The sequence below is a fragment of the Gossypium hirsutum genome, chromosome A13, assembly GCF_007990345.1.
Source record: "Gossypium hirsutum isolate 1008001.06 chromosome A13, Gossypium_hirsutum_v2.1, whole genome shotgun sequence".
NCBI classification, from domain to species: Eukaryota; Viridiplantae; Streptophyta; class Magnoliopsida; order Malvales; family Malvaceae; genus Gossypium; species Gossypium hirsutum.
In genome coordinates this window covers 103,682,777-103,754,865 of record NC_053436.1, presented here as the reverse complement: position 1 = coordinate 103,754,865, position 72,089 = coordinate 103,682,777, and the positions used below count along the sequence as shown (strand labels likewise).

At 33.5% G+C, this 72,089-nt stretch overlaps 3 protein-coding genes, 2 long non-coding RNA genes and 2 other non-coding genes across 8 annotated transcripts in view; 3 read left to right on the top strand and 4 right to left on the bottom strand.

The window, feature by feature from the left end:
* Positions 1-30,729: 30,729 nt before the first annotated feature.
* LOC107894784 (protein LEAD-SENSITIVE 1) lies at positions 30,730-32,426 on the top strand. Its single transcript, XM_016820002.2, has 2 exons — positions 30,730-30,894; positions 31,681-32,426. The coding sequence occupies exons 1-2, from the start codon at positions 30,819-30,821 to the stop codon at positions 32,172-32,174; spliced, it is 570 nt and encodes a 189-aa protein (XP_016675491.1). The 5' UTR covers positions 30,730-30,818; the 3' UTR covers positions 32,175-32,426.
* Positions 30,976-31,080, bottom strand: LOC121213040 (U6 spliceosomal RNA). The gene has a single exon (XR_005908409.1). It is a non-coding gene; the product is annotated as a U6 spliceosomal RNA (small nuclear RNA).
* Positions 32,427-36,738: 4,312 nt separating the features above from the next.
* LOC107893208 (protein LEAD-SENSITIVE 1) lies at positions 36,739-38,731 on the top strand. 2 transcript variants are annotated; one of them, XM_041085530.1, is made up of 3 exons: positions 36,757-36,883; positions 37,545-37,620; positions 37,998-38,731. In XM_041085530.1, the coding sequence occupies exons 1-3, from the start codon at positions 36,881-36,883 to the stop codon at positions 38,492-38,494; spliced, it is 576 nt and encodes a 191-aa protein (XP_040941464.1). In that variant the 5' UTR covers positions 36,757-36,880; the 3' UTR covers positions 38,495-38,731. The 2 variants fall into 2 exon arrangements, with proteins under 2 accessions (XP_016673628.1, XP_040941464.1); XM_016818139.2 differs by lacking the exon at positions 37,545-37,620 and having other exon boundaries at positions 36,739-36,883.
* On the bottom strand, positions 36,947-37,050 carry LOC121213018 (U6 spliceosomal RNA). Its single transcript, XR_005908387.1, has one exon. It is a non-coding gene; the product is annotated as a U6 spliceosomal RNA (small nuclear RNA).
* A 23,897-nt stretch (positions 38,732-62,628) lies between the features above and the next one.
* On the top strand, positions 62,629-63,482 carry LOC107894783 (uncharacterized). Its single transcript, XR_001683257.2, has 2 exons — positions 62,629-62,835; positions 63,200-63,482. It is a non-coding gene; the product is annotated as an uncharacterized lncRNA (long non-coding RNA).
* Positions 63,483-65,994: 2,512 nt separating this feature from the next.
* Positions 65,995-66,928, bottom strand: LOC107893207 (uncharacterized). Its single transcript, XM_016818138.2, has 2 exons — positions 66,586-66,928; positions 65,995-66,315 (listed from the first exon to the last, which is right to left on the bottom strand). The coding sequence occupies exons 1-2, from the start codon at positions 66,707-66,709 to the stop codon at positions 66,131-66,133; spliced, it is 309 nt and encodes a 102-aa protein (XP_016673627.1). The 5' UTR covers positions 66,710-66,928; the 3' UTR covers positions 65,995-66,130.
* A 4,694-nt stretch (positions 66,929-71,622) lies between these two features.
* The window catches only part of LOC107893206 (uncharacterized), a 1,247-nt gene continuing 780 nt past the window's right edge, over positions 71,623-72,089 (bottom strand). The window contains exon 2 of the long non-coding RNA XR_001682758.2: positions 71,623-71,902. This is a non-coding gene — a long non-coding RNA (uncharacterized lncRNA). The remainder of the gene's footprint in view (positions 71,903-72,089) is intronic.

Genomic DNA, 72,089 nt, shown 5'->3' with positions numbered 1-72,089 from the left:
ACAACCGAATATCCTTTTTAAAATTAAAACACACGAGTTTTGAAAATCAAAAGACCAACTTATTCTCAAGGGTTTAAAATGTTGTGTCCTAACGTACTGGATGTGGCATTTTATTACTTCGGGACAAGAAGGTCTTCAGAATCCATTTCGATTGACTCAAGCAAATTCTTCGTATAGATCAACAAAAAAAGGATCATATTCTAAATTCTTTTCGAGTTTTTAAATTTCGACATTAAGACATTAATTGATCAATTAGATACCAATTTTGGGTGTTATGAGGGTGCTAATCCTTCCTCGTACGTAACTGACTCCCGAAACCTGTTTTCTCAAATTTCGTAGACCAAAATCGTTGTTTTAGTAAATAAAATGTTTTATTAAAATGACTAAATTTCTAGGTGATCCGATCACACCTAAACAAAAAGGATTGGTGGGGACTCCTAATTTTCGTTTTCTTTTCAAAACTAAAGTTGATCCCCATTTTTTCAAAAAATGGTTTCAACAGCCACACGACCATAACCTCTCACATGGCCTAGCCACATGACCGTGTACCCCCTCCGCACGGTCTAGGGCTTCCCACATGGTCTGATCACACAACCGTGTGTCCCTTGTAACTCAGAATCTATAGTTTTGACCCAAAATTTTATGTTTTGGATAGATTATTCCCTGAATAGGTTCTGAACCGCTTTTAGTAATTTAAAATATGCAATTAGGTCTTTGATGATAAAAAAAATATGTTAGAATTCAGGATTAATCGACTTATTGTAGTATTTATTTATATTTATGAATAATTTTATGAATTATGAATAGTATATGTTACTACTATATCTATACTTGCGATTGTATGAAATGACATGCCTATGATACTGAAAATAGAATACATGAAAAATTATGACTATACCACTAATTTGCCTTGTGTTAGTACATTAAATACTATCATATTTTGTCTGAATTCAATATGTCATAATGCATTGCATAGGTTGTGACCATATGTACAGAGGAAAAACAAGCAGTCTAACTGCAAGAAAAATGGTGATGCAAAGTGACAACCATGCGATAATTCTTACTTGCAAACTGTTGTGTACCCATAGCCAAAGGCCGACTCCAATGGCGGGTTTATGCTATAAAATCTACAGCCAAAAATTAGGTTTCATCTACAGGACTTTTGCTGTGAACCTATAACCAAAGGTTGATTCCAACCGCAGGGACTTGTTGTGTGTCTATAGCCTAATGGTAATTATTATCTACGAACCAGTAGTGGTTTGTTCGTATCCAGATGTGTAGCGGTGGAGTAGGATTTATTCTGTTTAAATCTGAAGCTGTATTACATCATTTAAATCATGTGCATACAAATATGGAAAATTATGTTATGATACATATATGTGTGAATATGATTACTGTGGCAAATTTGAGAATTTTGGTTAACCCCGAAAACTGTTATTGTGAGTTCTGCCATATTAATGATGGTTGCACTTGAAAATTTTGATAATATGAACTGAATTACTAAATACAATTATTTTATGCAGTGTTAATTAATTTGTCTTAATAACTATCACATTGGTTTTATTGTAATTGGACTCACACTTAGTGTCAAAGCTCACCCCCTTAAATTTTCGTCCTTACAGATAATCCACCAGGTTAGCATGCGGGCACGACATCTGAAGGGTCTTGACACTGTCTATTTTATTTCCAATTTATTAAAGCTTAATCTTTTAATTTAATTTATTTTATTATTTAAAGATTGTAATATTTTATTTCAAACTGTGGCATGGGATTTAGGACTTAGGTTTGTTTTTATTCTGCATGACATTTTATTTGAATTCTTAAGATACTATGCTTTGATTATTAATTAGCATCCATGGACCCCAATTTTATTAAATGCGTAAATAAATGTCATCTTTTCCACTACGAGATGATAATTAAAATATTAAAGAGTAATAAAACGAATTTTAAACTAATTAAATAGATGTTTTAAAATAATTATTTTCTTATTGATTTTCGTCTATAACGTATCAAAAACTCTGATTACCCTTCTAGGTCATCTCATTCTCCCGAATTCGGGTCAACATTTAGGCCAAGTTGGGAAGGTTACAAATCCCCCCACAAAAATTCATATTAGTTTGTTCTAATTTGATTGACCATCAAATGAGTTGATGAGTTTCGAGTATTTGTTCTAATTCATGAATTGATTTTGCAATAAATTTGGTTACTTTCGGTGGGTTCGTTTCACAAAAAATGATATACGAAAAATATATATATTATATTTCTTTTACGAAAAATAATTCAACCAATAGAAAATGAGGTCAATAGAAAATAAACCATTTTTTTTTAAAAATGACTTGCTTTTTTTTTTGAAGCATAAGTTCGGAAACAGACTGTTTAATGAATAGTTTTATTTTTATATAAAAATTAACTTGAATTAAGTATAATATTATTATATTAATAATAATTTTTTAAAAATATAAAATATTAATAAATAATATTAAACATACATATTTAATTATTTATATTTAATAATACAATAAAAATAATACATATTATTATTTTAATAAATTATTTAATATTAAAATTTTATTTTAAAATAAATTTAAAATAATAATATTATTCATATAATATTAGAAAATATTTATATTAATGATTTAATAATAAATATGTATTACAATTATAAATATATTAATAATAAATATTTTATAGTGTAAAATATGAATATTTTAATTATATAAATATGGGTATTTGTATAAATTATGTTTAGTTTCATTTATTCCTTCCAACTCTAATTGTCCATATCCACTCTTATACTTGTAATATATGTAATTTTCATTAAGTTTTAATTAAATATGATTTATTATTAAGTTTATATAAGTGTTATAACCTTATTATAAAATAAATTTTGATTGTAAAAAAAATGCTACTACAATATTTTGTAACAAATATATTTATGTTGTATTTGTTTCATTAATAACAATTTTTAAAAAATGATTTTAAGAAAACTTGTCAAACAACGGAAAAAATATTTTACTTAGAATCATTCAAACACCAAAAAATATTAATTAATTTTTTAGAAATAATTTTTACTTTTCAGGGAAATATAGGCAACATTAGTCGTTGACATGGTAATGGAAAGATCCAAGGCTATTTACAAACTTTTTTGTTTTACAACATTAGGGCCATTGTTTGGAATATTCTTGGTTGTAGTTGAGGTTGGTTGGAGGGAAAAAAATTCAATAGTTTTTGAGTTGAGTTCTCATTTGAAAATCTGATTTTGGAAGGTAGGAAAAAGAATCAATTTTTACAACTACTGATACTAATGCACTTGTTTTAGAAAATTAACTAGGAATTAATCAAAGTTAATATAGTAGATGAGTTTTTCCTTTAATAAAAATTGTTAGACTTAATTCAAAAAGTTAGCACTTTGGACTTAATTAAAACTTGTATAAATTTAGTTTAAGAAGGTAATCCCCACATATAACTTAATTAAAAAAAATTAGCTTTACTTTGGTAAAGATTTATATATATATATATATTTAATTACAGAATTAAAATCTATTTATTAAATAATAATCCATAGATATGTCAGTAATTCACATTAAAGTTTTTTCAGACTTGCACCAATTCAAATGCAACATATAGCAATCTTTATCTTCATAGTTGAGATTTATTTGAATTTTAAAATTTAAATTTTATGATTTACTTTTACCTGATAATGACAGTATAAATAAAAGGATCTTGCTTTCTTTCATATATATATATATATATATTCCTCATTTGGTTTTAATAGTTCCATTGCTCAATGGCTAGTCCTAATTAATGATATTGAGGCTTGAGAAGTGATTTTAGCATATAAAATTTGAAAATTTTAGGCACCTTTCTATAGACTATGTGATTCCACATTCCTATCATTTTCCCAACAATAATGGGAGACCAAAGTCTATAAACTTTTTCTCCACTTCATATTTTTATTTAAACTTCACCAAAGTTAAAATTAAAAAATATCTTTTTAGTAAATTTAAACACTCCCGCTTAAATTCTATAAACAAAAAAATAAATTTAAGGCTAAACCTAAACATAAATACTTTGTGAGCAATATCTCCACTAATAAGAGAGATATATGCCCTTAATAATATTGTATCTAAAATTATCAAATTTAAAACATCTAAAAAAAAAACTTTTATGTGAAGAAAGTGAAAGTGAGGTTCATGCAGATTTTGTAGGAACCAATTTTTAAAAAAAAATAATGTATGGACCAAATTGGAACAAAAATATAGGGTTTATATATGATATGGAATCTACTTATTTGTTGGTTTGATGTGATAAGGATCTAATTGTAGCCAAACCATTGTTTTAATACTTATGAAAGGGAAAGACTAATTAATGAAGTTGAGTTTACAATAAGGTGGGTTCCAATTTTAAGCGAGCTACCCTCTGCCTGCCCCTCCCTTCCTTCTGGTCAAATACGAACTATCTATTTATTCTTAGTAAAAAAAAAAAAAAAGAAGATATTGGTAGACTAAATGATTTAGTTACTTTTGGACCAAATAGTGTATAGTATCGTTGAGTAATGTTTAATGGGAAAGATGTATTGTCGTTTCAAGGATAACGATTTAATTAATTAAGAGATATAAACTTATCAATCAAAATCAAATAGATGACATGAAGCTATTATTAAAGTTTAATAAATTGACCTCTCATAGGATCATACGTAATTGCTTAGCTAATTTTGATTTGATGAAATAGAAGGGACAACAATTGCAGTTGGGTAGGAAGTTTTTGCCCAAGCATTTGAGAGATATATCCAAACAAAGGCTCATAAGGTACGTAGTACAATGTTCTATCCATTTCACCAAATTATATACATTTTTTTTCTAAATTTGAAGGATTATTTAAAAGGTTTTAAAAATAAATGTATGTTCGGAGTTAAAAAATATATTTAATTTTTTCTCCCATTGAATTTTAACTTGATTGGTATCGATATTGTTGCTAGTACAGGAGGACATGAATACGAGTACACTGAAGTGTATTATCCTCCTATTTAAAGGTTGTGGAGGGGCTGTAGGTAATTATAGACATTATTTAAAAAAAGAGCAAATATAATCAAAATCTATATTGAGATTGTTATATATATATTAATATGTCAATGCAATATTATAAATGTTGTTAGCAAATGAATTTAATTTGACTAGAAGTAAATCAATTAGGAATTTAATTTAAAATGATTTAAATTTATTTTATTTAGGGTAAATAATCTTAAAAAGTAAATTTAATCAACTAAAAATTTTAAATTATTTTTTAAAATCAAAAGTAAACCCAATAAAATAAATTGAATCTTCTTAAAGAATGCATAATAATTTTTCTATGGAATATTTAAAAAAAAATTATGATATATGGAAATAAAATTAAAATGTCAAAATAAATAAATTTAAAAATTTAATAAATACAGTGTTTTTATAACATAATTTATTTTGTCTATTTTTATAATCTGAGTTTTGATGAACAAATATTTATTATATTTTTATGCTTTTTTTTTCACTCACATTTGCATTGTTGTTAAGTGATTTTTAGTTAATTTTGAGTTATTGGTAGTTGTAAAATGAGATTTAGATTATTTTTTATTGCTTTTTATTCAATTTTTAATAATTAAATAATTTTAATGTCTTTTTGTAGTAATTAGATCGAGTCCGAAAAAGAATAACTGGATTTGGAAGAAATAGAGCAAGAAAAGAATGGAAAAACGAAGAAACATGAATCTATCTTCCAAGGTTGCTGCGTGGATCTAGAATATCGCGATCTTGGACCAAAAATTTATACTTGAATTTATTTTGTTTTTAAATGGGCTTTTAAATATTTTCCAAACTAAATCGAGATCTTGTCTTAGAAAAGCTTTGGTAAATAGTAGAAACATGGAGGCTTCAAGAGATTTCTCTTAACACTTTCAATTCGATTTTCTTAGTTTTAGTTTTGTAGTCATTTTCTACATTCAACTCTCAGTTCTCTTGTGAATTGCAATAATTCTTTTGGAGATGATATGTTTTACTTTTATATCTTTTGTTGTTTGTCCTTTTACAAAGAGTTTAATCATTTATGTATTTGAGAGATTCATAAATTAGTGGCGTAATAATCAAAATAGGATTCAAATTGGATTTAGGAATAAAATTGCAATTTAATATTTTGGTCTATATATATATATATGTGTGTTAATTCTTGGTGATAGCATGATTAATTGAAATTCTAAAAGGAAAGTAAGTTGAGAAAGCTGCCTACTCTACTATAGTGATAAGTTAGAAATTACCCAAGATCAGTTTCGAGTAAAACGGCCAACTGAGGACCCTGTTGCACTTGGTATTAGGTTGGTATAACTATCAACTTAGTTAGAGGCGTTGTGAAAAGGTGTGGCTTGTGCTTTTAACACTTGGCTTAAATTTGGAGGCTCATCTAGGTTATGAGACTTAGATTTGGTTGAATCTAAAATAGGTTTTTAATTATCATTAATTGAAGAAAATCTTTAACTACAATAATGAATTGTACATGTTATTATTATATTGAGTGTTGCATTTTCACACTTCTTAACATTATTGATTTTTACTTTATTTATTTTGTTCTATCATTTATATTAGTAGCTTAGTAAATTAGCAAGTTAAGTAATTTGATTGATGTTATTTGTAACATTTTCTTGTGGGTTCAATCATTGGAATGCATTATAATAAATTTATTTCATTATAATTATTACTTGATAACGATATCCTGTACTTACAATTATCGAGGGAATAATTAACATTATTTTAAAACTAATTAAATATTTATTTTTGAACTAAATTTTTATACACTCTTTCCACCAATCAAGTTTCAAAGTCTAAATTCTTTTTCTTATAATGCATCATATTTTTTCTTGTTAAAACATTCTTATTAACTTGGATGGATTAAAATGTAATATATGTTACAACTAAGAATGCAAAACATACATCCATTTCAGCAAAAATATATAGAAAAAGGACACAAATAACGCTATTTAAAAATTAAAAATTTCTAATTTACTTTTATTAAGAGGTTAAATTGAATAAATGTATAAATCACATAAACAATATTGATACATTGAAAAAATAAGGTGAACATTTGTTTGAAATTTTAACTATGTTTCATTAATATCATATCTTGATCTTAAATTTTAAAATTGTTATATTCTTTCTATAATTTTTTTTATAATATTATTGATTTGCTAAAATAATTTTTAAACTTTAAAAGAGTTTAATTGATTTTTTTTTTAAAAATTGTTACTAATTTTAAAATTTTCTAATTTACTTTCAATAAATGAGTAGGGGTCAAATTGAATAAATGTGTAAAGGTTGATGGCTAAATTTGTTATTATACCTTACATTAAATACCAAAATTTAACGGATGAGCTGTTTTTGCTCACTCATCTAATGTACAAGGGCTAATTTGTCAATTTTCACATATAAAATAAGAATAATTACATGTTATTATTTGTTATCCTAAAAAACTTAGCTCAAATTAAAAGTGATATAATTTGATTAAGGTTTTTAATTACTTAATAAAATATAGGCCCAATATATGTAAATACTTTAGTAATTAATTTTTAATTAATGATGATTTGATTAGATTTTTAAAGTTAAAGGTAAAAGTTATATATTAATGTTATGGTTCTAAAATTACACATATGGCATCCCATATTCAGCAAAAAGAACTCCACCTTCTGTAAGATATTTGTGTGATAATTTGAAAAATCAAAATTACAATAAATTTAAATATACTTTTGCATCTAAATTTTATTTTTTATGATTTGACATAATTAATTCTGATTTATCAAGTTTTATATCAAAATTTGAGGGTTGTATATAATATTTATAATTGCAAGAAGCAATAGTAAATTTTAGTTGTAACTTTTTTACCTGTAACTTAGAAAAAACAATGTTATGATTGTACATATAATCATAGCCGACAACATATTTCGTGAACAATGGGACAAAAAAAGAAGAAGAAGCAAAACTCCCAAATTTACTCCTACAACAACAGCTTAATCTTGGAGCAGAAGCACACTCATGGAAAATTTTTCTTTTAGCTTCGTAGCCAAGTATTTAATTCTTTATGCTTATTAAATTAAATATTTAATTATTTCAAATAAACAGAAATTTAATTTTATTATTTTCTATTAAATCCCATTTTGAGATTTAAGGCCGAAAATTTTATCCAAAATCACAATGATCAGAAGGTAATTAAAGTTAGGTATACAAAAGTAAAGATCATAAATTATGATATAAGTGGTTTTGAAATGAGATGGGTAAGGTTTCAAATCATCGTGGAGATTAATGAACAATAAAATCATAAATATTGGGCATTAATCATTGCAAAGGTTGGAACAATTTAGTTGAGGAGTCAAGGTCCTTAATTAATATTAAATGACACGTTTGTTTCAACAGAAAATATTTACAGTTCTGAATCACCCAGTTTGTTGATTGATTTTCATTAAAGTTAACTAAAATACACTTTCAGTTGAACAACTTCGTCATACAACTAACAAAATTTAAATGCTAAACCTATTCATGGATGGAATTTAAGTGGAATTAATCAAGGGATTTTGTGATTCCAAATAAGATGGAATTCTAGGAATTCTATCATTTTTTTTTGTTATATGATAATAAAACATTGTCAACATCCTGTTCTAATTTTCAGAAATATCCAATAAATCTTTGGATTTAGGTAAACAATCTACTAACATTTTTATTGTCAAAAAATATTATAGTTTTATATCTAAGCTTATCATGTTATTTTAGTTAATGAATTTAACAACTATAGTTTGAGTTAAGATTGAAATTTCTAAATTCAAAAGTATACGAATTAAAAATGATCAAATTGGAGAATATGAGTCAAACAACAATAGAATTTGACTAAACAGATTTAATTGATATTATTTGGGTGAAGATTAAAATTTTAAAATCTTTAAAAAAAATAAAATTAAATAATTTGAAAAATATATAAACTAAATCTACAACCCAAAAAGAAAAATAAGAAGAAAAAGAATTATTGTCCCCATTTAATGTTTCCCTAGATAGTTTTGCATGGTAGATAATAGAAAAGAAATAGAGAAATGAGAAGATAGGGATGGTAGTCCCAATTACATTGAAATGGGATTTCATGCTACCAAACTCTAGATTATATTCTTCAGCAATGTCAATTTCAAAATCCCCGACAAAATTTCCATACTCTTAACTTGTAATCTTTTGTGGGGAAACAATAATCCAATTGTAGCGACATAAAAATTTTACTCTCGGTTGGTCGCTAATTGTGGCTATTTATTAAACATTTGAAAACCAACTTTCGATTTTATTAACAAAGGGAGCCGCTACCGATCCTTTTTATAGGTGTGATCGGACACCTAATAAATTTATTTTTAAAACAAAAAGAAGGCCAAGTTTAGGTCTACGTGACAGTCCAGAGAAAAATTAGGGTTCGGGAGTCAGTTACGCGCGAGGAAGGTATTAGCACCCTCGCGACGCCCAAAATTGGTATCTTATAAACAAGTGTTGTCTTAATTTTCGAAATTGCAAGTCCAAAGTAACATTGAATCGTGATCCGATCAAAACACGAGAAATTTCAAGTTTCGTTTTCTTTTGAGAAGGATATACCGTTTTAACACGAGTCGATTGATATTCACCCAACATAGCGATGAAATCGATGACATAGTGTTTAAATCGGTACGTTCCTTGCTTATTGAAATAAATAAAAACACGAATAAATATTTTAAAATAATGAACAACGGGGTAATATATAAAAATGGGCGGGAAACGAAAGATAATAGTTGGAAATACATCAAGGCACATAATACATACAACAATAATATTAAAAACAATGACAATGCACGCGATATTAAATGTAACAATAGTATGAAATACGAGAACACAATGAGAACACGATGAATATACATATAAAGATAATTAAGAGTATATATGTAAAATATATATATGTATATATAAATAGTAATAGTGTTAGAAATATACTATATATAGTGTTTGAAGTATATACATAAGATAGTAAAAAAGGTATATGTAACTTGTATTATTAAAATATGTACATAGGGTAATATATACAAAAATTTAACTAATAATATTGAAAAGACATGTTCATAATATATATAAAACATATATATAATATAATATTAAAACATTTTACATAATATATACACATATAATTACAATGTTAAAAAACATATTAATATTATTAATAATACTAATATTACATAAAGATATACTTATATATATATTAAAGATATGTGCATAAATGATATAATACATGAATAATACGATATTTAATATATATGTAATATGTATAATAAAAATAATAATATACATAATATATAAAATATATACGTATATAACAAAACATATACTACGGTTAATGATTATAATAGTAATGGTATTAAAATACAAAAAAGAACAATGTAACATAATAAAAATACTATATATATAAATCTATGTATTTAAATAGAAATATACACTATTATAATAATAATAATAAATATAATAACAATATTGAAACACAAAAACAAATACAATAAAGATATTGAAGTAAAGTAATAAAAATAAGCCTATATGTAAATATATATATATACATAAAACATATATAAACATTGGTAATAATAATAATAATAATGTTGAAATATAAAGGCAAGTATAGCATTAAAAATATTAAAATAGAATAAATAAAAAACTTAATACAAACACATATATATACGCATATAACAAAAGTACATAATAATAATAATAATAATAATAATAATATCAATAATATGAAAATAACAAGGATATTTAAATAAAAAAATGAAAATAAACGAAAACAGGACTAAAATTAAACTAAAAACAAAGTTGTAGGGCAGATTTGAAAAGAAAATAAGGAGGAGAGGACCAGATTGCAATATGCGCGCAACATGGGAGGACCGAAAACAGAAATATCCCCAATCATTAAAACGCAGCGCTTGGTACGGGGCTAAATTGAAAACCTCAGAGAATTAGGTGCCCAAATTGCAAAATCATAGGAACTTAATTGCGAATCCTCAGAAAAGCGGAAGGGCCAAATGCGCAAATTTCCCTTCCGCTAAAAAACACGCGGATCCTGACCTGGAGCGGGTCTGGTAGACCCGACCCGGAGTGAAACGGTGCCATTTTATTCAAAAAGGAAGGGGGCCAAAACGCACCGTTTTGGCCCCTATATAAGACAAAATTTTTTTAAAAAAAAGGAAGAGAGGGGGAGAGGAGAGGAAAATCCGGCCCTGGGGACGGTCACCTGGCCCTCACCGGCCGCCGTCTATCGCCGGCGCCGGCCACCGCTCAAAAGGTAATTTTTTTTGTTTTTTTTTCTAGTTTTTTAAAAAAATATATATATTTTATGATTGTATTAACAGAAAAAATAAAGAAATATATGTATATATATGCGAAAATCGGAAAAAAAGAAGAAAAATAAAAAAGTAACCTTTTTTCCGTTTGCTTTTGTTTTCCTCCGAATACTCACTATTGCTTCTGTATTTTTAGATTGTTTAAGTCTCAATCTATGCTGCTTGTGAATATTGATGGTCACTGTTTTTTTATTTTTGATTGCCGAAAATAAGAAAAGAAAAAGGGAACCCTTTTACATTTGATTTCATGGCTCTTATAGCCTTACAATTTTATTTTCTATTACTTTCTGTCCTTTCTCCTTACTGTGTGCAGGGATGGTGGCCGACATGGTGGCATAGAGGGCTAGGGCGCCAGGGTATGGTGCTGCAGAGGCGTGCGTGGCAGAGTATGGGGCTAGGGTTTCTTATTTTTATTTTTTTTGTTTTTTTTATGTTGGGTTGCTTTAGTTTAATCGGGTATTGGGCTGGTGATATTTGGGTTTGACGGGCTTTGGATATTTGGATTTTAGTGTAAATGGGTCATGTTGGGTTTGTGGGTTTAGGGATTGCGCTATAAATGAGTAGTTAGGTTTAATTGTAATGTATTTGGGCCTGAGTAGTTTATAAAAGGCCCAAAATTGGCCTATAACAGCTGCCCCTCTTTGCTCATTGTCGTATAACGGGAATAGAGCAAAGACATAATGAAAGGTCAATTTTTGCCCCGTCTTGTCGAGTCTTGACTTCATTAGTGCTCTTCTTGTTCAGGTAGTCTCTTTCCAGTCCAACGTATTGTAGCTTTGGTTCAATTCATTGCATCTTTCGATATGACTTGTAGTTTCAATCTGCTCGCATCTTCAGGGGTATGAGGTTCCTAGCTTCAATCTGTTTCACTGTAACTTTAGAAAGATGAGATCTACAGCTTCATTTTGTTCTTCTATCGCTTTTAGTGCGATAAGGGTTGGATCTTCTGCAACTTTAGAAAGGAAAGATTTGGTATCTTCGATCAGCCTCGCTGCAACTTCAGGGAGACAACATCTGCTACTTCAACCTGTTCTACTGCAACTTCAGGGAAGCTAAATCTGGTGTCTTCCATTAGCTCTAATCTTTATTCTTTACTTGACATGTGATCTCGAGCTCAACTCATTTCTCGCAATATGAATTGACTCTTTAAAAACTAAACATAAAAAATAGAAATTGAAAATAGCTCAGCACGTGAGCAAAGGCTCAACTCAATTCTCGCAATATGAGTTGATTTTTGAAAACAGAATTTGCAAAACAGATTTTGAAAATACCTCGGCATGTGACCCGAGGCTCAACTCACCTCTCGTAATATGAGTTGATTTTTGAAAAGCATAAATTGAAAAACATTAATTGAGAATAACTCAGCGTGCCCCGAGGCTCAACTCACCTCTCGCAATATGAGTTGATTTTTGAAAAACATAAATTGAAAAACGGAAATCGAAAATACCTCAGCGTGTCCTAAGGCTCAACTCACCTCTTGCAATATGAGTTGATTTTTTTGAAAAGAAAAAATCAGAAAGCAGAAATTGAAAATACCTCAGCGTGCCCTGAGGCTCAACTCACCTCTCGCAATTATGAGTTGATTTTTGAAAAACATAAATTGAAAAACAGAAATAAAAAATACCTCAGCTTGTCCTGAGGCTCAACTCACCTCTCGCAATATGAGTTGATTTTTTTGAAAAGCAGAAATCAGAAAGCAGAAATTAAAAATACCTCAGCGTGCCCTGAGGCTCAACTCACCTCTCGCAATTATGAGTTGATTTTTGAAAAACATAAATTGAAAAACGGAAATCAAAAATACCTCAGCGTGTCAGTCAAGGCTCAACTCACCTCTCGCAATATGAGCTAATTTTTTTGAACCGTAGAAATTAAAGAACAGAAATGGAAAATACCTCAGCGTATGACCCGAGGCTCAACTCACCTCTCGTAATATGAGTTGATTTTTGAAAAGCGTAAATTGAAAAAACATCAATTGAAAATACCTCAGCGTGTCCTGAGGCTCAACTCATCTCTCGCAATATGAGTTGATTTTTTTTTTGAAGGACAGAAATTGAAAATACCTCAGCGTGTCCTGAGGCTCAACTCACCTCTCGCAATATGAGTTGATTTTTTTGACAAACAATAATCGAAAATACCTTAGCGTGCCCCGAGGTTCAACTCACCTCCCGCAATATGAGTTGATTTTTTTTTACAAACAATAATTGAAAATACCTCAGCATGCCCCGAGGCTCAACTCACCTCCCGCAATATGAGTTGATTTTTGACAAACAGTAATTGAAAGTAGAATTTGAAAATACCTCGGCGTGCCCCGAGGCTTAACTCACCTCTCGCAATTATGAGTTGATTTTTTGAAAACAAAAATGAAACATCCACATACCAAAAGATGTCATCTGGTGGAGCTCAGGTGTCTTTTCCTTGATTCAGTATAACTATCATTGCATCCTCTTGCTCCGCTGGAGTACCTGTATATGTCATTCATGATGTTATCATGATATGCACATGTTTGTCTTAAATGTCTTTATGCCTATATGATTATGCTATGAGCTTTAGGCATGTTTGTCATATATCCCTTTTTTGTCACGATTTTTGATGATCCACGTTCATTGCTTCGACTCTTGACTTTCTCTTCAGTACCCGTACCCGTCCTCAAGCTTCACGAATAATCTGTGTTTCTCAGATATCACTCTTTTGCCCCTGGTTGAACTTTGTCCTTACTTTGAGACTCTTGTATTTATCGAGTTCTTATCCAGGTAATGTTTAACATCTCTTTTATTTAGAGTATGTCGTTTCACTATTTATCATGTAAATGAACCATATAATGAGATGCATGGAAACAGTCAGGTAGGGACAAAATGATACCTCACATTTATTCATTTCAAATGTAGCAAACAAAGAAAGTTAACAAATGATAGTAAAAAAAGTGTCGTAAAGAGAAAGGATTGCGTTCAACAAATACAAGTGCTCTAGATATTCAACACATGAACTTTTCCACGTTTCTTATCACAAATCTTTTCGAGCATGGCTTCTTGTGTAGAAGACTTCGAGCTACTGAAAAATGCTTCAAATGTTGTAGTCTCGCTATTTGACCCACCGTTCAAAACACCTTATTTTTTAAGCCCGGGTTTGCTTCATTAGAATGCCCTTTCGGGTTTTCATCCTAATCTTTTGTGTTTAATCAAGTCGCCCTTTTCAAGTTTTCACCTTGATCACCCTTTTTTTTTAAAATGCCCTTTTCGGGTTTTCATCTTGGTTTCCTTTTTCAAGCATAATATTTCTTTACAATATCTGAGTTTACTGGATTCGATAACTCATTCCCATCCATCTCGGTGAGAATCAAAGCTCCGCCCGAGAATGCCTTATTTACGACGTATGGACCTTTCCAGTTTGGCGCCCATTTTCCTCGGAAGTCTTTTTGTATTGGGAGAATCTTTCTCAGCACGAGTTCTCCTTCGTGGAATTCTCTTGGCCGTACTTTCTTATCATGAGCCGCGATCATTCTCTTCTGGTACATCTGTCCATGACAAATTGCCTTTAGACGTTTTTCTTCGATGAGGTTTAACTGGTTATATCGAGCTCGAACCCATTCTGCTTCCTCTAATTTCGACTCCATTAAGACTCGTAGAGAGGGGATCTCAACTTCGATAGGTAGCACAGCCTCCATTCCATAGACCAGAGAGAAATGAGTTGCCCCCGTAGATGTCCGTACAGATGTGCGATATGCATACAAAGCAAATGGTAGCTTCTCGTGCCAGTCTTTATATGTCTCGGTCATTTTCCCAATAATCTTCTTAATATTCTTATTGGCCATTTCAACAGCTCCGTTCATCTTTGGGCGATAGGGCGAGGAGTTATGATGCTTTATTTGGAATTGCTCATACACTTCTTTCATCATCTTGTTGTTCAAATTCAAGGCGTTATCTGAAATAATTCTTTCAGGCAAGCCATATCGACAAATGATTTCCTTTTTCAAAAACCTACAAACCGCAGTCTTCGTCACATTGGCAAACGATGCGGCTTCTATCCATTTTGTGAAGTAATCAATAACTACAAAAATGAATCAGTGTCCATTAGAAGCTTTTGGGGAAATTGGCCCTATAACATCCATGCCCCACATAGAAAAAGGCCACGGAGAAGTCATGACGTGAAGGGGCAAAGGGGCTACATGAATTTTATCACCACAAATTTGACATTTGTGGCATTTTCGTGCGAAATTAATGCAGTTGCTTTCTATCGTCAGCCAGTAATATCCGAGTCTCATAATCTTCCTGGCCATAGTGAAACCATTGGCATGTGTCTCGCAAATTCCCTCATGGATATCTTTAAGTATTTTCCTGGCTTCAACAGCATCTACGCATCTCAAGAGCACCTGGTCTTTTTCTCTTTTGTACAGGATGTCCCCATCAAGAACAAATCCCGCTGCCATTCTTCTGATTGTTCTTTTGTCGTTCTCGTTTGCTTGTTCGGGATACTTTTGATTCTTAATATATTCTAAGACATCATGGAACCATGGTTGTCCATCTGGCTCTTTTTCAATGCTGAAACAATGTGCAGGAACTTCATATATGCTCATTTGAAGAGGCATTATTTCTGTTTCTCTGTTTGCTTTGAACATTGAAGCCAAAGTGGCTAGGGCATCAGCCAATTGGTTTTCTTCTCGTGGGAGGTAATTAAAGGTTATTTCTTTGAATTCTTTAATCAACTCTGTCACTAGATCGTTGTATTTAACCAGTTTCGAGTCTCTCACTTCTCAATCTCCACGGCTTTGGTAAATCACCAAGGCTGAGTCTTCGTATACCTCTAAAGTTTTGACGTTTCGTTCAATAGCTGCACGAAGTCCCATGATACATGCCTCATATTCCGCTATGTTATTAGTACAGAAGAAGTTCAACCTGCAGTGAGTGGGTAATGGTTCCCTTCTGACGATACTAAGACTGCTCCAACCCCATGCCCCAATGCGTTCGATGTACCATCAAAGCTCATCTTCCATGACTTCTCTTTTGGTGGCTCGTATTCTTTTTCTGTAATGCACATCAATTCTTCATCTGGGAAATCAAATCTCAATGGCTCGTAATCCTTCATTGTTCGAGTTGCTAAGAAGTTAGCTATTGCACTTCCTTTTATCGACTTTTGGTTCACATAGACGATGTCATACTCTGACAGTAAAATCTGCCATTGTGCCATTCTTTCTGAGAGTGCAGGTGATTCCATCATGTACTTTATTGGGTCTAGCTTTGAAATTAACCATGTTGTATGATACAACATATATTGCCTAAGTCTCCAAGCTACCCAAACCAGAGCGCAATAATATTTTTCAATAGACAAATACTTTACCTCTTATTCAGTGAACTTTTCGCTGAAGTAGTAGATCGCCTTTTCTTTCTTTCCTGACTCGCATGCTGCCCCAGTACGCAACCCATTGAATTTTCGAACACTGTCAGATACAAAATTAATGGTCTTCCCGGAGTTAGCGGTACTAGCACTGGAGGACTAGACAAATATTATTTTATCTTATCAAAGGCCACCTGGCATTCTTCATTCCATTCTCCCGGGTTATGTTTTCGAAGAAGCCGAAAGATTGGGTCGCATTGGTTGGTAAGTTGAGCGATGAATCGGGCGATGTAGTTTAACCTCCCTAAAAATCCTCTGACTTCCTTTTGCATGCGCGAAGGTGGTAACTCTTGAATAGCTTTTATTTTATCTGGATCAACCTTGATACCTCTTTCACTGACAATGAAGCCCAGCAATTTTTCTGAGGTAGCCCCAAACGTACATTTGGCCGGATTGAGCTTTAGCTGGAACTTTCTCAGTCTGTCGAACAATTTCTTCAGGTTCACTACATGCTCTTCTTCCCCTCGGGATTTAGCAATCATATCGTCGACGTAGACCTCTATTTCTTTATTTATCATGTCATGGAATAACGTCACCATAGCCCTCTGATATGTTGCCCCAGCATTCTTTAACCCAAATGGCATCACTTTGTAGCAGAATGTTCCCCACATTGTTACGAAGGTAGTTTTCTCCATATCCTTTGGGGCCATCTTGATCTGATTATACCCCGAGAATCCATCCATGAAAGAAAACAATGAATGTTCTGCTGTGTTATCCACCAACGCATCAATGTGTGGTAAGGGAAAATTATCTTTAGGACTTGCTCGATTCAGGTCACGATAATCCATGCACATTTGTACTTTTTCGTCTTTCTTTGGTACCGGGACTATGTTAGCCACCCATTCTGGATATTTGGAGGCTTGTAGGAAACCAGCATCAAATTGCTTCTTAACTTCCTCTTTTATCTTCAACAACATCTCAGGCCTCATCCGTCTTAACTTTTGTTGAATGGGCTTGCATTCTGGCTTTAATGGGAGCTTATGGACCGCTACATCTTCATCCAATCCTGGCATGTCTTGATATGACCATGCGAATACATCTTTGTACTCGCGGAGCAAAGCAATCAAATTATGCCTAGTGCCCCTTGAAATAGAAGTCTCAATCTTCACTTCTTGCGTCCTTTCTTCAGTTCCCAGATTTATTGTTTCAACAGATTCTTGATGAGGTAAAATTTGTTTATCCTCTTGTTTCACTATTCTTAGCAAGTCAGGAGACGAGACATAGTCTTTAGCATTTTTTTCGGCTTCGAATTCTCTTAAACAAACAACCTTCTCAAAATCGATTTCAGGACTCGTAACGGGTTTGTTCATACTGTTGACATCTGAGCACCTGAAAGTTGAATGAAAAAGGAAATTATAGAGGGGTATCCAAGTATTGGAACCAACAAACGAAATGTTATGGCATGGCATGAAGCAAATGTAAGGATTGGCTATGAAATGAGAAAATGATTATGAAATTAGTGATACTGTGAAAGATTATGACAAAATACATCTTCATTGATATTCATTTGAATGATAAAGAGTGAACGCAGGCTCTTACAAAAGAATTCTATTATATCTAAGGACATAACAGAATGTTAACGTTTGAGCATTACTCTGAAGACTTATAAACTACAAGAAGATCCTCGGCAGTCTAATTGTTCAACCTGAAACCCAGGGGACAAGGACGTATCCTTGAAACGTTTTTACTTGCGTTAGCTCCTTTGTCAATGACGTTTATACTGATATTCTGAAAACCCTTTTCGATCATTAACATTGTGCCTTGTGCATTATCCCGCATCGGGTATATCATTCCCGCAGACATAAATGTTTTTGACAAAAGAGGGAATTCCATAGGCTCCCATTCTGATTCTCGGCTTAAGGTTCTCGCGATCCTTCTTTCCTGATCTTTCTTCCACTGCCTTCTTCTTTGACGCGTGTCTGGCTGGAAACCTAAACCGTATCGGGCCTTGTGGTGTACTGGCCTTAGAGCCCTAACTATTCCTTACAGATATCTCCCTAAACCTCTTTTCGCTCGAGCTCCCCTTCCTATAGTCAACTTGATACCCATCCTGGTATTTCTCGACAGTTTTGGCTAGGGAATTTTGTTACCCTCAGCGATGAATGTGGCACTGAAAAATTCAATAGATCGAAAGGAACATTCTACTGCGTCTTTGCTTACTTCAAGGTATGACGCATCAGCAAAGATAGATGCGACAATGTCTTCTTCTCCCTCGATAGTGACCAAACAACCATCCATGATAAATTTCACCTTTTGATGGAGGGATGATGGGACTGCTCCGGCAGAATGGATCCAAGGTCTTCCCAAGAGACAATTGTATGATGGTGTAATGTCCATGACTTGAAACTCAACATCATATATGTAGGGACCCACTTCTAGAGGGATCTCGATTTTTCCTATAACTTCTCGTCTTGTTCCATTGAATGCCCTTACTGTAGAATGGTAGGGCCTTAGATAGGACAAATCCATCGGAATCCTGGAAAGTGTGGCCAAAGGCATGACATTGAGTGCCGATCCATTGTCGATGAGCACGTTCGGTATTATATAGCCCTTACAACGAGTTGTGATATACAATGCTTTCACTGAGCCTCTACCATTGGTCGGTATTTCATCATCACTAAAAGAAATAAAATTATCCGCATTCAAGTTGTTCATCCATCTATCCAGTTTTTCAACGGATACATTGTTTGCCACATAAGCTTGATTTAACACTTCAGCAGAGCGTTCCGGTGTGGTTCTGAATTCAACAGCAGAGATAATACCGAGATTCGCGCTGGCTGCTTACTCAATTATTCTACCACGTTGTACTCACTGTGCTTGATAAATTTTAAGAATTCCTGTGCTTCCTCCTCGTCCATAGGCTTTTTAGCTTCTTGTTCAGGCACAATTTCATACTCATCTTCGGTCACGTGCATCGGTGCTTTTCCTTTCTGTTTTAAGTCACTGTTCTTCTTCACCTCCTTTAAATAACATCTTCCACTACGAGTGAAATGACCTACTTCCCTGATGCTTCCAGTCATGGCTTCGGGTTTTTCATCTTCAGGTGTGGCGATATTAACGTCATATTTCCATGGTACTATTTTATTGTCCTTGTAAGGGAAAGGAGACAGTACTTCAATTATCATTTTTTATTTCACCGGTTCCTTCCTTGCATCGTAATAAATTACGAATGGTCGATCGGCGCTATACGGAAAACCTGACGATTAATTGTCAGAGGCACATACTTCTCTCTCATTGGCCTCTTATTCATTAATGATCTCAATCTCCTTATTATCTATCCGGTCTTGCAGTAACCTTTTAAATTCCTCACATGATTGAATGTCGTGCCCTACAATTCCATGAAAATCACAAAAAACCTGACATTCTTTTCTGAGATTATCGTCGGGGCGACAGAGTAATCCATTCTTAACCAGTGCTTCCCAGATTTTCTGCAGAGGCGTCCTTATTTCTGAAACACATCTTCTGACTTGCTATTCATCTTCTTTCCTCACTGTGCTCACATTCCCTTTAGTATGGTTAGGGAACGGGTTTCCAGTTGTATTACTGGCACTATCGAATCGTAGGATACCCGCATTAATTAGTCCTTGAACTCTCCTCTTAAAGGCTAGGCAATTTTCCGTAGAATGTCCCTGGTTTCCCGCATGGTATGCATAACTAGCATTTGGGTAGTACCATTTCGGGTATGGGGGCCTCAAGGGTGCCATATAATGCGGGGATATCAATTGCTTCTCCAAAAGTTTTGGGTATAGTTCCCCATATGGCACAGGAATAGGGGTAAATTATGGTCTCTCAGAATTAGGTTTTGCTAGCCTTTGCTCGTTTTTGGGTTGACCTTGGGCGGGTATTGTATTTTGTGGGAATGTGGCAGTTGGTCTCGGGTTACTTGTGGTGTAAACAGGGTAAGAAGAGTAAGGAGGCGGTGTTTGGTAGTAAGGGGTTTGAGGAGGATAATAGAAATTTGAAGGTGTATAATTTCGAGGTCGGGGTTGGTTTGGATACGGATTAGGGGTATAACGGCTTCCCATTCCCACCATGTGGGCTTATAGTTCTTTCTTCTTCATGGGCGCTACCCTTCTTGAACTTTCTTGACCTTCCATTCTACCGCTCTTGACGGCGTTCTTTATAAGCTCACCGGATATTACAATATCCGCGAAGTCCTTCGTGGTGCTTCCCATTAGTTTGTCATAAAACGACGTCTTTAAGGTGTTGATAAAAAGGACGGTTATCTCCGTTTTCGTTAGTGGGGGTTTCACTTGGGCTGAAACGTCTCTCCATCTCTGTGCATACTGTCTAAAAGATTCTGGCGGCTTTTTCTCAGTCATTTGTAAAGTCATCCGATCAGGCACCATATCTGATACATGCTTGTACTGCTCACAGAATGCCGATGCCAAGTCTTTCCAAGATCGAATCGTTTCCTTACTGAGCTGGTTGTACCACCAAAGAGCCGATCCTACTAGACTATCTTGAAAACAATGTACAAGTAGCTTATCTTTGTTCACGTAACCGGTCATTTTTCGGCAAAACATGACAAGATGTACTTTTGGACATCTTGTCCCATCGTACTTTTCGAAATCAAGCACCTTGAACTTTGGAGGTAGGATTAGGTCAGGTACCAAACTGAGTTCTTTAGCACCTAGTACCGAAAAGGCTTCAGTGCCTTCTATTGCCTCGAGTCTTTCTTCTAAACTCCTATACTTCTCTTGAGCCTCGTGATCATCTATTTTCAACTTGGCTATTTCGACTGGATCATCTAAATCTGGAACTACAGGATTGGCAGGGGTTGCTCCGGGATTTGACATAAATGTTCCTTGCCCTAGATGAGCAAACGACATAGGTCGTTGTTCCAAGCCTGTGGATTCCCCTTGAGTATACCCTCTTTGTGCTACGTGGGCATGTGGTGGAGTAGATCCTGGGGGATAGAGTGGATCCTGGTCATGATTAATTTTTGATTGAGGTTCAATACTGTCGGGGTTCTGCATGGGTCCTTTTCCTTTGACTAAAACTGATATCATCTCCATCATTCTAGCCATTTGATCCTTTTGTTCAAGTGATTCCTCTCGAGATCTTACTATTAAATCCGTCGTTTCTTGCTGTGACTTAGCCAGTTGTTCTTGTAATTCCTTCTAGACTCTTTCCATCCTTTCGATTCTTTCATTGAACTCAGTCTCCATTGCTCTAGCTTGTCGACGCATTTTATACGAATGGCGTGGTTCCAGATTTGAAGTGTTGCAACTACGAATTATATGATTCTAACCTTAGCGAATGATTATGGGATATGTATATGCAGTGAATGAATGAATAAATGTTGAATGAATGTCAGTCATGAAAGAAATGCGAGAAATTGGTATTGATCTCGAGATAGTCCCTATTAGGCATTTCATTCATCAAAAGAGTTCATTACAAAACATTTCGCCATTTTTGATTCGGCCATTACACAAACTTCCTAGCTATATCGCTATATTTCTTTACTCGCTCTAAGAACTCTGATATGCTCGATTGTTGGCTCGGCGAGAATTGGCAACTGAGATCCTCTGCTTCATCTGATAGTGTTACCATGTGCACAGCCGCTTCACAGATTTTGTTGATCAAAAAGCCAAGTTGCATTTCTCTTTCTTGGAGGTTCATTTTATAAGCGTGAGTGTCTCTATCAAATTGAACATTCTTTTCTTCCAAGGCTTTTAAGAGAGTATCCAATTGTTGCTGACGAGCTCGCAACGCATCTTCTAGATCCCGTACTCTTTCTCTTAAGCTTTGACGTTCAGATTGACTGGTTGTCCATTTGGTAGACATAGCTTCGTGTTCAACTCTTTTCTTTCTCAATTCTATCATAACCCGCGCAGCCTTTTCCTCCTCCTTCTCTACCTTCTTTTCTAAAATTCCATCCCGCCTTTAGCATTGTTTAATTCTTCTCTCCATTCTGTTGACGACTTACCCAACCCACTATTCTTGATAGTGACTCTTAACTTTTTATTTTCCAGATGAAGGTCCCCTAAGTCATTTCTTACGACTTCAACTTCTTTTTGTACTTTCTCGATTTTAGACCTTTCGATCTGGACATCGATCTTCAACTGGTAATTTTCTTCTTGAGGAATACTAATGTCCCGTAACATTTTGACATTTTCGAGCTCAAATTCCCGTCTTTCTATTTCTAGCTCGGATGGCACTTCTGTCGAGAAAGGATTCTAGACGGTGTAATTTGTCGACGAGATTTGTTGGGTGTTCACCCGTTGCTTTCTCCATATGTCGTAATCTTGGGTGAGGGTATCAGCATATAGAGCTAATTCCATGTGATGAATTCTCTTCCAAGACTTTGTAGTATCTCGGACCCTCTTCATATATCCTTCACCCGCAAAAGCAAACTCTGATTGTGCTAATCCTTCGGTGGCGAGTACGAATTGTCGTGAAGAAAATTACCTTTGGAACATTAACGGAGCATATCCAACTCCTCCCCATAACCCGAGTAGTGGCACCCAATCTTGATCTCCGACCTTGTATAGCAGAACTGACGGGCGTATCCACGGGGCTCTCCAAGTTATGTCATCGGCGCGGAGATTCTGAAAGACTAAGACCCAGTGTTGTTCGGTGACCTCCTTCGGCCATTCTTTTTTGAGATAAGCTTCTAACGGGGAGAATGTTTTAGAAAACATATGGAACGGTGTGCGCTTTACTTTCCAGAAGTGGCTTAGAATCCAAACATTGAGTAACTGCGTGCATCCGATAAAACGACCTTCCCCTTTCTTCCTACAGCTACTTAGTGATCTGAAGGTTTCGGCCAGGATAGTTGGGACGGGGTTGATTCTTTATTTTAATCTTTCGAAGAAATCTACCACCGTAACTTCTATGTGTCCAAGGACCTTCGGAAAGATGATCAAACTGTAAATGGCCAGAGCGAACATATTTACCCTTTTCAACATGTCGGGATGGTTCAGAACCAAGTCTCGTATGGAAGACCGTGGGATGCAAATGGTTTCATTCTTCTTCTTTATCTGTTTTTCAACCCACGTGTCAGTCATGTCTGTCAATTTTACTAACTTTTTCTTTAAGGTCATTGGCTTAGGCTCCTTCACATATATCTTATAGGGTTGTACATTATCGACACGGAGTAAAACAACGTACACCTCTATAGTCGGAGTCATATCTTCTTGGTTGAAGATAAAACATGCGTAAGCCGGATCCCAAAATCTGACCATGGCTTGGATCAATCGTTCGTCTATGTTGACAGCAATCAAATTGGTTGTCTCTATATCTCTCGGTGAAGATACCTCTAGTGTCCGAGTCCCACTGATTCCAAACCCGAACCAAATCTTCAAAGTTATTCTGGCAAACATTTACAGTTACGTGCTCGGGCAAATTGGCAATACATCCTTCCACTAGACTATCCCCTCTTTCTTTCTGAGTCTTTAGAGACCAGTCTCGTACCATGACATTCCTCTCGGTTGTTTGTATAATTGACTCTTCCATTAGAAACCCGTTTTTTGGCAACCGATCTCTAGTAAACACCTTCCTAATATGATGCCTATAATGCATGATGTAAAATAAGAATAAAAACAAACAAACTTGGTTAGCACAACACATATGAACAGAGAAAAACTGTAGACAATCTAATAAATTAAGCTACTTGGTCCAATGGACTCGATTCCCTTGCATAGAAAGCGTAAATGTAAAAGAAACAGAAGGTAAGATGTGTTTTTCCCGTGTACTTATTTCGGTGACTAGTAAACGGACGGAGGTTTGGCACGGCTCTAGTTGGATAGCTTGTATGGTTCACTATATGCGGTTTTAGTTCTAGATGGGTACTCGAATCGTCTGTACTGTCATCTACTAAGATTAGTACAGAGCCTCGGTCATGGCTCATCATAGGCTTACGAGATCAATTCGAGGGATTACATTCACTTATGCCTATGCGGAGGGACAAGTTAACTCACGAAAGCATAAGTCATATGTAACCCGAAAGTATTCACTAGCCTGTACGGAGGGACGAGTTAACTCACGAAGGCGTAGCGTTTACTTTCACTTAAACGGACGAGGCCCCAGTAGAGAGCTCATGTTATGCAAAATGCATGTGCATGGTGTGTGGGGAGAAACTTGCAAACCTTTCATTTATTTTAAAACTACAAAACTAAAACCATAAAACTTAAAACTGAAAACGAAAGATAAAGCAAATTAGGAAATATGTATGTATGATTTTTTCGAAAATAAAAATTAAGGATCATGATTAAATATTAATTTGAACAAGGAACTTTGAAAATTTTGACAACACGCGTTTAATTCAACTCGACTCTCAAAAATCATCCCCAGTGGAATCGCCAGCTGTAGCGACGTAAAAATTTTACTCTCGGTTGGTCGCTAATTGTGGCGATTTATTAAACATTTGAAAACCAACTTTCGATTTTATTAACAAAGGGAGCCGCTACCGATCCTTTTTATAGGTGTGATCGGACACCTAATAAATTTATTTTTAAAACAAAAAGAAGGCCAAGTTCAGGTCTACGTGACAGTCTAGAGAAAAATTAGGGTTCGGGAGTCGGTTACGCGCGAGAAAGGTATTAGCACCCTCGCGACGCCCAAAATTGGTATCTTATAAACAAGTGTTGTCTTAATTTTCGAAATTGCAAGTCCAAAGTAACATTGAATCGTGATCCGATCAAAACACGAGAAATTTCAAGTTTCGTTTTCTTTTGAGAAGGATATACCGTTTTAACACGAGTCGATTGATATTCACCCAACATAGCGATGAAATCGATGACATAGTGTTTAAATCGGTACGTTCCTTGCTTATTGAAATAAATAAAAACACGAATAAATATTTTAAAATAATGAACAACGGGGTAATATATAAAAATGGGCGGGAAACGAAAGATAATAGTTGGAAATACATCAAGGCACATAATACATACAACAATAATATTAAAAACAATGACAATGCACGCGATATTAAATGTAACAATAGTATGAAATACGAGAACACAATGAGAACACGATGAATATACATATAAAGATAATTAAGAGTATATATGTAAAATATATATATGTATATATAAATAGTAATAGTGTTAGAAATATACTATATATAGTGTTTGAAGTATATACATAAGATAGTAAAAAAGGTATATGTAACTTGTATTATTAAAATATGTACATAGGGTAATATATACAAAAATTTAACTAATAATATTGAAAAGACATGTTCATAATATATATAAAACATATATATAATATAATATTAAAACATTTTACATAATATATACACATATAATTACAATGTTAAAAAACATATTAATATTATTAATAATACTAATATTACATAAAGATATACTTATATATATATTAAAGATATGTGCATAAATGATATAATACATGAATAATACGATATTTAATATATATGTAATATGTATAATAAAATAATAATATACATAATATATAAAATATATACGTATATAACAAAACATATACTACGGTTAATGATTATAATAGTAATGGTATTAAAATACAAAAAAGAACAATGTAACATAATAAAAATACTATATATATAAATCTATGTACTTAAATAGAAATATACACTATAATAATAATAATAATAAATATAATAACAATATTGAAACACAAAAACAAATACAATAAATATATTGAAGTAAAGTAATAAAAATAAGCCTATACGTAAATATATATATACATATATACATAAAACATATATAAACATTGGTAATAATAATAATAATAATGTTGAAATATAAAGGCAAGTATAGAATTAAAAATATTAAAATAGAATAAATAAAAAACCTAATACAAACACATATATATATACGCATATAACAAAAGTACATAATAATAATAATAATAATAATAATAATAATAATAATAATAATAATAATAATAATAATAATATCAATAATATGAAAATAACAAGGATATTTAAATAAAAAATGAAAATAAACGAAAACAGGACTAAAATTAAACTAAAAACAAAGTTGTGGGGCAGATTTGAAAAGGAAATAAGGAGGAGAGGACTAGATTGCAATATGCGCGCAACATGGGAGGACCGAAAACAGAAATATCCCCAATCATTAAAACGCAGCGCTTGGTACGGGGCTAAATTGAAAACCTCAGAGAATTAGGTGCCCAAATTGCAAAATCATAGGAACTTAATTGCGAATCCTCAGAAAAGCGGAAAGGGCCAAATGGGCAAATTGCCCTTCCGCTAAAAAACACGCGGATCCTGACCTGGAGCGGGTCGGGTCGACCCGACCCGGAGTGAAACGGCGCCGTTTTATTCAAAAAGGAAGGGGGCCAAAACGCACCGTTTTGGCCCCTATATAAGACAATTTTTTTTAAAAAAAAAGGAAGAGAGGGGGAGAGGAGAGGAAAATCCGGCCCTGGGGCCGGTTACTAGGCCCTCACAGGCCGCCGTCCATCGCCGGCACCGGCCACCGCGTGCGGTGGCCGGAAGTTCAAAAGGTAATTTTTTTTATTTTTTTTCTAGTTTTTTTTAAAATATATATATTTTATGTTTGTATTAACAGAAAAAATAAAGAAATATATGTATATATATGCGAAAATCGGAAAAAAAAAAAGAAAAAAATAAAAAAGTAACCTTTTTTCCGTTTGCTTTTGTTTTCCTCCGAATACTCACTATTGCTTCTGTATTTTTAGATTGTTTAGGTCTCAATCTATGCTGCTTGTGAATATTGATGGTCACTGTTTTTTTTATTTTTGATTGCCGAAAATAAGAAAAGAAAAAGGGAACCCTTTTACATTTGATTTCATGGCTCTTATAGCCTTACAATTTTATTTTCTATTACTTTCTGTCCTTTCTCCTTACTGTGTGCAGGGATGGTGGCCGACATGGTGGCATAGAGGACTGGGGCGCCAGGGTATGGTGCTACAGAGGCGTGCGTGGCAGAGTATGGGGCTAGGGTTTCTTATTTTTATTTTTTTGTTTTTTTTATGTGGGTTACTTTAGTTTAATCAGGTATTGGGCTGGTGATATTTGGGTTTGACTGACTTTGGGTATTTGGATTTTAGTGTAAATGGGTCATGTTGGGTTTGTGGGTTTAGGGATTGGGCTATAAATGAGTAATTAGGTTTAATTGTAATGTATTTGGGCCTGAGTAGTTTATAAACGGCCCAAAATTGACCTATAACACCAATTTGTTTCATAAAAAAAGGGAAATCCAATTTCAATCCTCATCCAATATTTAGGAAAGTTTTTGAAAAAAATTTAAGCGTAAAAAGTTGTAGATAACAAAAAAAAAGTTTAAAATATAGATCGATTTTAAATTTTTATATTCAAAATTCAGACTTAGCTTGATTCGATTTTTTTAAATTTTATAATATATATATTTTTTATTTTATATATTATGTAATTTATATCATACAAAAATTTAATATACTATACTATAATATAAACATTAAAAATATTAAATTTTTAATTTTTAAAAATTTAATAAATATATATAATGGTAATAAAAGAAGTGTTATACATACTATTACTTAATAGTAAATAAAAGTAATATATTTTTTAAATATATTATGGTTAGTTATTTATATATATATTTTTCTTTTTCCCTCTCCTAACATTGTAAGATAAAAGAAAATATGAAATCAGCTCATAACCTATATCTATGTGTATATATTACAGAGACTATCAAAATGCAACCTTATGCAAGTTGAGTCTTGAATACAATATTTTAATTTAAAATTTTGAGTATTACTCAACTTAAATTATTATTTAATTAAAAAAAGTGTTTGAAATTGATTATTATTTATAAATAATAAAATCGCTAAATATGTTAATGTTCAGGGTTTATGGTTGTATCTCCTAATAATATCATTAAGATTTAAACTTGGATTCTCCTTTGAAAATGCAATGTGCCTTACCACTACACCCAACACTTGTTAGTATTTATACTACGTTTAGTCCATTGTAATTAAATAGAGCTGCAATCAGTAATTGAACTGTTTGGTTGAATGGAATGATGTTGTAATAGCATAAGGAAAAAATTGAAATGACTAGAGTACCCTTAGCATAATTTATTTTAGGTGGATGATTATTATTATTGTTATTAAATTTTAATAGGATTATTTTTAAAAATAATTTAATCATATTTTAATATAATTATTATTAAATATAATTTAATAAAAAATATAATTTAATAATATTTCAAATTTTTTATTTTTATATTTTCTAAATTCAAGTTTTAAAGGACTAATCGAGAAATTTTTTTTTTGTTATTCAATGTTACATGGAATAGTCATTCTTTGGTGATACAAAAAAATAACTATTACAGGAAGACAAATAATAAGGAAGTAATGGTAATTTCATTAGATGAGTATTACGTTCAACCAAATAAAAGAATAGTTTATTATTTAATGAATAAAGGGGAATGCTATTTCATTTCTCCCAACTAAACATGGTATTATATTTGATGTTGTAATAGCATATAATTTATACATTATTAATGGATTATAAAAATTCCATGTTAAAAAATATTTTCATTATTATTTATTTCAATGTAACCCAGTTTGATAAATTTTAGTATTAAATAAAAAATAAAGTAGGCCCAAATTTGATTATTAGAGTCCTTCCTTTTTGTTTTAGCCCAGTAACTCACTTCCTCACTCTGTTTCCAGCAACAACAAATTTACAAACTAACCCTAACTGCCTATGAGTCAAAGTCAAAGATTATATGCTCCCTTTACAATGCCCAACAAAGGTGCTCCCGGTTAATGGCTTTTATTTAGCTCCACCAATTTTCTTCTTTCGGGTAGTAGAAGATGTTGCATCAAGTCTTTCCTGGAGAAATGCAATGGAACCCACCACCGGATGGTTGTGTGGGTATTTGTGTCGATAGGTCTATTCAGCGATGGATTTAGGATTTATTTCAATGTCTCCTATCACAATATTTATTTAAAATTGTCTAATTATATTCTTCTCAATGTATGCCATTGATTAAGTCAAAAGAAAATCATCTTTCATATTATTTCAAAACTTTATTTTTATGATTTTCATGACCGAAAATGTTTACTCTATTATTACAATAGACACTTAGAAGAGGTAGCACAATATGAATAGTTTTATTAATTATTATTCAATGTATCTGTAACATTCATTTGTTTAATTAATATCTTTTTTTCTTAATTTTTTAATTATTTTGAGATGGGGAAAGAGGTTAAAGAAATTAAGTAACCAATGAAAGATTCGTATTACCCAATTAATATTTATTCAATCCAAGTAATTTAAACAAAAAACTTATAAACCAAGATGCCTTATTGGATGAAACAAAATCTTCATGAGAAACAGGCTTAACTCATAAGTTTGCTTTACATTTTTGTTGAATGTTTTCATGAGACTCCCCTTGTAGATACCAATTCTTTTATTTATATGACACAGTCTTAGATGTGATGTATTAGGTAAGCTTCTATATATATTAACATGTATTTTATTCTAGGGTCAACACATGGTTCTTAGGTATGGATTCGTTTACATGATAATGTGAACCATCACGTGCAAACTCATATATATATATGCGAACTGTATAGACTATCACTACTAAAATAAAGAGGATCGGGTCGTTCCTATTTAAATAGCGGATCAGTAATAACGAACAATATAACAATTTTGTTTATGTGATGCAATCATATAAACCTCACATTCAATACCTCATACTACCCGCTATAACTAATATTCAGTCAATTGATTCTTAGTTTTTAATTTTAAATGGATATATAAGCATCTTTTTAGCTCTCTATTCTGTAAGGGAAAGAAAGAATCCTGGGAAGAGATTAAATTTCATCTTAAAATTTAATAAATATCACTATTTCAATTATTTTCTAATCCGAACCACTATACCGGATTCATATTCGGCAATGAAATTATTCCTATATTATCTTTCACTAATTTAATCCGTTCTCCACAATAATCCTCTGCCTTGGCACAATCTTTTCTGTCTATATATATACATTGCAGTTTTCATGGCCAAGTTAATCAAGGTAGCTTAATCTAGTTAGAGTTTATAGAAGAATTTAGAGAAGAACGATGGCAACTGGCCAACTACTCAACCCAGGTGATCACATCTATACCGAATGCCTTGGAGGTTCCTACTATCACCACGGTAAATATACTTAATATTTAATGTATTCACCGCCCAAGTTTGATTTATTGTTTTCAATTATTATTATGATTTTTTTTATAAAATAATTTAGACCATTTCTTGATTTGTGCATATCATCGTTGCATAGAAACCATGCTATAATTTTTTCTATATTGTTTCAATTGTGTTGCATGTCTCTAAAGAGATTTAATTATTATTATGTTAGTTAACTTTTTATTCCTTTAAGGATCATAATAATCTGTTATCATTTTAATTTCTTTATGTTATTTTATCGAATTTTATTATAAGTACCTTGTTGTATAGGCTTTGTTAGGATGTATGGCATGTAAAGCACCCTTAACTTACCTCGTCAAGGACAATTGTTGAACTCTTTCGTGCACGGCTCACATGTAGACCTCACTAAGCTTACCTTTAGATTTCATCCCATCACCACTCACCTAGAAGTTACTTTGTCCCCCAAGAGACTGATGACCTTGATGGGACATGTACTATACATGTCTTAAGATCTCAGGATAAAGAAGACCATTCACATCTATAAATATGTCGTTCTGACATGAGGAAGGAATCTTCTTCCGCTTAGTCACCTCCTTCTGCCTCTCAACTACACAAAAGATTCTCTAACGTCCTCCGTATGTCTCTCTGCTCATAACCGCGTGAACTATCACCCCAACCTCCTACCACCATTTCCCTCAACAAATCTATATTTCATACACTAATAATTACGTAGAATCATAGTCTTATCTCGTTATTAATACTTTCGTGGTTTGATTGCTTAATTGAGTTCAGGCATATATGTAGGCAGAGGCCTGGTGACAAACCCCAACACTGGAAAAACCCGAACCATAACAAATGCAGTCATTCATTTCCTTGGACTCGACACCGAAGGCAAAGCTAAAAAAACTAAACCCCAATGCCAGACATGTTTTTTCAAGCCCAAGGGTCAGGGAGTTGTATTAACATGCCTTGACTGCTTCCATGAAGGTAACGGGCTGTATCGCTACGAATACGGTGTGTCGTTATTGAGCTTTACTTTTAAAACCAGTGGGAGTTGCACTCCTCGGAGCTGTTCTGATCCTAATACCGTAATTAAGAGAGCATATGATTACCTCCGTAACCAAGACTTCGGAGACTACAACTTTGTGTTTAACAACTGCGAGCACTTTGCCACCAAGTGTAAAATGGGGAAGGCCCGTTGCAATCAGGCCTTGTTGGGAACAGGACTGCCGGGTGCCCTGGTTTATAATGTTACAAGACGCCTTACCAAAGATATACTCTGGTAGAATATGTGCAATTAATAATGAGCTGATGAAAAAAGGTTCAATATACAAGGGTGAGGGAATATACATATGTAAGTATGTGTGTTTTTGTCAGTTTGATGGTATTTTGATGTCCATCAAGTTCAGAAAATGCTTCTGTTCTTGGGTTTGTAATGGCAAATAGGGTGGGTTAATTGTAATAATAATTTAGTGTTTCCTCTATCTCTCTCAAAGTTAACCTAATTTAAGGTGTGTTTAAAAATTCACTTAGTAATTAGATTTTAACATAATTTACTTATATTTACACATATATGTTGTATGTTTGAATAACTTTATATTATTATTAGATTCTATTAAATTGTGTGTAATTGGAATATTTTGATTACTTACTTCAATCCTTATAAAAAGGGTTAAGAATTAAGTGTGAGTAAAAAATTAATTAATCAGTTAAATCAAAGTGAACCAAACTATTATCTAAATTTAAAATAAATATTTTAAAAAATAGAACATCCACCGGTAATTTTTAAAAGTAAAAAATAAAAATAACGTAAAACAAAAAAAAAAGTGACCCGTACAACTTTTGTAAAGGTTTGAAAAACTTCAAAACTAATATTTTAGAATTCTTTTAGAATTTTATATAATTTTTTTTATAAATTTTAATATTTTTAGATTTTTATAAACTTTTCAAATTTTTGAATGAATAACTTTTTAAATATTTTTTAAACTTTCAAATATTTTATTAATTTTTATTTTTTGATTCTTTAAATAATGTTTTGAAAATTTTTAAGAAGTTTTTATTTACTATTTTTTGAATTTTTATAACTTTAAGAATTCTTGTTCTATATTTTGATTTTTTATTGATGTTTATATTTTTAGTATTATATGTTTTTATAAAATTATGGTTAATAGAATTTTAAAAAAAACTTGAAAATATTTTGAGGGATCAATTTGTTCGAATTTAACATTGACGAAGACCCTAATCAATATTTATACCGAAGTATAAAAAATAAAAATAAAAAGCTTAAATATTAAATCAAACTTTAAATCAATTAACTAAAACCTAAAAATTCAATTCCAAAATAACGAATCTTGGGATAGAATTTGTCCTACAACCCCTCTAATCAATTTGTGATTAGTAATGATGATTATTTGACGATTCTATCAAATCTTGAAAAAAATATAATAATTTATTCTACTTTTTAAATTTTTAAAAACTAAAATTATTTTAGTCCTTCATTTTATTTTATTTATCTCTTTTAGTCTTTAAATATATGTTGTTAGCAACCAAGATTCTAGAGATAAGATGAAGAAATTGAAGACACGCAACTTTGAAAAATTGATAAGTAATTCTCAACTTTAAAACAAAAAAAAAAAAGTAATCCAACGTTTTACTTAATTTATATTATTTATTAAGCTTTTTATTGAATTGATGTCACCTATCAATTTAGTCACAACTCAATTACGAAATTAAACATTTTTAATTACCATTTGAGTTAAAGCAACTTTTAGTTTTTATTTTAAATTTTAATAAATTTAATTTGTGTTCTAAATTTTTATATATTTATGTATCTATACTATTTTTTAAGTCTTTTATTGAGTTTGTGTCAACCATTAATTGGGTCTCAACTCAATTAGGGTGTTTTCATCTTTTTATATTTTTATATATCTGTGTTCTAAATACATAGTTTTCACACGCATACGTGTGCAATAGAATTTCTAGAATTAATAATGCTATTGATTGAGTTGGTGTCACAATTTAATCTATTTTTTTCATTTTAATATCACATATATTTTTGTGTTATTATTAATTAGTTTCAAGCCATATGTTTTATTATTTATTGTATGCTATTTTCAAACACACTCCTATGTTCTAAACATATGATTTCCACATACATATGCTTGTGATAGAATTACTAGTTCTAAATAAAATAAATAAAATAATGGATCAAAATAAAACTCTTAAATAAACTATATTAATTAATTAAGGAGTTTTATTTACTATTTCTCTTTATTAATTAAATATAATGCTCTTTTAAATAATATGTATGTTAAGTCCTAATTGAATATGTATATTGATAATTTGAATAATTCAAATAACTTGATCAAATTAATTTTTTGAAAAAATAAATATTTTAGTTGAATCAAGTTTTACTCAACACATAAAAGAAGATATAATTACCATCTTAGTAATTTTTTTGTATGGCCAATGTATTATTTATGTCGGTTTTACGATCCATAAAAACTAATCCTTTTGTGTCTTGTAATTGCCCTTCCCGTCAATGTCATTTCAAAGTTAGAACTTAAGTTCTCTCCTTAAAAATATAATTCGTCTTATCAAGCAAGGTTCATGGGCTGGACCGATGCCTGATTCCAAAAAATTGTCAAGCATAGGTCCATTTTTGGGCCGGCTACTCTGTTCAAAAAACCCATTTTACTATTCAAATATTAATAAAATATTAAAAATATATATTTAGTTGATATTTTATATACTTTTAAATTTAAATTTAAAATTTTTAAATATATTTTTACTATTTAAATTGAATTCAGTTCAAACTAATTTGAGATATAAAAAATTCTTATCTAAACTCGATTCAAATTGGGTCAAACCTACCTAACAGGACAAACTATTTGATCTTTGAATATGTCTAATCTTATTTTTACACCTCACACTTATTATATTAGTAATTAATAATAGGGTTTAATAATACACTCTTTTATTTTTAATTATTTTGTGATGTTTGAAACCCTTAGTGCAACAAAAGACATTTAATTGACCCCAACGTTTATGAATAATTTTTGAAATAGATATTTTATTGACAATTAAAAGCGAAGGCATAAAACCATTGTTAGGAAAGAGAATTATAAGCAGCTCAGCTAAAATCCTACCTAATCTTGCAACAGAGCAGCAATCCAACATTCACCCACCCATACTAAACCAGAACTAGAACTAAAGGGAAAAAAAAAGGATAGAAACTTTCATCTCATACATCCATAATCCCCGAGAAATGCATCTTTGTTGCATGTCCAAGCAATGGTGTTTCAATGAAATCCAGAGGCCCCTTATAGCAGCCTTCAGCAAATCAAACAGGGACACTAAACACCACAAGTTTTTATTTATCTATTTATCAATTTGAATTTGTTTGTAAGTTAGCAAATTTGGATCTTGATTGAAGTGAAAAGCCACAAGAGCTAAGAGAGAACGAGAGAAGAACTCTTTGATTCAGTAAAAACAGGCAGCTCATAAATGAGCTTAATTTGCATTTTATTTAGCTGATGCGAACAGGCATACCTCACATTCAATACCTCATTTGATTCTTTGATTTTCTTTTATTGGTGATAAGGATTCTTTTGTTTTAGCTTTATCGATTCTCAATTGTGTGAGAACCAAGAAATAAAATCCTGGGGAGAGTTTAAATTTGATCTAAAAATTTAATAAATTCTCTATTTTCATTATTTCTGACCAAAATTCTTAATAACTTTGCATTCCACTACAACACGTTCATATTCGGAGATGAGATCTTATTCCAATATGATCTTTCTTTTTATTTTAAACGATTGATTCTTATAATAATTCTCTACCTTGGAATATATATATTGCAGTTGTTGGTTCCATGTCATTATATAACAAAACTGTTTTCTCTATTTGAGTTATCGATTTGGATATTGAATATGTTTCAATTAAATTTACTTGAATGTGACATATTTGACAAAACTAGAAGCATAAATCTTTCAATCGACTCCTTTGAATTGATTTGATTAACATGAAATTTTATGATTAAAGATCTAAGATGGATATCAAATTTATTCAAAAAGCTTTTCAAGGATTTACCTATTAATTGAAAAATAATTTATCTTCTTGTTATAATAACCTATAAAAAGGTTTCATTCTCTCTTGGTAAAGAACAGGAAGATTTTCACTTTCTTTAGTTTTTCTCGTTACGAGCCTTTTTTTTGTGTGTATTGAGAGCAGTTTTAGAGTGTTTTTATTAACAACTTTACTGTGTATTCTTGTGATTATTTTATAATATTCTATTGTGAAATAATTAAGTGATTAGTTTGTAATAACTATTAATATAATTTGCTTACGAAGAAAACATGAATTATTGTAACTTTACTTATTGGAATAAAATACTTAGGGCGAAATATAATTATTGCACTATAAAACTTAAACTTAATTTTGAAACCCAATTAACATTTATTCAATCCAAGTAATTTAAACAAAGCATTATTGGTAGAAACAAAACCTGCATGATAAACAGGAAACTCATAAGCTTGCTTTACATTTTATTTATGTGATGCAATCATATAAACCTCATACTACCAGCCATAACTAATATTCAGTTAATTGCTTCTTGGTTTTTAATTTTAAATGGATATATAAGCAACTTTTTGTCTCTCTATTCTGTAAGGGAAAGAAAGAATCCTGGGAAGAGCTTAAATTTCATCTTAAAATTTAATAAATATCACTATTTCAATTATTTTCTAATCCGAATTCCACTACAACGGATTCGTATTCGACAATGAACTTATTCTCTACAATTATCCTCTGCCTTGGCACGATCTTTCTTTCTATATATACACATTGCAGTTTTCATGGCCAAGATAATCAAGGTAGCTTAAACTAATTAGAGTTTATAGAAGAATTTAAAGAAGAATGATGGCAACTGGCCAAGTACTCAAACCAGGTGATCACATCTATTCTAAATGCTTTGGAGGTTTGTACGATCACCATGGTAAATATGCTCAACTCCGAATTTTGATTTATAGTTTTCAATTATTATTACGATTCTTTTATAAAATAATTTTATCATTTCTCGATTTGTATGTATCATCATTGTGTAAAGACCAGGCTAATCGTCTTTATATTGTTTCAATTTCATTGGATATTCCTGAAGGGATTCTTGTTACGTTAGTTAATTTTTCTTTTAAATATCATAATAATTCATTTCAATTTCTTTATGTTATTTTGTTTAATTTGGCGATAAGTACCTTGCTGTATAGGCTTTGCTAAGATGCATGGCATGTAAAGCACCTCTAACTTATTTCACCACGGACAACTGTTGAACCCTTGAACCCTTTCGTGCATGGCTCACATGTAGGCCTCACCTAACCTACCTTTGGGCATTGTCCCATCACCACTCAGCTAGAAGGTTGCTTTGTCCCTCAATAGGCCGATCTTGATGAGACATACATTGTATACATCTTAAGATCTTAGGTGAAAAAAGACCATCCCCACCTATAAATATGCCGCTCTAACCTAAGGAAGGAATCTTCTTCCTCTCAACTACACGAAAGTTGCTCTAGCGTCCTTTTTATGTTTCACTGTGCATAACTCAATTTTTTTTATACGGGTTTAGTTGATTCAATTGTGTTAAGGTATTGTCTTGTGTTGAAGTTTTGTTTCTCACCTTCGTTGGGATCTGTGCACAATTCACAGAAAGAGTGTCTCAATTGATGGAGATGCAGAAAGGTGACTTACAAGACTCAGAGTTGAGGTGTCAACATGTGTAATAGTAATTATTTAATTACTTTTATTCCTTTCATGAAGACAATATCTTACCATCATTGAAAGTCCTATCGACTACTGAGTGATGACACTTAAAAGATTTCTTCCAAAAGAGTATGGTACCTCAACAAATAACTATCAAGTTAAACTATCAAAGCTACTACTTCCTAATTCAACGACTACTTCCATATTTTAATCATTGGCTTATAACTGTTAAGACTTTTGATTAAATTGGGTACCCCGAGGCATATCTCCTCAGCTGGGAGTTTGTTTTTGACTTTGTATCATCTATCCTTATTAATAATACTTGGTGGATTTTGGTTTGCTTAATTTGGGTTCAGGCATATACGTGGGAAAAGCCAAGGTGAAAAACCCCAGAACAGGAAAAGAAGAGCAAATAGAAAATGCAGTGATTCATTTCCTTGGACTGGACAAGAATGGGAAAGCTAAAACATATCGACCCCAGTGCCCGAAATGTTTTCACGAGAGCCATGAACTGGGAGTGGTATTAACATGCCTTGACTGCTTCTATGACGGTAATACAATCTATCGCTACGAATACGAAGTGTCGTTATTGAGCTTTACTTTTAAAAGCAGTGGGAGTTGCTCTACTTTTACCTCTTCTGAACCTGACGTGGTTATTAAGAGAGCATATAGTTTCCTCCATAAAAACAACTTCGGAGAATACAGCTTCTTTTTTAACAACTGCGAGCACTTTGCAACCAAGTGTAAAACCGGGACCGCCCTATGCAATCAGATCTTGTTCGGGACAGGAGTGCCCGGTGCCATCGCTTATAATGTTGCAAGAGGCTTTACAAAAGGTTTATTCTGGAGTTAAAACTTTCATCTTGCACTTAAATGACGGGGATTCAACTATTGTCATCTTCTCTCCTATTTCAATATTATAATAAAAAAAATATTTGTGTATGTGCATGCGAGCTTGACAATTTAATGTTATTTTGATGTCAATCCGGAAATTAATGCTTTTATTTTAGGCTTTGAAATGTGGAATAAAGTGGGGTGTATCTTGTACCGAGGACTACTGATTATCTCAATACATAAATTAATTGTTGGATACTGTAATTTTAAATTTCTAAATTATGTTTTTTAAAGAGCTTAAAATCACGGTAAGAAATACAAATCACAAAAAATTTTAATGGATTGAAATCAAAATGTATCCAAATAAGACACTTATAAATGATGAGATTTAAACTCAAAATAACTTGTGAGAGAATTTATCCATGACAAATAGGCGTAATGTGACTTAAACTTGGACATTCAAAGTCTCGATTCTCAACCTTTGCCAATGCCATTAAAAACTTTATTGGAAAAATAAAACAAAAATAAACAAAGGTTATGCTTGTTAATTTACTTACATGTGTGGTTTTTTTTCAAAGGTACTTAGTTATTATATAATATTCTGGATATATATGAATAAAGATAGTGTTATAGAATTTAAAAAGAAATAAAAGAGAGAATTATAGATTGTTTCGACTTGTATATAGTAGTCATTAAAATTTTTGTTAGACACTGATTTAACATGGACCCAAACCCTATCATCTTCATCTAAAAAATTACTTCTCTCCTTTTTATTCTAACGTTTTATGGTGATATTAAAAATTTATATTTATATATGTATCAAATATAGAAAAAGAATATTATACTAACACAATCTATGAATATTGAGCCACATTTGTGCCAAAAAAAACACTTTTTTTTTCTCAAATTCAGAATAAAAAATGGCAACAACAATATGCAAATGCACCATGTAAGAGACTGGCGATTGATGCCAATCTTCTACATAAAATTAGCATCTGCTGCAACTCCAACACCATGTGCAGATCACATTCAGCCACCTATATATGTAGACTAGACGAGCCATGATTCTTTAATTTATGCATACTCTTGATAACTTTTAAAAGCATATTAAAAAAAAAAGAAGGGAAAATGTGGAATAAATTTGAATTTTAACTCGATAATAATTCGTACAGTTTTTTCAATCTTAATATTTGTAATATTTAATTCTAAAGAGAATAATATCGTATCTAGAAGAGCTTTTATTTAGTCACTTTAGGGTTTTTTTTTTTTTTTACAATGTATTCCAACAAGAAAAAACTGGCCATAAAGCAAGCATATATAAAGAACAGAATTTACAAAGATAGTCAATAAATTCTGATCCCTGCTAATCCCCACCTTAGCCAATTTATCAATTTCAATATTGGTGTAACACCTCAAACCCGGCCTAAACATTATGGCCGAATCTAGTAATATCACATGATAGTGTGTTTGAAACTAAATTGTTGCGATAAAATCATTTCCATGTTATTATCTTTCTTTAACTTTTATCGGATCTAAAAGGAATTGTTTTTCCTCATCTAAATCATTTGTTTTTAAACACTTCTTGTTGCGGAAGCTTAAATAAAAATAGTTTATGTGATCATGAGTTTTAGAAAAAAAGTACTTTAGCTTTTCGAAAACCAATTTTCCTTCCACTAGCAGATATAAATCCATAAAATGCATAAATAAGTAAATAAAAACCTAAATTTATGCAAAAGTCCCAGAGAGTCCTCAAATTACAACTCAATAAATCCAAAATAATTAGACCATAAATCATAAAATAAAATAAAACCATGAAAATCCAGAACCGTGGTCACCGTTGAGTCCCCCGTCGCACCGATCCGTCTAGGTCTAGGGATTACATGTGCACATTAAACAGAAATGTAAACTCAGTGTGTAATCTAGCAGAAACAAACAAACAACAATCATAATGCACAGTCAGAAGCAGTCTTGAGCCTAAGCCCTTTTTCAATATCAGTATCAGTTCACACAAGGGCCTTAGCCGATCATAGTATCAGTAACAGATATACAGTATTCAGTAACAAAGTCCTACCCAACCAGCCTCTACACACCATCTCTGTCCAACCCTACACTCCATGTGGGGATTAAATCAACCCACCCATCCCTACTCTCAAGGAAGTACCAAATGCGGCACAAAACAGTAATTTGCAGCTGAGCTGCCAGTATATTAGGCTTAAAAGCCTTTCAATACACTTCCTCCAAATAATATCAACCCAACCCAATGCAATGCAAAATACAACGAAATCTCATTCTATCACAGGTTTGTCAGATACACATTATGTTTAGTGTACATGTTTGTATATAACATGCTTAGTACATAATCCACACAATCAACATGACACAATTAAGGGTCTAAGTAGTGCTTACCGAACCTACGGTAGGTTCACAGTCGACTTGGACGACCCGTGCAACCTTAACAGTCATTTCAGTAAAAATGGGCTCACACGCCCATGTGGCCTGCCCGTATGGCCCACACAGTCCAAATTTGCCTTGGCCATGTGGATTACACGGCCTGGCCCAAAATCCCACATGCCCGTGTGGTTTATTCATGTGGACCCACACACCCAATTGGCCCACACGACCCAAATCAGTCCAGCCCGTGTGTCGCACACGGCCTGCCTGGCCATCACACGCCGTGTCTTGTGCGTACGACCTGGCTTCGGTGATCACACACCCGTATTAGGGCACACGGCCTACCACACGGGCGACTATACACTCGTGTGGCATCGACAGTGAGGTTTTCAGCTTTCGTTGAAACCGTATTTTCTGTGTAATCGGTTACACACCTGTATCGTTTTTGCTCCTAAACGTAATACCGTATTTCCAGAACCTATGGTTGACATTACCAAAGCCAATTTTATCAGCACATTCACAAACCAACTCGGGAATATTACAACATCCTCTTAGAATCATCAAAAACCGAATACGATCACTTACCGAATAACGAACCAATATCCCTATCGTTTAAGACTCCATCGAGGCACTAATCATTGTCTAATCCTCGTCTAAATCGATAGAACCAAAACAACCCTTTTTTAGAAACTAATTTCAGAACAACAGAATAGTGATAAAATGAGCAATTACCGAACAAGCGACAAGAAACGTTGTATAGGAAGAAAGCAAAACGAAGATCAAAAAGGAGAAAAGAAGCAAAATTTCGACAGATTCTTGGCCTACACCTAAATCGAGAGTAAAGCAAATCCTCTTGTTAATCACCCAGCCAGAAAATCGCTAGGACTTATGACAAAACACAACTTATCGAACGATCAGGATTACGCGCAGTACAAAACAAATGAAATGAACTTGAGTAAGACAACGAAAAAGATGAGAGGGAGGGAGAGGTGGAATTTCGGCAGAAAGAGGAGGAGAAGAGAACATAATTTTGCAAAAAGAAAATTGAACAGAAATATTCTGATAACCCATTATCATCTCCTTATCTGATAACCCCCTATCCCAATTCCCCTTACTTTTCTCCATCCAACACCCCACTACTCAGAGTCCAACCACAGTACAACTCTAGTCGAAAATTAGTCAAAAACAAAAATACTATCCCTTACCAATGCAGAGAATCAAACAGAGAACCTCCATCTCACCAACACTTCACTTATCCACCAGACCAATAGGCCCATTCTATTAATTACTTACCATCTTTTATTCAAAAGCCTATCAACCAAAGATTGGGCTTTATTCATAAAAATACAAAAATTTACCCAAGTCATGGCTTGAACTTGGGACCTCCCACACACACTCGGAACATAGAACCACTAAAGTAGATACACAATTGTGTTACATATTGCAAAAATACAAATTTTAATTTTAAGGGCGTTACAATTGGTAAATGTGTATTTTTTTAGTATTTTTTAAAATTTTCAAAATTTTTCGGGTAATATCATGTTACAATATAACATAATTGTAGCGACGTAAAATTTTTTTTGCTTTCGGTCGCTAATTGAGGCTATTTATTGGAAATTTGAAAATCGACTTTTGATTTTATTAAAAAGGGAGTCGCCACCGATCCTTTTTCCTAGGTGTGATCAGACACCTAATAAATCTCTTTTTTAAAAGAAATTTTATTTTTTTAAACAAAAAGAAGGCCGAGTTTAGGTCTACGTCAAAAACCAGAGTAAAATTGGGTTCGGGAGTCGGTTACGCGCGAGGAAGGTATTAGCACCGTCGCGACGCCCAAAAATTGGTATCTCGTTAAACATGTGTTGTCTTGATTTTCAAAAACAAGAATTCAATTTGACATTTAATCGTGATCCGATTGAAAAATGAGAATTTTTAGTTTTCGATTTTTTTAGAAGGGGGTCCTGTTTTGAACACGAGCCGACGAATTTCACCCAACATAACGATGAAATCGATAACTTAATGTTAAATCGGTACATGGCCTTATTTATTGAAATTAAAAAATATGAATAAAAATATTTTTTTAAAATAAAAAAATTTATAAATAAATAAACGGTGAAAACAATGATATAATGAGGTGATTAATAAAAAATATTATAACATAATATTAGGATATTAGAGTAATAATAAATAATATTTACAATAAAAGAAAAAAAGAAAAAGTGTATTAATACCATAATAAAATAATATATGTATAATAAAAAAATAACAATATGCACAAAAAGATGTATGTATATCAAATAATACATAATATTATTAAAATAAAATAATAAGTAACAATAGTGAAAATAATAAGTATAATAATAAATATAATTGTAGTAGGCCAATTTTGGCCCACTAATACCAAGCCCATTGCCCCCTCTTACAACCCAAACCCGATTGACCCAACTAACCTAGCCCAATACCCTAAACCAACCTAGCCCAATCCTAAACTACCTGAGCCCAATTTACAAACCCTAACAACCCAAGCCCACTATCTAAAATTTTCAGCAGCAAACCCTAGCCACCAAAGTCTTCAGCCGCTCTCCCCTCTTCAGCCTCCTCTACTCCTCTGACACCAGCACCATCCCTGGTCACCCCATACCTAGCCATCGCCCATGCTTCTGCCAACACCATCACACACTCCCACCAACCCCTCCATACCCTGGAAAGACAGAAGCAGACCAAACAGAATGGGACAAAAGATAAATAATATTTTCCTAGTTTTATAGTCGGCTATAAAGCTGAGAAATAAACATTTGTAAAGGTGGGGGATTCAATATACAAAAATTGTATCACGAATTTTGGCAAATTAAAAGCAAAAAAAAACGCACATAAAAAAGGTTGAATTTTATTTCCTTTTTTTTGTTTCTTTATTTTTTATTTTCATTTTTTGTTCAAAAAATCAGTTTTAAAACAAAAAAATAAAAAAGGTAGAAAGGGGACTTACCTGAACTTCGGAGCCGCGACATCGGAGCCCTACTCCGTTGTTGAAATCGGCTCTCAAAAAGGAAAATGGGGGTCTCTCCCTTCAGATTTTCGGGCTAAGAAAATAGAGCCTTCAGGCGCCCCCAAAATCGGGGTCAAAAGCCCCCATTCAAGCAACCCCGACCACCACTTACGGTGGCTCCATGGCAGCGGCAATGATGGGTATAAACCCTAGCAAAAGGGGAATGAGGGAGAGAGAGCCAAGAAACTCTCTGTTTTTTTTTTGCTTTTCGAAATGGGGGCTGGAAACACAAAATAAAAAAAGGGTTTTAAGTTATTTGAAAAAAAAGGCATGCACTTTAACCCGTTTAACAGGCCTAATATGTGCCTTTTAATTGAAAATGAGGGAATTGTACATTAGGTCCTTCTCATTTGCGCAAACATTCAATCATGCCACATTTATTTCACTTCCTTTTTAATTTGGCTTTAAAACTTACGCATATTAGCAATTCGGTCCCATTTCTTTTTATTTTATTATTTTCACCCCGAATTTCTGTCTAGAGTTCAAATTAGCCCCTTTTCGTCCTTTTCTTTTATATTTTATTTTATTATTTGATATTATGGTATTATAATTGTATTTTATTTTCTTGCATATTATTTGATATTATTATTATCACCTTCATTCCATTATTATTATTGCTATTGCTATGTTTTTGTTGTTTATATTTTTATTATTAGTATATTGTTATTCCTTAGTTTATTATTATTATATCATTTTTATGTATCTATCTACATTATTATTATTATTATTATTATTATTATTATTATTATTATTATTATTATTATTATTATTATTTTTGAACACATCATGCATTTTAAATTATTACCAATTTTAAATATTTTATATATATCATTTCATTTAATCATCATATGTAGTATTTATTTTTAGATTCTTATACGTATCTTGGTATTTTAGATTATTACATGTATACCTATATATATATCTTTTATTTAAACATTTTTCTATGCATTATCTTACATCAAATTTCTTTTTCTTACGTTATTCTTTCTAAATATTTTATATGTCATTTGAACTAAATTCTCTTTTTAAAATTTTTATATATTACTTAGTTATATTATTTTATATGAAAATTATTTTGAACTCTTTTATTATTTATTGTAAACCTTTATTATTATTAATTTTAAGACTATATAGGTATTTATTAAAAAAAATTTCATAAATATTATTTTGGATTTTATATATATTTTTATTTTTGAACAATATTTTAAATTTTTCTTTTACACATTTTAAGCTCTTTGGTAAATTATTTTAAAGTGTTCTTGTTATTTATTTTTTTGTATTATTCATCTTATTTCATTTAACATATTGTTTATTTGAAGTTTGCTTTATATAGGTTACTTTATTTTATGCCCGAAATATTATATATATTATTATTACTAAATGTACTTTATATTTATTCATGTTTGGTTTTATTTCTCTTTCAAATATTATTATTACTGTTTTGCTACTGCTCTAGTATTATGTTAACATTTTTCATTGATAATGTCATTGTTTGCTTCTTTGATTTATTCTTATTTCATGAATATCTTTTATGTTTTAATTACTAATCAAGGCAATATATCGATTTAACATTAAGTCATTGAGTTCATCGCTATGTTGGGTGAACATCAATTGACTCGTGTTAAAACGATATACCCTTCTCAAAAACCGGAATAAACTAAAATTTCTCGTTTTTTCGGATCATAACTAAACTTTACATTGAATTCGCATTTTTGAAAATTAAGACAACATGTGTTTATAAGATGCCAATTTTTGGGCGTCGCGAGGGTGCTAATACCTTCCTCGCGCGTAACCGACTCCCGAACCCTAATTTTCCTCTGGCTTTTAACGTAGACCTAAATCCAACCTTCCTTTTGTTTTAAAAAAAAATGAATCTAATAGGTGTCCGATCACACCTAGGAAAAGGATCGGTGGCGACTCCCTCTTTATTTTAAAATCAAACTTCAGTTTTCAAACTTTTTCACTAGATTGCCACAATTAGCGACCCCAAACCAAAATTTTTACGTCGCTACAGCTGGCGACTCCACTAGGGACAAATTGTTGAGAGTCGTGTCTGGAATTAAACACATTTTGTCAAAATTTTCAAATTTCCTTGTTCAAAGTAAATATTTGGTCATGATCCGAAAAATCTCGTTTTCAAAATTCATGCATTTATATCGTGCTGTAAATATTTCTTCTAACTTGCTTATTTGGTTGTTTTTCAGTTTTTAATTTTTATGGTTTTAATTTTGGTTTAGTTTCTTTAAATAAAACGTAAAGGTTTACAAGTTTCTCCCCACACACCGTGCACGTGCATTTTTTGTTGCATAACATGAGCTCTATACCCGGGCTCTGTCCCTGTTAAGAGAAAGTAAACGCTACGCCTTCGTGAGTTAACTCGTTCCTCCGCACAGGCTAGTGAATACTTTCGGGTTACATATGACTTATGCTTTCGTGAGTTAACTTGTCCCTCCGCATAGGCATAAGTAAATGTAATCCCTCGAATTGATCTCGTAAGCCTGTGATGGGCTATGACCGAGGCTCCGTGTTAATCTCAGCAGATGATAGTACGGGCAATTCGAGTACCTATCTAGAACCAAAACCGCATATAGTGAACTATACGAGCCACCTAACTAGAGCCATGCCGAACCTCTGTCCGCTTATAGTCACCAAAATAAGTACACGGGGAAAATGCCTTTTGCCTTTCATTTACACTGTTTATGCAAAATAATTGGATTGGGTAGTTTAATTTGTTTTTCAAATTATATTTGTTGTGTTTACTAACCAAGTTTGTTTGTTTTCACTTTTATTTTCATCATGCATCATAGGCATCATATTAAGAAGGTGTTGACTAAAGGTTGGTTGCCAAAAAACGGGTTTCTGATGGAGGAGTCAATTACACAAATAACCGAGAAGAGTGCCGTGGTTCGGGACTGGTCTCTAAAAATTCAGAAAGAAAAGGGGGATAGTCTAGTGGAAGGGTGTGTCGCCAATTTGCTCGAACATATAACTGTAAATGTTCGCCAAAATAACCTTGAGGATTTGGTTCGAATTTGGAATCAGTGGGATTCAGACACTAGAGACATTTTCACTGAGAGGTATGGAGATATAGCTCACCTGATCACCATCCGTGTAGATGAACAGTTGATTCAAGCCATGGTTCAGTTCTGGGACCCAGCTTATCAATGTTTCACCTTCAATCAAGAAGACATGACTCCAACCATAGAAGAGTATGCTGCTTTACTCCGCATCGACAATGTACAATTCGGTAAAATATATGTGAAGGAGCCTAAGCCGATGACCTTCAAGAAAAAATTAGTGAGCCTGACAGACATGACTGATGCATGGGCCGAAAAACAGATAAAGAAGAAGAATGAAACCATTTGCATTCCATGGTCCTCCCTACGAGATTTGGCTCTGAACCATCCCAACATGCTGAAAAGGGTAAATCTATTCGTTTTGGCCATTTACGGTTTGGTCATTTTCCCAAAAGTTCTCGGACATCTCGAAGTTGCAGTAGTTGATTTCTTCGAAAGGTTAAAACAAGGAATCAACCCTGTCCCGACCATCCTAGCCGAGACCTTCAGGTCCCTGAGTAGTTGTCGAAGAAAAGGGGAGGGACGATTTATCGGATGCGCGCAGTTGCTCAATGTTTGGATTTTGAGTCACTTCTGGAAGGTAGAGCGCACTCCGTTCCATATGTTTTCTAAAACATTCTCCCCGCTAGAAGCTTACCTCAAGAAAGAATGGCCGAAGGAAGTCACCGAGCAACATTGGGTATCAGTTTTTCAGAATCTTCGCCCCGAGAATATAACATGGAGAGCACCCTGGATCCGTCCTTCAGTTCTGCTATACAAATGTGGAAGCCAAGATTGGGTACCTTTACTCGGGTTATGGGGAGCAGTTGGATATGCCCAGCTATTAGTCCAAAGGCAGTTTTCTTCGCGACAATTCCTCCCCGCAACTGGAGGATTAACACAGTTCGAGTTCATTTTCGCGGGTGAAGGATATATGAAGAGAGTCCGAGACACTGCAAAGTATTGGAAGGAAATTCATTTCATGGAATTAGCTTTGTATGCTGATACGCTTACCCAAGATTACGACATATGGAGGAAGCAACGGGTAAATAGTCAGCAAATCTCATCAACAAACTACACCATCCAGAATCCTTTCTCGGAGGAAACGCCGTCTGAGCTAGAAATGGCAAGACAAGAATTCGAACTAGAAAAGGCCAAGATGTCTCGGGACCTTAGTGCCCTTCAAGAAGAAAACTATCAACTGAAGATTGAAGTTCAGGTTGAAAGGTCCAGGACTGAAAAAGTACAAAGAGAAGCCGAGATTGTGAGAAACGACTTAAGGGACCTTCATTTGGAAAACAAGAAATTAAGAAACACTATAAAGAATAGCGGGTTGGGCAAGTCGACAGCAGAATGGAAGGAAGAAATTAGCAATATCAAGGGAGGAATGGAGTTTTGGAAGGGAAAAGTAAAGAAAAAGGAGGAAAAGGCTGCGCGCGCTGTGATAGAGTTAAGAAGGAAGAACGCCGAGTATGAAATAGTGGCTGCAAAATTGGCGAATAGTCAGTATGAACATCAAGAATTAAAAAGGAAAACACGAGATCTAGAAAATATGCTGCAATCTCGTCAACAACAATTAGATAACCTCTTGAAGGCTCTAGAAGAAAAGAGTGAGCAGTACGATAAGGACATTCACGCGTATGAAGGAACCCTCAAAGAAAAAGAAATGCAACTTGACTTCTTGATCAATGAAATTCGTAAAGCAGCTATACAAGTTGTTCAATTATCAGATGAAGCCGAAGTTCTCAGTTGCCAATTCCCTCCGAGCCAAAGATCGAGCATATCAGAGTTTTTAGAGCAAGTGAAGAAACAAGGCAATGTGGCTAGGAAATTTGTGTAACTGTTGGAAAAATGAGAACTTTTTGTAATAGACTATGTTGATAAATGAAATGCCTAAATATGGGGCTATCTTGAAATCAACACCAATTTCTTGCATTTCATTCATAACTGACATTCATTTGACATTCATGCATTCATTCATGCATCAGTTCATTCATTGCATATCCCATACTCATTTGCTGAGGTTAAAACGTACAATTCGCAGTTGCCAGACTTCAAGACTGGAACCACGTCATCCGTATAAAACGCGCCGACAAGCTAGAGTAATGGAGAATGAATTCAATGAGAGAATTGAAAGGATGGAAAGGGCTCAAAAGGAATTACAAGAGCAACTGGCCAAATCGCAACAAGAGACGAGAGACCTAATGGTGAGATCTCGAGAGGAATCTCTCGAGCAAAGAGATCAGATGGCTAAAATGATGGAGATGATGACAACTTTGGTCAAAGGAAAAATGCAGAACCCCGATGTTATGGAATCTCGGTCAAGAATTCACCATGATCAGGATCCACTCTATCCCCCGGGATTCACTCCACCTCCCGCATATACAATACAAAGAGGGTATACTCAAGAGGAACCCACTGGCTTGGAACATCGACCTATGCCACCTGCTCCACCCACTAATTTGGGGCAAGGAATGTTAGCGTCGAACCCAGGGGCTAGTTCTGCTAATCCACTAGTTCCAGATCTGGATGACCCAGCTGAGGTAGCCAAGTTGAAATTGGATAACCATGACGCAAAATATAGGAGTCTAGAGGAAAGACTCAAAGCAATAAAAGGCACTGAAGTCTTCTCCGCACTAGGTGCCAAGGAATTCAGTTTGGTACCTGATCTAATTTTGCCCCCGAAGTTCAAAGTGCCTGATTTTGAGAAGTATGATGGGACAAGGTGCCCAAAAGCACATCTCATTATGTTCTGTCGAAAAATGACCGGTTATGTGAACGAGGATAAACTAATCATACATTGTTTTCAAGATAGTCTAACAGGGTCAGCTCTTCGGTGGTACAATCAACTTAGTAGAAAAAAGATTCGATCCTGGAAGGACTTGGCATCAGCATTTTGCGAACAGTACAAGCATGTATCGGATATGGTGCCAGACCGTATGACCTTGCAAATGATGGAGAAAAAGCCATCAGAGACCTTTAGACAGTATGCGCAGAGATGGAGAGATGTCTCAGCTCAAGTGGAACCCCCACTAACAAAAACGGAGATAATCGTTCTCTTTATCAATACTTTAAAGGCACCATTTTATGACAAATTAGTGGGAAGTGCCACGAAAGATTTCGCGGATATTGTAATATCCGGTGAACTCATAGAGAATGCCGTCAAGAGCGGTAGAATGGAAGGATCAGAAGGCTCAAGAAAAGCAGCACCCTTAAGGAAGAAAGAGCCAGAAGCCCACATGGTGGGAACTGGGAGTCGTTACATTCCCAATTCGTATCTTAACCAACCCCGACCTCGAAATTATCCACCCCTGAATTCCTATTATCCCCCTCAAACCCCTTACTACCAAGCACCACATCCGTCCTGCCCCGTATACGCCACAAACAACCGAAAGACCCGTCACCACTTTCCCACAAAACACGGTACCCGCCCAAAGCCAATCAAGGCATAATCTCGAGAGACCGCAATTTACCCCCATCCCTGTGTCGTATGGGGAATTGTACCCAAAACTTTTAGAAAAACAGCTAATTTCTCCCCATTACATGGCACCCCTTAAACCTCCATACCCAAAGTGGTACGATCCAAACGCTAGTTGTGCATACCATGCAGGGAACCAAGGGCACTCTACTGAGAACTGTCTCGCTTTCAAAATGAGAGTTCAAGGACTCATTGACGCGAGTATCCTACGATTCGATAGTGCTAGTAACGCCACGGGGAACCCGTTCCCTAACCATACCGAAGGGAATGTGAGCACAGTAGGGAAAGAGGATGAATGGAAGGTCAGAAGATGTGTATCAGAAATAAGGACGCCTCTACAGAAAATCTGAGAGGTATTGGTTAAGAAAGGATTGCTCTGTCACTCTGATAGAATTTTTGGAGAAGAAGGTCAAAGTTTTTACAATTTTCATTGGATTGTTGGACATGACATTCAGTCGTGCGAGGACTTTAAAAGGTTACTTCAAGACCGGATGAATAATAAGGAGATCAAGGTCCTTAACAAGAGTGAAGATGCCAACGAAAGAGAAGTATGCGTCTCTGATAGCCAATCATCAGGGCCCCCTTATAGTGCTGATCGACCGTTGGTAATTTATTACGACGCGATGAGAGAGCCATTGAAACCACAGATGGTAATTGAAGTACCATCTCCTTTCCCGTATAAGGACAACAAAACAGTACCGTGGAGATATGATGTTAATATCGTTACACCGGAAGTTGAAAAGTCCAAAGCCATAATTGAAGATGTTGGGGAGGTAGGTCATTTTACTCGAAGTGGACGATGCTATTCTAAAGAAGTTGAACTGGTAAAGAAAAGTAGCGACTCGAAGCAAAAAGGGAAAGCAGTGATGTACGAGGTCGAAGTCGAGCAAGAAATTCCACCCGTGCAAGAAACTAAAAAGCCTGTGAATGAGGAAGAAGCTCAAGAATTCTTGAAATTTATTAAGCACAGCGAATATAGTGTGGTGGAACAATTGAGCAAGCAGCCAGCACAAATCTCAGTTCTATCTCTACTATTAAATTAAGAGCCACACCGGAACGCTTTATTGAAGGTGTTAAATCAAGCTTACGTGGCCAACAACATATCTGTCGAAAAGCTTGATAGGTGGGTAAACAATCTGAATGCGGACAACTTCATCTCTTTTAGTGATGATGAGATACCGCCAAATGGTAGAGGCTCGGTGAAAGCGCTGCATATCACGACCCGCTGCAAGGGCTACATAATACCGAACGTACTCATCGATAATGGGTCAGCAATAAATGTTATGCCATTGGCTACACTTTCCAGAATACCTATGGATTTGTCCTACTTAAAGCCCTGTCATTCCATGGTAAGGGCATTCGACGGGACGAAGCGCGAAGTCATGGGAAAGATCGAAATCCCTTTGGAAGTGGGCCCCTACATCTATGAGATCGAATTCCAAGTCATGGACATTACACCCTCTTATAACTGCCTTTTGGGAAGAGCTTGGATTCATTCCGCTGGAGCAGTCCCATCATCCCTCCATCAAAAGGTGAAATTCATCATGGATGGCTGTTTGGTCACAGTCGAGGGCGAAGAAGACATCGTCGCATCTATCTCTGCTGATGCGCCATACCTGGAAGTAAGCAAGGACGCAGTGGAATGTTCCTTTCGATCTATTGAATTCATCAATGCCACTTTCGTCGCTGAGGGAAATAGAATTTCGATGCCAAAACTGTCGAAAAATACCAGAATGGGTGTCAAGTTGACCGTAGGAAGGGGAGCTCGTGCGAGAAGAGGTTTAGGGAGACATCTGCAAGGAATAGTGAGGGCTTTAAAGCCAGTGCACCACAAGGCCCGATACGGTTTGGGGTTCCAGCCTGACATGCGCCAAAGAAGAAGACAGTGGAAGAAGGATCAAGAGAGAAGAATTGCAAGAACTTTGGGTTGAGAACCAGAATGGGAACCAATAGTGTACCCTCCTTTGTCAAAAACATTTACATCTGCGGGAATGATGTACCCTGGACAAGATGATCCACGAAACATGCTGGGATTAATTGAAAGGGATTTTCAGAATGTCAGTATAAATGTCATTGACAAAGAAGCTGGTGCAAGTAAAGATGTCTCGAGGATACGCCCTTGCCCTCCTGGTTTCATGTTGAACAATTGGATTGCTGAGGAGCTTCTTGTAGTTTATAAGCCTTCAGAGTAATGCTAAACATCAACCTTCTATTGTGTCCTTAGATATAATAGAATTCTTTTGTAAGAGTTTGCATTCGCTCTTTATCGTTTAAATGAATATCAATGAAGATGCATTTTGTCACGATTTTTTGCATTATCACTAATTTCATAATCATTTTCTCATCCTTACATTTGCCTCATTGCCATGACATAACATTTGTTTGTTGTTTCCAATACTTGGATGTCCCCCTATAGCTTCCTTTTCCATTCAACTTTCAGGTGCTCAGATATTGATGACATGAATAAGCCCGTTACGAATCTTGAAATTGATTTTGAGAAGGCTGTTTGCTTAGGAGAATTTGAAGCCGAAGAAAATGCTGAAGATTATGTCTCATCTCCTGAATTGTTAAGGATGGTGGAACAAGAGGATAAACAGATTCTGCCTCATGAAGAATCTGTGGAAACAATAAATTTGGGCACTGAAGAGAGGAAACAAGAAGTGAAGATTGAGACTTCTATTTCAGAAAGTACCAGGCATAGTTTGATCACTTTACTCCGCGAATACAAAGATGTTTTCGCGTGGTCATACCAGGACATGCTAGGGCTAGATGAAGATTTAGTGGTCCATAAGCTCCCATTAAAGCCAGAATGCAAGCCCATCTAGCAAAAATTAAGACGGATGAGGCCCGAAATGCTGTTGAAAATAAAAGAGGAAGTGAAGAAGCAATTTGACGCTGGCTTCCTACAAGTCTCCAAATATCTAGAATGGGTGGCTAACATAGTCCCGGTACCAAAGAAAGATGGAAAAGTACAAATGTGCATGGATTACCGTGACCTGAATCGAGCAAGCCCAAAAGATAATTTTCCCTTGCCACATATTGACACGTTGGTGGACAACACAGCAAAACATTCATTATTTTCTTTCATGGATGGATTCTCGGGGTATAATCAGATCAAGATGGTCCCTGAGGATATGGAGAAAACTACCTTCATAACAATGTGGGGAACGTTCTGCTACAAGGTGGTGCCATTCGGGTTAAAGAATGCTAGGGCAACATATCAGAGGGCTATGGTGACATTATTCCATGACATAATGCATAAGGAAATAGAGGTCTACGTCGATGATATGATTGCTAAATCTCGAGGAGAAGAAGAACATGTAATGAATCTCAAGAAGTTGTTCGAAAGGCTGTGAAAGTTTCAGCTAAAGCTTAATCCAGCCAAATGTACATTCGGGGCTACCTCGGGAAAATTGCTAGGCTTCATTGTTAGTGAAAGAGGTATCGAAGTTGATCTAGATAAAATAAAAGCCATCCAAGAATTACCTCCCCCGCGCACAGAAAAGGAAGTCAGGGGATTTTTAGGGAGGTTGAATTACATTGCTCGATTCATTGCTCAACTTACCAACCAATGCGACCCAATTTTTCGACTCCTTCGAAAACATAACCCGGGAGAATGGAACGAGGAGTGCCAAGTGGCCTTCGATAAGATAAAACGGTATCTGTCTAATCCTCCTGTGCTAGTACCACCGACCCCTAGAAAACCCTTAATTTTGTACCTGACCGTGTTTGAAAACTCAATGGGTTGCGTACTGGGGCAACATGATGAGTCAGGGAGAAAAGAAAAGGCGATCTACTACCTCAGCAAAAAGTTCACTGAATATGAGGTAAAATATTCGTCCATTGAGAAATATTGTTGCGCTCTGGTTTGGGTAGCTCGGAGACTCAGACAATATATGTTGTATCACACGACATGGCTAATTTCAAAGCTGGACCCAATAAAATACATGATGGAATCGCCGGCACTATCAGGAAGAATGGCACGATGGCAGATCCTTCTTTCGGAATATGACATTGCCTATGTAAGTCAGAAGTCGATAAAAGGGAGCGCAATAGCTGACTTCTTAGCAACTCGAACGACAGAGGAATATGAGCCTTTAAGATTCGATTTCCCAGAAGAAGACTTAATGTGCATCACAAAAATAGAATCCGAGTCATCAAAAGAGAAGTCATGGAAGATGTGCTTTGATGGTGCGTCAAATGCTTTAGGGCATGGAATTGGAGCAATCCTGGTATCACCAGACGGGAATCATTATCCGTTCACTGCAAGACTGAACTTCTTCTGTACCAATAATATCGCAGAATATGAGGCCTGTATCATGGGGCTTCGTGCAGCTATCGAACGAAACATCGAGATCTTGGAGGTGTACGGGGACTCAGCCCTAGTGATTTACCAAATCCGTGGAGAATGGGAAGTGAAGGACTCAAAATTGATTAAGTACAGCGATTTAGTGGCTGGATTGATCAAGGAATTTAAAGAAATAACTTTTCATTACTTCCCACGAGAAGAGAACCAACCGGCTGATGCCCTAGCCACTTTGGCTTCAATGTTCAAAGCAAGTAGAGAAGCAGAAATAATGCCCCTCAAAATGAGCATATACGAGGTCCCTGCACACTACTGTGGCATTGAGAAAGAAGTAGACGGACGGCCTTGGTTCCATGATATCTTAGAATATATCAAGAATCAAAGGTATCCCGAACAAGCAAATGAGAACGATAAAAGAACAATTAGAAGAATGGCAGCGGGATTTGTTCTTGATGGGGATATCCTGTATAAAAGAGGAAAGGATCAGATGCTTTTGAGATGTGTGGATGATGTTGAAGCCAGAAAAATACTTGAAGAGGTCCATGAGGGAATTTGCGGAACGCATGCCAATGGTTTCAATATGGCCATAAAGATCATGAGACTCGGTTATTATTGGCTGACAATGGAAAGTGACTGCATCAATTTTGCCAGAAAATGCCACAAATGTCAAATCTACGGCGATAAAATTCATGTAGCCCCTTCACCCCTTCATGTCATGACTTCTCCGTGGCCTTTTTCAATGTGGGGCATGGATGTCATAGGGCCAATTTCTCCAAAAGCTTCAAATGGACATCGATTCATTTTTGTGGTTATCGATTACTTCACAAAATGGATTGAAGCCGCTTCGTTTGCCAATGTGACGAGGACTGCAGTGTGCAAGTTTTTGAAAAAGGAAATCATTTGCCGATATGGTTTGCCTGAAAGAATCATCTCAGATAATGCCACGAATCTGAACAATAAGTTAATGAAAGAAGTGTGCGAGCAGTTCCAAATAAAGCATCATAATTCCTCGCCCTATCGTCCAAAGATGAACGAGGCTGTTGAAGCAGCTAACAAGAACATTAAGAGGATCATTGGGAAAATGACTGAGACATATAAAGATTGGCACGAGAAACTTTCATTTGCTTTGTTTGCATATCGTACATCTGTGCGAACATCTACGGGAGCAACTCCTTTCTCTCTAGTCTATGGAATGGAAGCTGTGCTACCTATCGAGGTTGAGATCCCCTCTCTGCAAGTATTGATGGAATCAAAGTTAGAAGAAGCAGAATGGTTTCGAGCTCGATATGATCAGTTGAACCTCATTGAAGAAATATGTCTAAGGGCAATTTGTCATGGGCAAATGTACCAAAAGAGAATGATCGCAGCCCATGACAAGAAGGTACGACCAAGAGAGTTCCATGAAGGAGAACTCGTTCTGAGAAAGATTCTCCCAATACAAAAAGACCTGCGAGGAAAATGGGCACCAAATTGGGAAGAACCATACGTTGTAAAAAAGGCATTCTCGGGAGGAGCTTTAATCCTTACCGAGATGGACGGGAAGGAGTTACCGAATCCGGTGAATTCAGATGCGGTGAAGAAATATTATGCTTAAGATGAAAACCCGAAAATGGCATCTAAAAAAAAGGGGGGGGGATCAGGGCGAAAACCCGAAAAGGGCGTCTTGATTAGTACAAAAAGATTAGGATGAAAACCCGAGAGGGCGTCCTAATGAAACAAACCTGGCGGTCGAACGATAGGTCAAGTAGTGAGACTACAGTATTTGAAGCACTTCTGAAAGCTCAAAATTTTCTACGCAAGAAGCCATGCTCGAAAAGATTATTGATTGAGGAACGTGGAAGAGTTCATGTGTTGAATATCTAGAGCATTTGTATCCGTTGAATACTGCCTTTTCTTTCTTTTTGACATTTTTACTCTCATTGGTTAACTTTCTTTGTTTGCCGCATTTGAAATAAAGGAATATGAGATATCCTTTTTGTCCTTACCTGACCATTTTCATGCATCTCATTATGTGTTTATTTAATGATAAATAGTGAAATGACATACTCTAAACAAAAGAAATGTCAAGCATTACCCGGATAAGAATTTGATAAGTGCAAGATCTTCAAAGCAAGAACAAAGTTTAACCAAGGGCAAAAGGGTGATATCTGAGAAACGTCGATTACTCGTAAAGCTCGAAGACAGGTATGAGGCCTGAAGAGAAGGTCGAGAATCAAAGCAATGAACGCAGATCCTCAACAATCATGGCGAAAATGACATACGACCAATATGCTTAAGGAACACTGCATAATCATGTAGGCATAAAGACATTTAAGACAAACACGTGCATATCATGATGACATCATGCATGGCATATACAGGTAATCCAGTAAAGCAAGAAATCTTGAATGAGAGTCGTACTGAATCAAAGGAAAAGACACCCGAGTTCTACCAAAGGACTGGTTTTGGTATTTTGATGTTTAATATTCATGCTTTCCAAGGAAAATCAACTCATATTGCGAGAAATGAGTTGAGCCTCAAGACACGTTGAGGTAATTTCAATTTCTGTTTTCAAAATTCAACTCATATTGCGAGAAATGAGTTGAGCCTCAAGACACGTTGAGGTATTTTCAATTTTTGCTTTTCAAAATTCAACTCATATTGCGAGAAATGAGTTGAGCCTCAAGACAAATTGAGGTAATTTCAATTTTTGTTTTCCAAATTTCAACTCATGTTGCGAGAAATGGGTTGAGCCTCAGGACACGCTGAGGTAATTTCAATTTTTGTTTTTCAAAATCAACTCATATTGCGAGAAATGAGTTGAGCCTCAAGACACGTTGAGGTAATTTCAATTTCTGTTTTCAAAATTCAACTCATATTGCGAGAAATGAGTTGAGCCTCAAGACACGTTGAGGTATTTTCAATTTTTTCTTTTCAAAATTCAACTCATATTGCGAGAAATGAGTTGAGCCTCAAGACACATTGAGATAATTTCAATTTTTGTTTTCCAAATTTCAACTCATGTTGCGAGAAATGGGTTGAGCCTCAGGACACGCTGAGGTAATTTCAATTTTTGTTTTTCAAAATCAACTCATATTGCGAGAGTTGAGCCTCAGAACACGCTGAGGTAATTTCAATTTCTGTTTTTTCAAAAATCAACTCATATTGCGAGAGGTGAGTTGAGCCTCGGGGCACGCCGAGGTATTTTCAAATTCTACTTTCAAAAAAAATCAACTCATATTGCGAGAGGTGGGTTGAACCTTTTAATTTCTACTTTTCAAAATCAGCTCATATTGCTAGAGGTGAGTTGAGCCTAGGGGCACGCTGAGGTATTTTCAATTTTTTGTGTGTTTTAGTTTCAACTCATATTGCGAGAGGTGAGTTGAACCTCGGGTCACATGCCGAGGTATTTTCAAAATCTGTTTGGCAAATTCTGTTTTCAAAAATCAACTCATATTGCGAGAGGTGGGTTGAACCTTTTAATTTCTACTTTTTTTCAAAATCAACTCATATTGCGAGAGGTGAGTTGAACCTCAGAACACGCTGAGGTAATTTCAATTTCTGTTGTCAAAAAAAATCAACTCATATTGCGAAAAGTGAGTTGAGCCTCAGTTCACATGTTGAGATATCTTTAATTTTTGTTTTTAATGTCTGTTTTTAAAGAGTCAATTCATATTGTGAGAAATGAGTTGGGCTCAAGATCACATGCCATGTAAGAATAAAGATTGAAGTTGATGAAAGACACCAAATGTGGCCTCCCTGAAGTTGCAATGGAGCAGGTCAAAGTTGCAAGTCTTAACTCTCTGAAGTTGCAGAGTGGAGCTGATCGAGAATATCAGATCTTGCCTTGCTAGAGTTACAGAAGAGAAGATCGCAAATTTCATCTCACAGAAGCGATAAAAGAGCAGATTAAAGCTGTAGACCTCATCTTTCTGAAGCAGCATGGAAGCAGATCAAAGCCACAAATCTCATATCCTTGAAGATTACATTGGAGTAGATCGAAGCTACAAGGCATATGTCAGAAGATGTAGTGGATTGAATCTAAAGCTACAAGATGCAGTGGACTGGAAGAAGATTATCTGAACTAGAAGAGCACCAAGACCCAGCAAGACCAGGCAAAATTGGCCTTTCTTTGTGTCTTTGCTCTATTCCCGTTACACGACAATGAGCAAAGAGGGGCAGCTGTAGTAGGCCAATTTTGGCCCACTAATACCAAGCCCATTGCCCCCTCTTACAACCCAAACCCGATTGACCCAACTAATCTAGCCCAATACCCTAAACTAACCTAGCCCAATCCTAAAACTACCTGAGCCCAATTTACAAACCCTAACAACCCAAGCCCACTATCTAAAATTTTCAGCAGCAAACCCTAGCCACCAAAGTCTTCAGCCGCTCTCCCCTCTTCAGCCTCCTCTACTCCTCTGACACCAGCACCATCCCTGGTCACCCCATACCTAGCCATCGCCCATGCTTCTGCCAACACCATCACACACTCCCACCAACCCCTCCATACCCTGCAAAGACAGAAGCAGACCAAACAGAACGGGACAAAAGATAAATAATATTTTCCTAGTTTTATAGTCAGCTATAAAGCTGAGAAATAAACATTTGTAAAGGTGGGGGATTCAATAAACAAAAATTGTATCACGAATTTTGGCAAATCAAAAGCAAAAAAAAAAAGCACATAAAAAAGGTTGAATTTTATTTCCTTTTTTTTTGTTTCTTTATTTTTTATTTTCATTTTTTTGTTCAAAAAATCAGTTTTAAAACAAAAAAATAAAAAAGGTAGAAAGGGGACTTACCTGAACTTCGGAGCCGCGACATCGGAGCCCTACTCCGTCGTTGAAATCGGCTCTCAAAAAGGAAAATGGGGGTCTCTCCCTTCAGATTTTCGGGCTAAGAAAATAGGGCCTTCAGGCGCCCCCAAAATCGGGGTCAAAAGCCCCCATTCAAGCAACCCCGACCACCACTTACGGTGGCTCCATGGCGGCGGCAATGATGGGTATAAACCCTAGCAAAAGGGGAAATGAGGGAGAGAGAGCCAAGAAACTCTCTGTTTTTTTTTTTGCTTTTCGAAATGGGGGCTGGAAACACAAAATAAAAAAAGGGTTTTAAGTTATTTGAAACAAAAGGCCTGCACTTTAACCCGTTTAACAGGCCTAATATGTGCCTTTTAATTGAAAATGAGGGAATTGTACATTAGGTCCTTCTCATTTGCGTAAACATTCAATCATGCCACATTTATTTCACTTCCTTTTTAATTTGGCTTTAAAACTTACGCATATTAGCAATTCGGTCCCATTTCTTTTTATTTTATTATTTTCACCCCGAATTTCTGTCTAGAGTTCAAATTAGCCCCTTTTCGTCCTTTTCTTTTATATTTTATTTTATTATTTGATATTATGGTATTATAATTGTATTTTATTTTCTTGCATATTATTTGATATTATTATTATCACCTTCATTCCATTATTATTATTGCTATTGCTATGTTTTTGTTGTTTATATTTTTATTATTAGTATATTGTTATTCCTTAGTTTATTATTATTATATCATTTTTTATGTATCTATCTACATTATTATTATTATTATTATTATTATTATTATTATTATTATTTTTGAACACATCATGCATTTTAAATTATTACCAATTTTAAATATTTTATATATATCATTTCATTTAATCATCATATGTAGTATTTATTTTTAGATTCTTATACGTATCTTGGTATTTTAGATTATTACATGTATACCTATATATATATCTTTTATTTAAACATTTTTCTATGCATTATCTTACATCAAATTTCTTTTTTCTTACGTTATTCTTTCTAAATATTTTATATGTCATTTGAACTAAATTCTCTTTTTAAAATTTTTATATATTACTTAGTTATATTATTTTATATGAAAATTATTTTGAACTCTTTTATTATTTATTGTAAACCTTTATTATTATTAATTTTAAGACTATATAGGTATTTATTAAAAAAAATTTCATAAATATTATTTTGGATTTATATATATTTTTATTTTTGAACAATATTTTAAATTTTTCTTTTACACATTTTAAGCTCTTTGGTAAATTATTTTAAAGTGTTCTTGTTATTTATTTTTTTTGTATTATTCATCTTATTTCATTTAACATATTGTTTATTTGAAGTTTGCTTTATATAGGTTACTTTATTTTATGCCCGAAATATTATATATATTATTATTACTAAATGTACTTTATATTTATTCATGTTTGGTTTTATTTCTCTTTCAAATATTATTATTACTGTTTTGCTACTGCTCTAGTATTATGTTAACATTTTTCATTGATAATGTCATTGTTTGCTTCTTTGATTTATTCTTATTTCATGAATATCTTTTATGTTTTAATTACTAATCAAGGCAATATACCGATTTAACATTAAGTCATTGAGTTCATCACTATGTTGGGTGAACATCAATTGACTCGTGTTAAAACGATATACCCTTCTCAAAAACCGGAATAAACTAAAATTTCTCGTTTTTTTCGGATCATAACTAAACTTTACATTGAATTCGCATTTTTGAAAATTAAGACAACATGTGTTTATAAGATGCCAATTTTTGGGCGTCGCGAGGGTGCTAATACCTTCCTCGCGCGTAACCGACTCCCGAACCCTAATTTTCCTCTGGCTTTTAACGTAGACCTAAATCCAGCCTTCCTTTTGTTTTAAAAAAAATGAATCTAATAGGTGTCCGATCACACCTAGGAAAAGGATCGGTGGCGACTCCCTCTTTATTTTAAAATCAAACTTCAGTTTTCAAACTTTTTCACTAGATTGCCACAATTAGCGACCCCAAACCAAAATTTTTACGTCGCTACAATAATGATATATAAAAATAATACTATATATAAAAAGTATATATATACACGTATAATAAAATATATACTAATATTAATAATAAATATAATATGGGTGAAAATAGGTATAATAATATATTAGATAATAATAAAAATATGTGAAGGTTGAGAAAAATAATAATATAATAATAAAATCCAAAGTTTTAAAATCATAAAGGGGATATAAATAAATGGCAAAACAAAGTAAAATAAATGTATGTAAGAAAAAAAGAATAGATAAATAAATATAAAAGAAATATAATAGTAATAGTAATAATAATGCAAAGCTAATTAATTTAATAATATGATAATAAAAATAGTAAAGTAAAAGGAAAATAATGAAAGGGAGATACGGGGAAATATATATATAAAGAAATGAATAATAGATGGATAGACAAATAAATAAATATTAGTAGCGTGAAAATGATAAAAATAACAAATATTTAAATGAAGATAATAAGAACAACAAATATTTAGAAATTAAGCATTAAAATCCTTAATATATATGTGAGGGATATAATATAACAAATAGATGTATAAATAATATGATAATAATAACTATAATAACCGATGGAAGAAAAAAAAATTAAAGGCATAAAATACAGAATGCAAATAAAGTGAAAATAATAACCATTTAAAAATTAAAGGAAGATAAATAAATAAATAAACTAGACAAAACAATCATACATATAAAATAAGCTTTAAGTTAAATAAAGGATTAGATTGGGATTAAAATAAAATTCAGAGTCTAAAACATAAGAAAATAGATGAATAAACAAAAAAGGGACCGAAATGAAATACGCGCAAAAGTGGAGGACCGAATTGGGAATATTCCTACACATCAAAACGGTGCCATTCTAACAAGTACTAAAATGTAATTAAAATAATATTGTGGGCAAAATTTAAAAGTAACAATGAGCTGATTTGAAAGGACCAGAAAGGAGGAAGGACCATTTGCACAATTTGTCCCAAAAGCAGAAACATGCTTGGCCTAAGGTTTGTGATGCCGTTTCATTAGTTATTAAAACTTAAAAAATCATTTTGAATGGCCATTTGCCATTTTCTACAAAAAATCAAAACAAATCCCTAACCCTCATTCTTTTATCCCTCATTTGGAAGCCAGGCATTCTTAGCCCACGATTGGAAGAAAAAAGTTTTCCTTTTATTCCCTTTGACCTCGGTCTCGGCGACAGAGAAGGAGACTCCGGCGACGTGACTGTGAGGCAATTTAGGTAAGTTTATTTTCTTCTTCCTTTTATTTTCGTATATATATAAAAAAAATGAAGAAACAAAAATAAATAACGCTTTAAAAACCGAAAATAAAAAGGTCACCTTTAGAAAGTTTATTTCTCTCTTTTGATTGATTGTCTCTGTTTTTGTATTTTCTTTGTATTTGACTGCTTTTTTTATTTATTTTTGCTTCGATCTCTGCTCTCTTTTTTGTTAAAAAATCTTATTTTTTTATTATTATTGCAATACAATGTTTTCTTTGTATTCCAAAAGACCTCCCCTTTACATTCGATTTTTGGTGGCTTTATAGCCAATTTTACATTGCTTTGGCTACTGTTTATTACGTGTTCGTCCTTCTTTTTGTAGGTGATGGAACAAGAGTAATGCTGGTAGAGGCAGGTGGTGTCAGAGAAGCATGGAGGTTGGCGATGGCGTGTGGGCAACGGTGGCAGAGGCGCACACGGCTGAAGCTAGGTTTTTTGTTTTGTTTAGGTTTGGGTTAATTGGGCTAGGGTTTAATTATTTGGGTTTAGGGATTTGGTTAAAATGGGCTGATGTAATTGGGGTTTGGGTAAGTTTAGGTTTTATTTTTTTGTTCAAAATTGGGCCTCAACAATAATAACTTTTTACAATATCAAACACCTTTAAATGTTGTTAAGAGTGTCGCTTTTGATTGGTAGTATTGATAATGGACTAATTTGATATTAATTCAATCACGTTTTGATTATTGTAAATAATGTTGGCTAGATCATGGCACATTACAACATCAATAAAATAAGGTGAGCATATATCTATACATACATAATTATTATCAACTCTAAACATATCAATTCATGTTATTTTTACATAACCTATCACAATAACATATTCAATTAACAATCCATAAGATTTTACCAAGTATACATGATTCCTTTCAATCACATTTTCTATAATCAACTTATAAAGATGTACCATTTACATATAAATCATTTCAATGATATATCAAATTGGTTACCAAGTCCATTTCATCATATTTTCATGTTTTTAATTTCATTCATGTTGTTTCTCCTAATGGAATCATTCATGTTGTTTCTCCGAATGGAATTTTAGTAAAACGGACTCGAATACATGAGTTATCTACACCACACCACACAACACCAAGTTGCTCGTCTGAGTTGAATTTTTATCAGGTTACCTGTCCAGGCTAAACCTTTACCACAACACATTAAGTTACTTGTCCAAGCTAAACATGTGTCATATAATACCAGAGGATCCGCAACAAAAGTTGCATCTCGTTAAAGTTTGTAATAATCTCCATACAAGTGCACATAAGATCTTATTAGCACGTCAATTGTATCCTAACATTTTACTAAGTTCATATGGGCATCAATTTCACATATTTCAATATCATCATTGTAATTGATCACGTATACATATCACACCCTGTAAAAGGGCACATCTTTAATTTTTTTTATCATGTAATCATGTGTATTTTCACATTTGTACCCTGTATTATTATGTAATAGTCATTCATCACATAATATTTCAATTCAATCCATTACAAGCCATAATGCCAATTTCACTAAAATTTCAACTATATTCAAACATATACATATCGAATTAAACACAAGATTACACGTATAACACAAAGTGAGATAGTAAGTTCCATATGAACCTACCTATTCAAAATATGAGATGAGTGGATTCTTTAGGGACCAATCCATAATACCAATCCATAATTTTAACTTTTCCCTTATTAGCTCCAAGTAGTAAAGAAGAGAGAAAAACAAGTGATTAAAGGTTGAAGAGAGGCAAGTACCCTAAATTTTCTTGCCACCTAAGGACTAAAATGTAAATCTTATGAAATTTGTGATAAATTAGTAAAATAAAATGTAAAATGATTTGATATGTACAACAAAATATTATGAGAGAAAGATTAATTGAAGTGTGATATAATGGTAAATTGAACATTAAGTGATGTTAAAGTGAAATTATAGTAAATATTGAATTTTCATGATGCTAAGGACTAAATTGTAAATTTTGTGAGATTTAGTGGAGTGCAAAAAAAATTGATATGTGATGTTAGAAGGATATTATAATAATTATTGAAATTTTATAATGTTAAAAACTAGATTGCAAGATACTTAGAAATTACTACAAATATTAAAAATGTTAGAAAGAATTATTTAAGTGAAGTATTACATGGAAGAGAATTAGTTTACAGTGATTATGTAGTGAAAATAAATTTCTTGGCAATAGGGACTAAATTGAAAAATCTAAGTACAAAATAAAATATTATGATAAATAGCTTAAATGGAGTATTAAGTTTTAGTGAAACAATTACAAAGCGATATTCAAGTGAATTTCTAGTGATACTTGAATTTCATATTGAAAAGGACAAATTTGTAAAATATACAAAAGTGACTAAGTGTGTTAAAATTTTGAAATAAAATATTCAATTTTAATGATATATAGAATATAAGTGAATACTAAGTGAGAGGATGGTGATTAATGAAAATATATACTAGCAGGGACTAAATTGAAAAGATTGTAAAGTAAGTAAAGTGAAGTTTATGCAAAAAAGACTAGATAGTAAAGTGACCAAAATTTTATATGAGTAATAAAGTATTTATGGGGAACTTTATTAAAGTGCTAGTGATAGTGAATTTAATTATAAGTGGTATTAAAATGTTAATTTAATGAATATTGATTTTTATGAAAATAAAGACTCAATTATAAGAGTGTAAAGTTTTATATGCCATTAAATGATAAGTGATAGCGATGAAAATGACAATATAAATGCCCAAGTAGACAAGATATGAACATGTTGGATATAGATGACATGCCATTAGGAATTTATCATATACGCAAATGACAGTGACACTTCGGTGCAAATGATAGTGGCTCTTTGGAGCATTTCAATGATTTTGCACTTTGGTACATTATAGTGTTTTTTCCACATATCTTACTTGTTCAATTGAGTTAACTATGGGCTATCGACTCATAAGAAAGACAACTGGTAAGTGATTAAAGAATTTTAAGAAAAAGAGATATGTGATTAATGAAATAAGTGTTAAAGAAAGTAAATGGTAAGTGAATTACAACAATCTATGTTAAAGAGTGAAGCAATAATATAGTAAATTAAAGTATTAGTAAATTTGGTAAATATATTAAATAATCTCTTAATTTAAATGATATGTTCATATAATTATTGTACGGGCCCAAATTTGCCCGGCCCATTATTAAGAAATACAACAAAATAAAGTCCAAGTTTTTAACAGTCCATACAAGCCCAAAATTTTACAATTTGACCCAAAACTAGGACAAGCCCAAAATGGCCCAAAGCTGAACATTTTCAGCAAAGGAAAAAGGGTCAAGAACCCTAGCAGCCTTGCGCCGCTTCCCACATACCTCACCAGCACGTTCAACGCCCGAGGCCTGCCCTCCTCGTGCCAAAACGACAAAAAGCCAGAATATCCGCCTCCATTGACCCCTTTGCGCTCCTGTAAAAAGGACAAAAGAAGAAACACGACAGACAACAGAGCAAGAAACAACAAAAGGAATAGTAGGCAAATAATAAACAATGTATGTTCTCGGCTATAAAAGCCTGAAACCAAGAATGTAAATGGGGGGATTTTTTTAAATACAAAGAACGTTGTATTACACGAGATATCAGAGAATCGAAAGCAAAAAGTTTCAAAAGGTGTTTTTTTTCAATATTTTCATTCTGTTTAAAGAAATAGTTTTAAAATAAAAAAGGGGTAAAAGTTTACCTGAGGTTTCAACACGCGAAGTGGGGGAGGTCTCCGTTCCCGATGATGAATAGTCGTTCTCAGTAAAGAGGACGAAAATTCGAAAGGTTTCTTGTCTTTTCCTTTTTTTGGGTTGAGTTTTCATGAAAATAGACTCGAATCGGGACTTTGAGCGTTAGAGCGCTCAAGTTGGTGGCTTTGGATAAACTCCGGCCACCGTGTACGGTGGCGCCACCACCGGTGACCGGTGACCGTCATGGTGGCCCGGCGCCGGAGCTATGGTCGGCCCAAAGGCTTGAGGGAAAAAGGAGAAAGGATTTTCAGTTTTTTTTTTAAAGGGGGGCTCAAATGAATTTTTGAAATTTTTTTTTACTTAAATAGCCAAGTGAAATGGTACTGTTTCACCTTGGCCATTTAAGTGCCAGAACGGCGTCGTTTTAGTCCATACCCGTGCGACCCGACCCGACCGATGAAGGATCTGCGCGTTTCTTTAGCTTTTGGGTTATTTATTCTTAAAGCCCCTCTACTTTTCTGTTTTCCTTTAATCCAATCCTATTTCCTTTTTATTTTCCTTAAATTTGTCTCTTTAATTTTATTTCACTTATGATTTAGTCCCTCTTTTATATACTTACGTTTATCTTTTTCGAATTTGGACCTTAAAATTTCATCTTATTTTCAATCAAGCCCTTATTGGTGTGAATTTAAACTTTTTCTATTTATTTAAAATCATTTTATTTATTTTAAACTTTTGTATTGAATTGTTTTATGTCACTTATTTTGAATAGTTTTATATATATTATTTGTTTTAAATATTATATATACATATTTATTTATTTTTTTAATTTTTTAATTATTTGTTGTAAGTTTTGTATATTATTATTTTAAACTTTTACATGTATACATTTATATTATCTATTTTAAATATTTTTATATGTATAATATTTATATGTAGACCTTTTTTACATATACATTCTTTTACTCCAGATTTCCTTTTATATATTATATATTTTAAACTATTTATTTTAAATTGTTTTATATATATATATATATTTTAAACTCTATTTATTTATTTTAATATATTTTATTTATTATCCATTTTAAGATTTTTCTTTCATATTATTTATCTTATACTTACATATGTATACATTATTTATTTCAAATTTCTCTTTTACATGTTATTTATCTTAAACCCTTTTAAATATTATTTATTTTAAACTATTTGATTTATTTACTTTTTATATATTACCATGAAACTGTTTTATGTTGTTTATTTTTAAATTGTTTTAAATATCGATTATTATAAATGGCTTCATATATTATTTATTTACCTTTTTCACCGTTATATACATTATTTTATTTTAAGTTGTTTCACATATATTATTTATTTTAGATTTTTATATCTCGATTCTTGTATATACTATTTATGTTAAATAGATCTAAGTTATTTATTTTTATATACATTTGTACATTTTGAACCCTTTTCGTATTATTTATTTTAAAATTTACTTTTTCTCTCACGCATTATTCATTTTAACTATATATATGTTGCCTACTTCGAATTGTTGTATATATTACTTTGTTTTGTTTTCTTTGATTGTTAATGTTGATTTTAAAATAGTGTATTATGTGAATATTTTCATTACGTGCCCCATAAATCATTTGTTATTATATTCACGTTGTTGACATTCATTAACATAACATATTATTCACATAGTATTGTTACATGTTATATATTACATTTTATTTCGTTCAAATCACATCGTAAATTATGTTTCAACATACTCATACATAATTAGCGGTTTTATTATACTCCAAATAAAATACACATCGTTTTAAATTTCATATTTGCTATTATTTCATAAAAAGAAAATTCTCTAATAAAGGCAATATTTCATGTTTGGGAAATTCGAGAGATCGTGCCTTAATGTGCTGGGTTTTGATTTTTTTTCGTTTGATCCAAATGATCGAATATCCTTTTGAAATTTAAATGCGTGAGTTTTGAAAATCAAAAGACAAGCTTATCCTCGATAATTTGAAATGTCGTGTCCTAATGTGTTGGATGTGACGTTTAATTACTTTAAGATAAGAAGGTCTTTAGCATCCGCTTCGATTTATTCAAATATTTTTGTAAAACGAACATTCATAAAAAGGGATCGTAAAATTTTGAAACAAGTCAATATTTCGTGTTTAGAAATTTCGAGAAATCGTGCCCTACGTGCTGGGTTTCAATTTATCGTTTGACCGAACAACCGAATATCCTTTTTAAAATTTCAATGCATGAGTTTTGTAAATCATGAGATGATTTTGGTATCGAAGGTTTGAAATGTCGTGTCTTACGTGTTGGATGTGATATTCTATTTCTTCGGAACAAGAGAATCTTAATATCCACCTCGAGTTATCCAAACATTCATAAAAAGGGATCATATTTTAAAATTTATTTTAAAATCTTTTCAATTTTCGACATCAAGACATTAATTAATCAATTAGGTACCAATTTTGGGCGTTACGAGGGTGCTAATCCTTCCTCGTACGTAACCGACTCCCGAACCCGTTTTCTCAAATTTCATAGACCAAAATTGTACTTGTTTTAGTAAATCAAAATATTTTATTAAAATGACCAAATTTCTAGGTGATCCGATCACACCTAAACAAAAAAGATTGGTGGTGACTCCCAATTTTCGTTTATCATTTTCAAAATCAAAGTCGACCCCCATTTTTCAAAAAATGGTTTCGACTATTATATTAGTAATATTGTTATTATTAATTAAATTAAAGAAATGGTAAGATTTAAATTCATGGGTACTTACTAAGCTTTCATGAGCTTAACGTGTTATTTTCAACGCGTAGGTGAAAGATTGAATTGAAGTTTTCGTACGAAGTTGCGCCCTCCACACATCTTATCACATCATCAAAGCTTGGGAGGAAAAGGGGTATGAAATAAATTTCATGGTATAGAGTATGACTTATACATAGGTGAACTGATGAAGTGATAAAGAAAGTGTCTAGCTATTTAATATTAGTGTTTGATGCATTTGAAAACAAAATTTATGTCGTGATGTTGAATTCTCCGTGTCGCTACGGGAATCAAATAGTGAGTAATGTCACAACCTAGAACCCTCGAAGTCGCAACGTCAACCCAAAATTTTTTAAAACTTTACAATTTAATCTTTATTCAACTTTAGGTTATTAAAAGAACTTTTGTAAGCCTGTATAAAGATCGGATAAGATTGTGAATCATGTTATAAGTGTGTAATAATTTTAACTGCAAGAAAGAAATGTTAAATTAAATGGTAATTATTTGTAGTTGCTCCAGCAACAAATGTGACATCTCGGAGCTCAGACCCAACAATCGGATCAAGTATGGGGTGTCAAAACATCTTTTCCTTATGCATCATTAACTTGACAATGATCGGTTTCAAACACAACTTTGAAGCCGTTTTCAAGCAACTGGCCAACACTTAACATATCATTGATTAGCTTTGTACTTGAAGGGCATCTAATTGTCACAGTGTCATTGCTTTTAACAACAATATAGTTTCCATTACCCATTTGTACTTTGAAAATTATCGAAGTATCTAGCTCCCTGAGGAAATCACGATCAAATGTCATATGGTTTGTGCAATCACTATCAATAAGTCACAAGTCACTTGTCACTAGACCTACTAGTTGCAAAACAAGTTGCTACATAGAGTTGCTCCTCCTCTTCTTTGTTGCTCTTCCACTTTTCAACAAGAAAATAGTTGCTTCAAATCTTTCAAGAATTGTTACAATAATTTTTTTTGAACCAACCTAGAATCAAGAAATTCAGAGCCAAGTAATCTTACTTTGTTGGCAATACTGAATAATTTGTCAAAATATCTTTAAATGTCTCGAAGTCTTTCATCTTCTGAAGTTCAAATTCTCTGATAAGTTGAGAATGTGCATTCACTTGATCCTTTCATCTCCTTCACATTCTTCATTAAGGAAATTCCATACTTCAAATATTGATTTCTTTTTCATAATTCTGAAAATTATCTCTAGTGAGACTGCAATAAATAACATAGCTCTATCCTTGGGCTTTCTTGTTTTCTTCTCCTTGTGATTCTTTAGCTACATCATGATTGGATTTGCATGCAATGCAATGGAGGAACTTCGTAGTCCTCCTCAACAGTTTCTTAAAAATTATTTGCTTCCAAATGAGCCTCCATCCTTGCTGCCCAGACATGATAGCCTTCTCCATTGAAAATAGGTGGTGCAAGTGTAGTGAGTGGGGTTTCTAAATCCATAGAAGAAATTTTTTTCAATGATAAGTTCGTTAAGAAAATGGCTTTAATACCAAATTGTTGGAGTTTTTTAAAAAACTTGCTGTAAAAAAATAATAAAAGCAAGAATAAAGTAGAAATAATTTTGATGGGAAGTGTATGTTTCATTTAACTGAAAAACTAATGCTTCTATAAGAAAAAAGATTAACAACCAATGACTAAAAATAAGTTGTTAAACTCTAAAAATCAACAAAAAAAAATTGAAAATGGTTAAAAATAGCTAAATTATTTTGAATGCAATAGCTAGGTCAAATCTTCAACAAAACCCATGTGAGTGACGGGTGTTAAAGAATCTTCTGAACCACCACATCATCTTCTTCCTTCAGCAAACCTGATTGTGAATTCAAGCATTTCACAATATTTCAAGCAATTTCATGAGCTTTGTCAATGGTGGAGGCCTGTTCTCAACTTGAAATCCAAGGTTTATAAGTAAAAATAGTTTGTGTGTTTTTTTATTAGTTTTCATAATTAAAGGATTTTTTCTTTTCCTTTATTGATAATAGACACGAATAAAAAGGTGAAAAAGTAACTGTCACAGAGACAAAGGTATAGTTTTGTAACAAAATATACCAATGTGATGCACATGTAATTGTGTAAATAAGGTGACAAGGAAAGAATTACATCTTGCCATCAATGAAAGCAATTCTAAAATTCATCTCTCTATATATTATTGCATCCTCTATCATTCTCTCTATCCGTGTATCTTCTTATTATTTTTGTAGTAGGCCAATTTAGCCCGAAGCAACAAAAGCCCAGATGGACCAAGCCATTACCAATAATAATATTCCAAAAAATTGAAATATCAAGTTCATATACAATAAATCGTCAGCCCAAATAAATAAATACAAAGCCCAAGTCTCATATGCCCAAAACTAAAACCTGACCCAAAAAACACGGCCCAAAACATAAAACAACAGAAAACCCTAGTAACTTAGGGTGTCGCGCCTCCATGTGCACCCTCGGCACGCACGGCGCCCAAGATTCAACCCCCGTTGCACCAAAACGGCCATCTACAGCCTCTTTGACCCGTTGTGCGCCTGCAAAAGAAAGCGAAAAAAGGAAACAAAACAAGACAACAGAGCAAAAGGCAAAAGCAGAGCAGAAACGAAGCAAGAAACAAAAAAGCAGATAGAGAAACCAAATCACTTGTATTTTCGGTTATAAAAGCCCGAGACCTGACGTAATTTGTTTTTTACAGACTTTTGAATACACAATATTAATCAA

Bases quoted from the DNA above. Each gene is read 5' to 3' on its own strand.
- LOC107893208 (XM_016818139.2), top strand. From the start codon at position 36,805: ATGATGGCAACTGGCCAAGTACTCAAACCAGGTGATCACATCTATTCT. The intron at 36,884-37,997 runs GTAAATATGCTC...ATTTGGGTTCAG, and splicing joins AGGTTTGTACGATCACCATG to GCATATACGTGGGAAAAGCC.
- LOC107893207 (XM_016818138.2), bottom strand. From the start codon at position 66,709: ATGAAAACTCAACCCAAAAAAAGGAAAAGACAAGAAACCTTTCGAATT. The intron at 66,316-66,585 runs GTAAACTTTTAC...TCCTTTTTACAG, and splicing joins TTCGCGTGTTGAAACCTCAG to GAGCGCAAAGGGGTCAATGG.
- LOC107894784 (XM_016820002.2), top strand. From the start codon at position 30,819: ATGGCAACTGGCCAACTACTCAACCCAGGTGATCACATCTATACCGAA. The intron at 30,895-31,680 runs GTAAATATACTT...AATTGAGTTCAG, and splicing joins AGGTTCCTACTATCACCACG to GCATATATGTAGGCAGAGGC.